The sequence below is a fragment of the Cornus florida genome, unplaced genomic scaffold (assembly GCF_030987335.1).
Source record: "Cornus florida cultivar Cherokee Brave unplaced genomic scaffold, ASM3098733v1 CherokeeBrave_3.0.0_Hap2_Chr07, whole genome shotgun sequence".
Classification (NCBI taxonomy): Eukaryota; Viridiplantae; Streptophyta; class Magnoliopsida; order Cornales; family Cornaceae; genus Cornus; species Cornus florida.
Window position 1 is genome coordinate 6349821 of NW_026775577.1, and position 58873 is coordinate 6408693.

General features: G+C 34.4%; 7 protein-coding genes across 7 annotated transcripts; 4 read left to right on the top strand and 3 right to left on the bottom strand.

The window, feature by feature from the left end:
* The first annotated feature begins 1058 nt into the window (after positions 1-1058).
* LOC132316176 (hypersensitive-induced response protein 1-like) lies at positions 1059-4117 on the top strand. Its single transcript, XM_059814689.1, has 5 exons — positions 1059-1247; positions 1667-1787; positions 2924-3015; positions 3128-3224; positions 3610-4117. The coding sequence occupies exons 1-5, from the start codon at positions 1059-1061 to the stop codon at positions 3969-3971; spliced, it is 861 nt and encodes a 286-aa protein (XP_059670672.1). The 3' UTR covers positions 3972-4117.
* A 16477-nt stretch (positions 4118-20594) lies between these two features.
* LOC132316177 (F-box protein At4g19940-like) lies at positions 20595-21659 on the top strand. The gene has a single exon (XM_059814690.1). It carries the CDS (start codon positions 20595-20597, stop codon positions 21657-21659), a length of 1065 nt encoding a protein of 354 aa, XP_059670673.1.
* A 3267-nt stretch (positions 21660-24926) lies between these two features.
* On the top strand, positions 24927-25682 carry LOC132316178 (F-box/kelch-repeat protein At3g23880-like). The gene has a single exon (XM_059814692.1). It carries the CDS (start codon positions 24927-24929, stop codon positions 25680-25682), a length of 756 nt encoding a protein of 251 aa, XP_059670675.1.
* Positions 25683-29403: 3721 nt separating this feature from the next.
* Positions 29404-33337, bottom strand: LOC132315878 (mitochondrial outer membrane protein porin of 34 kDa-like). The gene is made up of 6 exons (XM_059814300.1): positions 33210-33337; positions 32904-32971; positions 31501-31611; positions 30600-30686; positions 30173-30381; positions 29404-29980 (listed from the first exon to the last, which is right to left on the bottom strand). The coding sequence occupies exons 1-6, from the start codon at positions 33256-33258 to the stop codon at positions 29674-29676; spliced, it is 831 nt and encodes a 276-aa protein (XP_059670283.1). The 5' UTR covers positions 33259-33337; the 3' UTR covers positions 29404-29673.
* Positions 33338-35871: 2534 nt separating this feature from the next.
* Positions 35872-38221, top strand: LOC132267424 (pectate lyase-like). The gene is made up of 4 exons (XM_059768585.1): positions 35872-36197; positions 36657-37380; positions 37445-37699; positions 37812-38221. Exons 1-4 carry the CDS (start codon positions 36001-36003, stop codon positions 38040-38042), a joined length of 1407 nt encoding a protein of 468 aa, XP_059624568.1. The 5' UTR covers positions 35872-36000; the 3' UTR covers positions 38043-38221.
* Positions 38222-40130: 1909 nt separating this feature from the next.
* LOC132315879 (uncharacterized) lies at positions 40131-50729 on the bottom strand. The gene is made up of 8 exons (XM_059814301.1): positions 50338-50729; positions 49060-49246; positions 46851-46948; positions 45097-45202; positions 44567-44784; positions 43427-43469; positions 42005-42261; positions 40131-40786 (listed from the first exon to the last, which is right to left on the bottom strand). The coding sequence occupies exons 1-8, from the start codon at positions 50550-50552 to the stop codon at positions 40381-40383; spliced, it is 1530 nt and encodes a 509-aa protein (XP_059670284.1). The 5' UTR covers positions 50553-50729; the 3' UTR covers positions 40131-40380.
* A 764-nt stretch (positions 50730-51493) lies between these two features.
* On the bottom strand, positions 51494-56580 carry LOC132315881 (V-type proton ATPase subunit d2-like). The gene is made up of 10 exons (XM_059814303.1): positions 56185-56580; positions 55388-55508; positions 54373-54480; positions 54192-54294; positions 53480-53560; positions 53290-53375; positions 53127-53186; positions 52970-53018; positions 52044-52178; positions 51494-51858 (listed from the first exon to the last, which is right to left on the bottom strand). The coding sequence occupies exons 1-10, from the start codon at positions 56363-56365 to the stop codon at positions 51727-51729; spliced, it is 1056 nt and encodes a 351-aa protein (XP_059670286.1). The 5' UTR covers positions 56366-56580; the 3' UTR covers positions 51494-51726.
* Between the last annotated feature and the right edge of the window lie 2293 nt (positions 56581-58873).

Here is a 58873-nt window from a genome sequence, read left to right on the forward strand (position 1 = left end):
ATACTTGCATATATTGATGTTATGTATATGTATTTGTTTGATTTGTTTGTATTTCGAACTTTTGAATCCTGTATTGTTAAGCGGTGGATGTGAATTAGGGTTTGTACCCGAAAATTTTAAACTAGTTGATCTCTCTTATGAAGTTAATTTGAAATTTAGGTGCTTCATGTGTAAAAATTAGTTCGAGGCTTTACTTTTGCTTGGATTTTTATTAGTCTTTGAGTATTTTATTTATTTATTTATTTTGTCAATTCTTGGGTTGTTTTACACTGTTTGATTTATGGATAGCGATGAAAGTGTGATAATTTTCAGAAGATTTTCTGAATTTTAATTTGAACAGCGTAATTTTGTTATGTGCTCTACATCAGATTGATTTTTTGCCCTTTTCTACAGTTTCAAGTCAGAACAATTGTAATGCTTTTTTTTGCTAAATACTAAAAGTTGTATGGCTAGTTAGTTAATGTTCTACGTTTTGAGGATTGGACTTCATCATTGAGCTTTACTTTTACTTGGATTTTTTTAGTGTGTGTGTGTGTGTGTGTGTGTGTGTGTATATATATGTATTTTAAATTACTCTGTCTGTTTAAGAAGATTTTCTGAATTTATTTATTTACTTCTTTTATTTATTTAATTTTTTATTTTTTAATCTTAAATTTTTGGTCCTGGCAAGAAACAGTTTAAATATAAGTTCTATACATATATTCATTTTCTGTTATTTTCTACCATCTAACAACAGTTTAAGACAAATCAGAACAATTCTAAAGTTTCATGTCTGAAATTTAGTTCATATTTGAGCTTTACTTTTGCTTGGATTTTTATTAGTCTACGAGTAATTTTGTTTTATTTTAATTTAAGCAGTGTAATTTTGCTATGAGCTCTATATAGGATTGATTTTCTGCTCTTTTCTACAATCTACGAACAGGTTAAGACAATGATAGTTTCAATATAAGCCGTTATATGGGTTATTCATTTTTTTATTAACATTTACTGCATCTTTTGCAATTTCTGTTATGAATTTATTAATTATCTATCTTAAGTTATCTTTGTAGAGTTGAACCATGGGTCAAACACTCGGTTGCATTCAAGTGGACCAGTCTACGGTAGCGGTTAAAGAACATTTTGGAAAATTTGATGATGTGCTTCAGCCTGGATGTCACTGCTTACCTTGGTACTTTGGCTACCAGTTAGCTGGTAAACTCTCATTACGTGTGAAACAGCTTGATGTTCGTTGCGAAACAAAAACCAAGGTGTGAGATTCCTTCATTTTCTTGAGTAGTGTTAAGTGTAATTGCAACTTTTATTTCTGGTATCAGGTGTAAGTAATATCTCCTAGTGAAACTGTTTGTGATAAAAAAAAAAAGAAATTAATAAATAAATAAATTTGGAAGAAAAAAGAGAGAAAAAGTCAAGCCACCATTATTTTACGGTTTTGCGTCAATATTGAATTTGAGCAAGACTTTATGATGTCTCTATAATTTGACATCCAAGACTACAATCTTTCAACTTTCTACTTTTCATCAATTATATACTTGAAGAAATGAGAGGCTTACAATTTTTGTTCTTCGTTCCTTGAAATTTTGTTGTTCATTACTTTCCTCTTAAATTTATGACAGGTTCATTCTATAGCAAATGGGTTGTAGAGTATAATTATTGTTCTCTTTTTCAGGATAATGTCTTTGTCACTGTTGTTGCATCCATACAATACCGTGCCCTGGCAGAAAAAGCATCTGATGCTTTTTATAAGCTCACCAACACGAAGGGACAGATCCAAGCCTATGTTTTTGATGGTATTTAATACAGTGTTTAATAATGTTGTCTTGTTGCAATAAAACAGGAGATTTAGGAGATATTTTTGTTAATTTCTTACTTGTATAGAAGGCTGGAGAATTGATTGAAGTTTCATTTTTTTCTTCCCTTCCCAAAACTAGTGCTATCATGCACGGACACACCCCAAAAAAAAATGAAGGAACCACTTGGTTCTTTTGGAAGTTGTTTTCTTGTTTGCCAAAAAGTTAAAAATAAATCCTAGTCTTCTCCTGGATAAGGAGACTCTATAGTGCTTATTTTATTTTAAATTTGTTTACTTTTTCCTAGTCAAAAATACAGAAAATAATCCTGCTGTATCTTCATTGTTTATAAAAAGCCTGATGACTATTGTTCCTATCAGTGACATATTTTTATTGACATAATCATTCCCGGTTTATTTTTGTAAAGTTACTCTATAACTACTGCATTCTTATCTTGCAATCGATTTTACTTAGTTGTAATACTTCTTGCTGGTGTTCAGTTACTTGCCAGGATATGTATTGAGTTATTTATACTTCTCACTTTTCTACTTATTTTGGCCTATTGGCCTAATGCTACTCAAACTAATGTTTGATATTAAATTATAGACTCTGTTGTGGCTCATATGGATTTTCAAAAAAATGAATGATTCTGGTGGTCTTGAACTTAAGGATTATTGTTAGTTAACCTGATTTATAGATACTATTTTTAGGAACTTTTGTTGGCTAGCATGTTTATTAAATTCTAACAAGCTATATCAACTGCCAATCGATTGTAGTTCTTAGGGCCACAATAATTACGAATTTGAGTCCAGATATTTATAATTTTGATAGTCTCCTTTGTAGTTTTCAATTTTTGTGAAAAAAATCTAAAATGTACAGGATAAGGATTATGAATGTTCATTGTCTGATCCTGTTTATGCCCCCTTGATACCTTAATTTGTACAAGTAGTTGTAATAGTAGTAGTAATAGTTGTTGTAATGATGAAGATGAGATTTGCTTAATGTTTTGTGCTTGTACTGGTAGTAGTGATGACGAAGATGAGGAGATGTGCTTAATGTTTTGGTGCTTACAGAACTTGATTAACAGGCGAGATTTAGATCAAACTAATGGGCTTGTCCTTCATCAATCTTGTCAGTTATTAGGGCTAGTGTACCAAAGATGGATCTGGATTCTGCCTTCGAACAGAAGAATGATCTTGCAAAAGCTGTAGAGGAAGAACTTGAAAAGGTAATAAATTATCTTGATGGTGGAAGAACTTGTAAAAGGTAATAAATTATCTTGATGTTGTAATATGGACAATATTAATTCGGTTTCTTGTACCACTTTGTTATCTGTGTAGGCCATGTCCACCTATGGGTTTGAAATAGTCCAGACTCTAATTGTAGATATTGAGCCAGATGTTCATGTTAAGAGGTCAATGAATGAGATTAATGCAGGTACAGATATAAATGCCCGAATAAATTTAATTGCAATGTTTGTCTTTTTCTTTTCAAGACCAAAAGTTGAAATTGACTTCTTGTAATCCATTGATGCGTGTTCATGAGCGATTTTGTGCCATGCTTAAACTGAAACTTGTTCATGTCATGCATAATTATCATTTTTTTTTTTTTTTCTTTTCTCTCTCTCTCCCTCTCTCTCTCTCTAGTAGAATGAGATGGTTCATTATGTAGTAGATCTTTCATTTTGTGGAAGATCATGAGGATTGACTTTTTTATATAAACTCATATCAGTTTGTATTTTGCAGTTGACGTAGTTTTGTTTAACCATTTTAATCATTTATTTATTGTCTCTATTTTAATCATTTATTTGCTGTCACAACAGCCGCTAGACTTAGGGCTGCAGCAAATGATAAGGCTGAAGCAGAGAAAGTGTTGCAGATCAAGCGAGCTGAGGGAGAGGCCCAGTCAAAATACCTGTCAGGCCTCGGTATTGCTCGGCAGCGCCAAGCTATTGTGGATGGGCTGAGGGACAGTGTGCTTGCCTTCTCTGAGAATGTGCCTGGAACAACAGCCAAGGATGTCATGGACATGGTGCTGGTGACTCAATACTTCGACACCATGAAGGAGATTGGGGCATCCTCAAAGACATCGGCAGTTTTTGTTCCACATGGGCCAGGTGCTGTTCGAGATGTTGCCTCGCAAATTCGGGAGGGTCTTCTTCAGGCTGACGGTGTCCAGCACTAGTTTGTGCTTCTTAGATTGTCTTTTGTTCTATGGTTAGTGAACAGCTTTGGCAGCTGAAGTGTGAATAAACAAAGTGATGATGATACTCTTGTTTTAATTTTCTTGGTGAAACGGTAGCAAACTATAGGATTTGTCACTAGTTTAGGCTCTAGGAAATTGCAAATTTATATATATATATATATATATATATATATGTCAAGGGGCAGTAAATAGAATGGCGTTCAATTTGATTTGACATACATCGTGAGATAACTGATATACTACATGATACACGTGGAAGTACTAATCAGTTCCGCGTGTTTCTAGTTACCTAGTTTTGGGTTGGTCTAATTGTCTCCCACTTCTGGGAATTTTTGGATGAGTTCGGATCCAGGTCAGGTTGTCTCTCAACCTGATCTTATTTGTTCTATGCATGGATAGCAGCCTCTTAGCGAGAGCGTTATTAAATGCAATGTTGATGCTGCTTTCTTCCCCTTGCCCCATATTTGTGGTGGCTGTTTTTAAGCACCTTCTTTTGTTTTTGTTGGGGAAAATCCAGGCCTTTCGGATATTCGAACTGTGTTGTTAGCCATTCAGAGCTTTACCTTTGCGAACATCCAGCCGATTTTTCAAATAAACGCCCGTTTTTGGGTACAAGAATAGGCCCCTCCCAGTCACGGGCTCTACCCATGGAAGCACATTGTGCTTTTGTATATAATGCTACTATGAATAAATATATCCTTTTTAGGAATTATCTTAATACATACAATTTATTTTTGTTTAGTATTATAATCTATATTTATCTAATTCTTTAAGATTGACATTTTTAATTTTATGCTTTTATTTTTCTTTGTTTTAAATGGTCTTTAAAAGCTCAATAAAAATTTATTTTTTTTGAATTATGTTGTAAAAAGAAGAGAATCGGTGCATTTTGGACCTTATGTACAAGATCAAAAATAGTTCATGATGGATATAAGATTCCGTAATGTCGATACAAGTTCGATTCCATTACACCACAAATAATTGATAGTGTAACTCCGAATTTATGATTGCTGATAAGATTAGTTTATCTCATAGATACAGTGTTTGAATCAATAGAGAACATTTTCTTCTGTATGAATCGATATTACTTATTACTCTTTGTATAGGAATTCATTTTCTGAAAGATCCTGGCTTTCGTGCTTTGTTGGGTCTCCGAGATCCTTTTGATGTCCTATGTTGTGTTGAAGGGATATCTATATAATCCGATTAATTGCGTAAAACCCATAATAGCAACGGAACTGGAAAAAGTATATAGAAAATACGGTTCTTTTCTATTATACTTTTTCCAAATAATCGATACTGCAACTGCAAATCTTAGTATATTTATGAAGGGTGAGAGAGGGGACAAACTTTGAGTTCAAAATCAGCAGGTTTGGGTTGAGCCTTGTAAAGTTATCTACAGTAGGTTCAGCGAAGCTCATTAACGTCCGAGTCTTGGAGTTGAGATCTTCCACGCTTCCTGATCCAAAATAAGCCAAGAAATTTCCTCGAGGACTTGGTTTGCTACCTTTAAGCAGAAGTCCATTTTCACTGTTGGTGAATAATATAAACACCTGTTTACCGTTAGGGTGGAACCATTGTGCCCATTGCCCAATGTTTATTGGGCTGAATGTTCACAAATTATTCAGATGAAGGGTTGCGTCTGGGGACAGTTCAGGTAGACCCGATCAAACACCATTTGCCTATATATATACCCTTAGGTTTCTTTAGCAAAAACCATACTTCAAAATCTGATTTTTGATTTCTTCTCTCTACATTTTGTAGTCTCCTAATTTCTTGAGTCGAGTTTAATGGATTTGAATTTGGGTCCTAGATAAGGGTGGTTATTCGTGTTCGTGGTCATAATCGTGTCTTGTCTAAGTATATTTTACTAAATAGGTAAACTCAAACCTAACCCATTTAATAATCGTGTCGAGAACCCTCAACGCTAATCCGACCTGTTTATTAAACAGATTAATATGTTAACTCGTTTATCGATCTGTTTATCAAAATAAGAAATTTAATATTCAATCAAATAATAAATACTAAAAAAAAATTGTCACAATTAACCCAAATATTCAATATAAAAAGAAAAATCATAAGGCGTAATCAAGATTTATGTTAAAATAACTTAACTGTCCATAATAATTGGATTAAAATAGGTAACATATTACATATGTTATATTCATGATTATGACATGTTAAGTTAATCAGGTTACACGTGTTAAACTCCCTCAATCCTAATAAGTAAACGGGTTAATCGTGTCAACTCGTTTATGACCCGAACCCGTTTAAGGTCAACTCAAATTCGCTTATCTCATGTCGTGTTCGAATCGTGTTAGCGGACCGTGTCCTAATTTGCCACCCTTAGTCCTAATCTAAAATTGGATCGGTGGGGACTCAAGTGCGATTAGTCGGACCTCTACGTAACTGTATCTGCAAAGAGAATTTGAGATACAACACCAACAAGTCAAAGGTCCGACTAGGGACTAAAGTGGGTAGTGTGGATATAAAAGAAATAAATTCTCTCAAAATTTCTAGTGAATCTTATATTTTTAAATTGTATTTAAACAGCACTATAAGATGCACTTGTGATATATTTGGGTGTACTAAATTAAAGGTTTGAAATTGAAATTGTAGAAAAAATAGTTAAGAAATTAAAATAATAAAAAAAAAATCCAAACGCATTATAAAAAATTACTTATTTGATTGTAAAGTAGTCTTGCATATATATAAAAAAATAAAAAAGTTGACATTGCAGAGTTTTGAAGAGGCTAAAAAGTACGCAATCTTATCTTTGAAAAATTATTTCAGATTTTGAAATAAAACCTTTAAATGATGAGTCTTATGTATCTTCAAGTCAGATCAAATCAAATTCGAGGTCTTTGAGAACTGACACATAAGATCAGATACGGTGATAATTACGTTACTAATATAAATAGGTAATTTGTAACGTATTGTACATAATCAATCCTATTTCATTTTTCTCAGTAATTCGAAATTTCCGATTACAATAATAGAGTTCTCAATTTAACTTCCATTTCATCAAATGCAATTGGATCCCACACGAATGCATGAGCTAAATAGCCCTGGATGGGCTTGTTAAACCATATCTTTTGGTGTATAGCATTGTTCAAAGAAATTAGGTCACAAATTCTAAACATAGTCTAATAATTTCTCATTTTTTTGGCTAAAAATATCATTTGCTTGTAAAAGTCATGCACGTAATCCTGATCCAACCATAAAAGCACTGGTTTATCAACAGTCAACACCATAAATCTCTCACGTTGCCTTAAAACGAATATGTCCTACAATAATTAAAATTTTAACTTTTGTCTTTGATTTGATGCATGTTGTTCTTAGGGATGTGTGTGTCTATACATTCCAGATAGTATGGTAAGCCTCTTTATATCATCTTTCATTTTGTCAAAATGAAAGAGCAAAATAATATGGTAATTCTAAATTTGGTTTCATTATAGCAAAAGAAATTTTTTTTTTTTTTTTTTTAGTTAGTACTTACACACTTATGTCTCCACTAAAGCTTGAACCACCTCCTTTTGAAAAATAGAGACTTGATATCGCTGAGCTATTGGCCCGTTGAAACATTGTGTCCTGAATTAATTAAGTAGTTCACCAAATAAACTCAATGACAAGGTACGTAGACTAGGACCATGCAATAATTTCTCATTTTCAAGAGATAAATAAACATCCCCACATGGTTGATCTTTTCATGTACAATGAGTTCAATGCCATGTCCCTTTTTTTATTTTATTTTTTTTTTTTTTAATTGCTGTATCAGAAAGACTATCAAATTTTCAAGATTTTTATCAGTGGGCTTAGATATTTTAATTTTTACAGTTATTTTATTTAGTTAGTAGGTTCTTTTTTTTTATTTTATTATATTTTTCATGGTATTTAGATATAATGTCAAATTGGACCTCTTTAAGATTTCATTATTAGACTAAGTTGTATCCTAATGGTTGCTATTTCCTGGCCTATTAAACTAAAAGGTAGAGGCTATTTCCTGGCCTATTAAACTAAAAGGTAGAGGGCAAAATTCTCGTACGAGCAGAAGTGGGTGTATAAGGAAAAATAATAATCCATTACTAGTATAAATAGATAAATTGTAAAAATTGTACATCATCAATCCTATTCCATTTTTCTGTGCAATTTAATTTAGCTTCCATTTCATCATGAATGCGGGGTTATAAAGCCCTACATGGGCTTGTTCATGTTAGGCTTTTGGCTATTATCTTGAAATAACATTAAAGAATGAGAAAGATACTTGAAAGGAAAAACAAGGCAATTATATTAATTAAGAAATTCTTATTCTCATTATAATTAACTTCTTTAAATAGACAGTGAATGATAACAAACAATAATTTAAAACTCAAACAGCCTTAATTCTATCAATTATTTTATTTTAATTTCAAATTCTAACCGACAAGATAATACTAATAGTTAAATTTGAATTAACTTCCAACACCCCCTTAATTCAAATTTACAGATTTTAGGGTCTTCAAATTTCTTTCTAGATCTTAACTACCTTTCTCTTTGAATTTTCTGGCTGTATTGTTGTTTCTTCAGCTCTTCCTTCGCTTTGTTCTATTTGAAATTTTGTTTTCTTCCACATGTTTCTTAATTTTTTGTCTTTTGAATTCTCTGTACTTTTTCTGGAGCTGTTTTTGTAGTGGCAACCGCTTCTTCTTTCTTTTCATCTTTTCTAAGCTTAGAAAAATCACAAGGATAAATTTTATTTTTAGATAGTTTTTAATATAATATTAATTTCTTTTTCTTTTTTTGTTGTACAGTGTGCATCTGTATTCTTAAAAAACGACTTAATAGCCTTTCTTAATTAGTTGTTCCCATGTTGGTCAAATTTTGAGCCAAACCTGGGACATATAAAACCTTATCAATGATTTTTTACCAATTAAAGTTGGCTTGATTTTAGGATTGTACCAACACTCTTTTTCTTTATGTCCATATTTTTCATAAATGCAGCATTGAGGAATATTCGGATCCTTATTCTTGTACCAACAATAATGTTCTATATGACCCTTCTTTCCACAATAATAACAAATTAGAATTTGACCATTACATTTAATGTAGTAAAAGACCATCTAGATAAATCTTTTGACTGCTCAATTGCAGCTATGCCGCTATTGTATTCAAAATTAGGTTTCTCAAAACTTTTCCAATAATTTTTTGATCATTTAGGTTTTCACCTATAGACTTTGCTTGATTGATAATAAAAGTAAGTCTAATAAGGTAAGCATGAATTGAATCATAATTTTTAATCATCAGGGTTTTAAATTCCCAATGGAGAGTTTGTAACCTTAAAGTAATTACCTGACTCGATCATTTGTACTTATTCTCAAGCAACTTTCATACTTCTTTGGAAGTTTAGGCTCCCATTATTCGAGGGAAAATAGTGTCGAATATAGGACAAAGCCTGACATCTTTCTTCTTGTTTTCTTTCAAAGTTATTCTTTGTACAACCGTAATTCTCTTTTCCTGATTATTATTTTTTGCATAGCCATTCTAAACTAGTTCTCACAAATCAAGAGAAATAAACAGATTACCTGAACCGAGCTTATTTTACACTTTTCTAACTTCAGTCCTGGTTGATCGTTGACTTATTTGATACTACTTTGTTAGCCATTTTGGCTATACGTAAAAGGAAAAACAAGGCAATTATATTAATTTGGGAATCCTTATTCTGATTACAATCAACTTCAAGAATATATATATATATATATATATATATATATATATATATATATATATATATATATATTTGAAAGGTAAGTAAGATTATATTGATAAAACCAAAGAGCAATACATAGTTAGCCCAGGCTAACCAAACAAACAAAGTCCAGATGCCAGGCCCAAATATTGATAGTCCCAAGCAACCTAAACATATAACAAATAGCCAAAATGTTGCCCAAGCCCCTATGGAGCAACAGAATGCCAGTTATTCGAATCACGATGCAACACTAAGCAGTGGCAAAGAGAGGATTCACTCCTCTATGGTTAGCGATTGTCTGGAGGCTTTGCCGATGGTCAAATAATAGAAGCAGAGAGTTCCCATTCTTCAGTAATACGCCTAGAGGCTGGAGAGTCTGCAAATTTTGAGGACATGAGCTTCAACCTGATCAAATCAATGACTTGCTGGAGCAGGGCATTTTGGGACAAGGATCACTTCTTGAATATCCTTCGATTGCGCTCCATCCAAATGTTATACACAAGAGACGCCAATGCAAGTTTTGCAATTGAGCTGCAATGGACACCAAAGTTGGATTTCTAGTGATGAGATGCCCAGAGAATAAGATTCTGCCAAGATGATGGGTTGATATAGAAACCACATTTTGCTTGAATGAATAACCACAGTGGTCTTGTGAAATCACACTTGAAGAATAAGTGGTCATGGGTTTCTAACTCGGATGAGTTACATTAGGTACAAGTAGTAGCATTGATGTGTGATGTGCACCTTTTATTCAGTGTAGGCAGTCTCATTTGAACAACAACCCATAGTGTAAAAGAAAGCTTCGGGATGGAATTGTTAGACTAGACTAAGTGAGTCCATGGGATGCTTGGTAAGTGTTTGTTGAAATGGTTGAGTGTATGTCCAATTGAGAACTTTCCATTTGATGATGGAATCCATTTAACTTTGTCACAGTTCTCTGGACATGGCAAGGGGGTATTGTTAGCCTGTAACAGATTTGGAAATAAGTTTGTGATGGCAGGTGGGAACATCCATGTGGAGTTGATAATGAATGAGCTCAGTTTGGTTTTGGTGTCAAGGCCAGTGTCAATTAATTGCTGTGGAGTGAGGAAAAGGTGGAGTGGACCTAGGCTGCACCAATTCTCAAACCAAAAATTGGTAGAGGTTCCATTACCAATTTTAACCTTGACAAGAGGCTTGATAGATGACCTTAGGCCAAGAAGTCTTCTCCAACTCCAAGAGCATTGTCCAGTAGTGCTGATTTCCCAAATACTCCTCCCTTTGAGCAAGTAGAGATCAATCTATTTGACCCATAACATTTGCTTGGAGCTAATAATGTGCCAGAAATGCTTCATAACTGCAACCTCATTCCATATTGCAAGATTAGGGATGCCAAGCCCTCCAGCCTTCTTAGGAAGACAACAATGCTCCCAAGCAACTTTGTAGCCTGATTTCTTGAGGGAGGGTCCAGACCAAAGGAATGATCGAAACAAGCTATCCATTTCATGAATTACAGCCATTGGAAGGATGAATTTGGAGCACCAATAAACTTGAGTTAAGAACAAGACTGCTTTGATGAGCTGCAATCTTCCAGCAAAGGAGAGGTCTTTGCTAGACCAATGAGTAATCCTGAGATTGATTTTGTCAATAAGGGCTCTACAGTCACTTGCTCTCAACATAGTTGTAATCAAAGGAACACTAAGGTATTTCACAAGAAGCAACCCTTTCTCAAACCCAAGGAGAGACAGTATGTTGGCCTCTAGCTGATCATTAATTCCAGTGAAGAAGCATTGACTCTTAGAGAGGCTGATGTGGAGCCCAGAGAGAGCTGTGAATGTATCCAGAGCATGCTTGAGGGTTTGAATGGATGGGATGCTAGCATGATAGAAAAGTATAAGGTCATCCGCAAATATCAGGTGAGTGAGCTTCAGCTTTTTACATCTCTAATGGAATTTATACGGCATTTCATCTGTGAGCTTGTTCAAAATCAGTGAGAAAACCTGCATCACAAGAACAAACAAAAAAGTGACAAGGGGTCTCCTTGTCTCAACCCCTCAACACTGTTAAAAAATCCATTAAATTCACCATTAATGGAAATAGTGAATGATGGAGTGGTGACACAGGTTTGGATCCAATTGACAAAAATATTTGGATAACCCATCAATTTCATGGATTTGAGAAGGAAATCCCATGACACTGAGTCAATGCCTTCTTAAGGTCAATCTTCAGTGAGCATCTAGGAGAGTTGTTGTGCCTGTGGTATCCATTAAGGAGCTCCTAAGCAAGCAGGATATTATCATCAATTTGCCTACCCTGAATAAAGGCTGATTGTGCTTGGTTTATGGTTGAGGGTAGGGTTGGTTTAAGCTTATTAGCAAGTAGCTTTGAAATGCATTTGTAAATAGTAGAGCAGCATGAAATTGGTCTAAACTCACTGATAGTGGAAGGGTTTGGCACTTTTGGGACAAGGGAGATATAGGTGGAGTTGACCTCTCTAAGTAGCTTCCTAGTTGTGAAGAAATCTCTAACTGCCCCTGTAACATCCTGACCAAAAACTGACCAAGCTTTTTTGAAGAAATGTGCATTATAACCATCAGGTCCTGGAGCCTTGTCACTGTTGAGGGAGAAAAGGCATAGCTTAATTTCAGTGTCTGTAGGGATTGAACACAATGATTCTGTGAAGGAATCAGGTACAACAGGCTAGATAAAGGTCTGCAGCTGCTCCATTTCTAGGGGGGATGGGGGTTCATCCCAAGGCATTGATGAAAGAATGAGACAATTTCATTCTTAATGGCTGTTTTTGTGTCAAGTAGAATACCATCTGAGGAAGTGATTGATGCAATTTTGTTTCTATTGCTTCTGGATGCAATAGATTTGTAGAAGTAAGAAGTGTTTGAGTCACCACATTTGAGCCATTGAATTCTTGATTTTTGCCTGTAGTTCTTCTCTTCATTGAGCATAAGTGATGCGAGAGAGTGGAGGAGATGTTTTTCTTGTGTCCTCAATGCCAGGTTATCAGGTGCTGAGTCAAGAGCCAATTGATATGAAGAGAGAGAAGCTTTAACACTCTGAATTTCATCCTGAAGGGTACTTAGAGGCTTCCCATATTTGGATTTCATAGGCTACTTGAGGTTCTTCAGTTTGGAAACCACTTGAAACATAATATGGCCTGCAATGTGAGTATTCCAATGGGATTGCACCAGGGATAAGAAATCATCATGAGCACTCCAACTATTGAAGTATCTGAATGGGACTCTTCTCTATGGTTTTGGGTTACCAAGGTTAATGATCATTGGGCTATGATCCGAGATACCTGGGGTAAGGAAGCTACAGTGAGATAAGGGGAAAATGTGGTTCCAAGAATCATTAATAAGAACTCTGTCTAGTTTCCTTGCAATGTTTATGATCCCAGGGCTTCTATTTGACCAAGAATGAAGCACCCCTGAGAAGTTGAGATCCTTAAGATTTGCAGTGTGAAAGCACTTCCTGAAGTCCATCATGGGTTTGGAGAGCTTACCTTTGCCACCATGATCTTCCATTGGAGACTTAATAATATTGAAATCCCCCCCAAGGATCCAAGGGGCTGAGGAGATGGCCAAAGCTTGCTAAATAATGTCATTCCATAACAGTTCCCTCTCTGTGGCTTCATTAGCAGCATATACAAATGTGATGTAAAAGGTGGATCTGCAGCTTAGGATAGTGGCATGGCAATGGATAGCTTGTCTTGAGCATTGTAAAATTTGCAGATCAACTGCACTAGGATTCCATAGGATCCATATCCTTCCCAGTGGTAAGTGGCTATAATTGTGTGCAAGCCTCCAGTTTCTTACAATTATTATTGTGAATTCTATTTGAATTATAGTGTTGGACTTTTGTCTCAACAATTACAGCAATATCTGCTCTATTCTCAGTTAATAGAAGCTTAACTTGATCTTGCTTCAGGGAGCTGTTCAAGCCCCTGATATTCCATATTGCAATTACAACCATTTGACTGTCTTAGAAGGTTTCACTTTTGGGAATAAATTCCCCCTAAGGTGAATGATTTTCCTCGATTGCTTCCTCTTGTTGGAGCTCTCCTCCTTGGCTTTGCCTTTACCCAAAGTTGCAGGCATGCTGTTGGTTGATTCATTTTCTGATAAACTTGTGCAGTCATCCTCCAAAGGTGGTGGTTGTTTCTCAAGCACTGTGGTTGTAATCTGAGTATAACAAATAATAATTCATAACCCTAGCTAACAACCTTAATCTTATCAACTATTTTATTTTAATTTCAACTGTTCTATAACACTGAAAGCTAAATTTTAATTAACTTCCAACAGTCGAACCATAAGTTTCAGTTTGTAGCACTGTTCAAACAAATATGGTCACAAATTCTAAAACATAGTCAAATAATTTCTTTTCTTTTCTTTTCTTTTTTGGCTAAAAATATTGTTTGCTTAAAGTCATATACACATAATTCTGAACGAAACTACAAGCCATTTGTTTATAGGAACCATAAATCTCTCACGTTGCCTTCAAAATGAATACGAGGACATGTCTAAGTAAAGCCCTACAATTCTTCATCTTTCTTTTATACCTTTCGGGTTCATCAATTGAGATATTTTGTCAAAATGAAGAGCAAAATAATCTAGTAATTCTACATGATGATTTGGTTTTTATTATAGGAAAAAAAAATTCTCAACTGGACAAAAACACGTTATTAAGGGTTCTTTACCTATCACTCCATTTTATAAGGGAGAAAAAGAATTTTTAAGCAATGGCCAGTAAAAATAACGATGATTATAAGTTAAAAGATGCGATAATTGAGATTTTGTTGAGGCTGCCGGTGAAATCACTTATGCGATTGAGGTGTGTTTGCAAATATTGGTCCACACTGATTAAAAACTCAAGTTTCATTTCCAAGCACTTCCACCACCGTAGCAACATTGATCATCTCTTTGTTCAACATTAGATTATAGCAACGAAAAATATTTTGCCTTGTTCCTAAATGAAACGGTTAGTAACTCATCGGTTGAATATCACAATCTTGGTGATGTTCAAATGCCCACACAACCATCTATTCTTGGTATCTTACATGGCATAATCAGACTTTACGATAGGAATCGCATAGCTTTGTGGAACCCTGCTATTAGAGAATTTAAGGTCCTCCAAATACCAGAACCTGACGTTCCAGATTTTTCTTACATCTTTTTACATTTTTCAGGTTTTGGATTGGATCCCATCACTAACAACTACAAGGTTATATAGATTTGGCAATATGGGGAGCATGCCTGTGAACCGGAGTATAATAGGGTTGTTGTAGTATATAATCTATATACTGATTCTTGGAGACTTTTTGAACTTGTTTTGCCCCCTCTTAATGGAGTGCATGATTCTTTATCTAATACATATATGAATGGATTTTATTATTGGATGACCTATTACAATGACATATTCATCCTTGCCTTTAACATGAATAAAGAGATTGTGGGACATATACCAGGGCCTCCAATTCCGAAATATAATTATGGTGGGAATTTAGTGTTGCACAATAATTTTCTCACTTTTCTATATGAATGGTATCTTGAAGATGATAAGAGATGCTTAGACATATGGGTGATGAAAGAGGAGGGATTTTGGACCAAAGAATTAACTATTGGACCTCTTCTAGGTATTCGTAACCCCCTTAGTTTTTGGAAAAATGGTGAGGTCTTCCTAGAAACTGACAATTCAGAGTTGGTTTTATACAATTGTAATACCCAAGAAATAAAAGCTTTTCAAATTCATGGAAATAAGGATACTATTCTTACTAGTATTATGACTTCTATCTACAAGGAAAGCTTAGTGTCACGAAGTGATTTCTAAGACACTTAGAGTATGGAAGACATGTATGCTGGTTGGCAAAGAGTAGAGTTTGATTAGGAATGGTTCCAGGGAAGGGGCATGCAGAACTACAGGATGGTACCTCTTCAGAGTTCAGGCAGGTCAACTCGGTTCAGTTCGAGGTGCTTGTCGCTAGTTGTGGACTTGACTATGAAGAAGAGAGTTGGCCATCCCTGCACAAACTGGTCGGGAGTTGGAGCTGGAGCTGTTCCCCTGACGAGGCCATGGCAGGCCGAAACCAGTCAGCATGTATCCTTGGGAGGGTAGGTTATGGTGGCTGACCAAGGCACTTGCGCGAGCTAAAGCAACGCCTTAGTGCCGCATGAGCCATACCACTGCGCCAAATCTTTAGGCCCATAACAAATGGTATCAGAGCAGGACTTGGGGAAAAGCACAGAAGTGTGCCCCCATTGTCGATCAGGGGTCTTGAGAATGAAGTTGGTGCACTAAAGTGGGCAATCAATGCTATTGGAGGAGAGCCTCCATCTCCCCAAGAGGATGCGTCCTTTGAAAGCCGGAGAGCCGTGCGCATCGGATGACCGGAGGGCCGCGTGTACCAAAGTTCTTGCAAGTTCAAGAGGGATGTAAACCGTTGTAAAAGGCGGGTATCAAGTCATCCGGAGGGCCCTTGTTTGCTTGGGGTGTCACGGAGGCGGCATAATGTGGAGTTGCGTCCCGAAGAAGTGGGCGTCCCTTTAGCCTGAAACCCTATTATTAGGCAAGTGCAGCCAGGGGTTATACAAGGAAGCGATGGTGGGCAGGCGAGCATACCACTTGGAAGAGAGAGACTTTGGAATGTTGAATGCAGTGGAGTCAGAGTTGTACTGCGACGAGGGCGTCGCAGTATTCGGGTGGGAGAGTGTCATGAAGTGATCCCTAAAATGCTTGGAGTATAGAAGACACGCATGCTGGTTGGCAAAGAGCAGAGTTTGACTGGGAATGGTTTCAGGGAAGGGGCGTGCAGGACTAAAACAGAATGGTACCTCTTCAAAGTTCAGGCATGTCAACTCGGTTCAGTTCAAGGTGTTTGTCGCTGGTTATGGACTTGACTATGAAGAAAAGAGTTGGCCATCCCTACACAAACTGGTCTGGAGCTGGAGTCATTCCCCTGACGAGGCCAAAACCAGTCAGAATGTATCCTTGGGAGGGCAGGTCGTGGTGGCTAACCAAAGCGCTTGCACGAGCTAAAGCAATGTCATGGTGCCGCACGAGGTATGCCACTGCGCCAAATCTCTAGGCTCGTGACATTAGTCTCAGTTAAGAGTGAGAACGAACGTCAGGAACGGAACAATATGGCTCAAATTCAAGATTTTGTCCCGAATAACATGCACTGGTGATTCTTCTTTAAAGGAGGAAGTGAATGTTAGAAAAGGTACCCTTAATTTTTTTCCTTTTTTTTTTTTTTTTTTTTTTGAGAAATTAGGGTTCCTTGTTTCTATCACTATTTTATCCTCATATTTCATAATCCCAACATTAAGTAGTAAACAAAAGAAGTAAAATGTAAATGCAATCTGATGGATAGTACTGATAGTACTGAATCCAACCTTTTTCTGTTTTTTTTTTAATCAAATTTTATCATTCTGGTAAATTAAATTTGTGCACATCGATTTACTATCTCTTGAGGTCATGTGAGTATTTTTTTCTCGTTTAATGTTAGGTTCATTTGATTTCAATGATATATTATGTATTGAATTGTTTACTAAAATTATAATTACTTTATATGCCTTTTTTTTTTAGCCCCTTTTTGTGTGGGGGCGCAAGTGTGAGATGTCCTATTCTCTTGGGGCTACGAGAGGCTGAATATTGTTTTGGGTTATAAGAGGTCACTTAGGATCATGTTGGTGAGAGGTTAGGTTCTAGCCTTCTGGATCAAGGTAGACTTGTCAATGGAGCGGATCCTGATCTGAATCCGATTCGATTAGTCGGATATGAATTAAACAAAAAATTTGATAACCTGATTATGATCCGAATCTGATAATTCGTTAACCTAATAAATCGGATATGAGTATAGTGTTATATGTAGACCACACTATTGTATAATAGAGCATGGCCCTTGTTTGGGAAAAAAAAAAAAAAAAAATCAGAATCATTAACACTCCATTTGGTTGGAAGGATAGAAAAATGGACGGAGGGAGGAGGAGAAGGAATGGATGAGGCATCCCTAGGGAAGAGAAGGTGTCTCATTCACTTTTTATTTGGTTAGATGGAATGAATTGTAGAAAGAATGGATGGAGTGATACTTTTTTCTTTTTTTTCTTATTTTATTTGGTTGGAGGAATGGAAATAGAGTTTTTATATTTTTTTTTACCAATTGCAACAAAAACCTTTTACAATGCTTTACTTACAGGGTTCCAATTTATCGCCTCATGAATAGCGTATTTTAAAAGGTTCTTTTTGGGTGTCTCATTAATATTGTTTTTAACAACGAGCTCTTACAGGGTTTCTCCCCAAACCCCATAAATATTAATTTTTACAAGGAGCATTAGTCCCCCGCCACGCTTTCGGCTTCTCATTAATAATGGGGTTCTTATTCCTAATATAGTTTCAACTCCCAAAATTAATTTCAATTTTAAGCAGCTTGCCCAAAAAAAAAAGAACCAAGCTTTTATTTTCATTTTACCTCTCTCATTCATGCCATTCCAATCCTCTCTGGTCATCTATGTAGCACATCCATAGTCTGAATTAGTTCTCACAGTGCTTGCCATTCTTCTACTCTCTCTCACTCCTATGGCCCCATTTGTCATCCCTGTCTCCCTCTGGTCGCTTCCTCTCGCTGCATAGTGATTGAAGCCCTATTTTGAACCTTATAACTAGAAATGATGGGGTAGTTTTGGTATTAAAATTATTGTAATTTTTTTTCTATTTTTCACATTATATTTAATAGCATGCAGGCCGAAGTTATAATTAGGGGGTAATTTGCAACAATTAATAAATTGAAGGTGTTTATTAATCCAAAAAAATAGAAGGGCTATTGTGCAACTTTTTTAAACTAAAGATGGGTTTTAGTGCAATTAGGCCTAATATTAAAGACATTGATGATAAGTCTCCTAATTTTATGGAATATTAAAAACATAGGATTTCCTTTTTTAATAGATATATATATATATATACATACACACACACAATTCACACTGATGTTGATGATATCATTATGACTTAGTTGTATATGTCGAATATCAGACTCCCTATAATTTTTTTTTTCTTTAGAGATTCGAACCTTCATCATCTACTTTGGGAGGTAGTAGAGATACCACTGGGCCACAAAGCTCTTGGTATCGAACTCCCTATCATTACTCTACATTTAAATATTGGTTTTCATGATTCTAAGTTTTATGTAATTGAAGTAAAATTATGTCCACCAAAATTCAATTGAAAATGCCTATTTCATTCTTACTATAAGTCATGGTTCTGAATATGACATCAAGTCCAAATCAAAACCCACAAAATGCACCTTATAATTAGGGGTGTGCAAAAAGAATCGTCAACCTGAAAAATCAAACCGAACCGGACCAAATCAAGCGGTCTGGGTTGGTTCCATAGTGGTTCGGTCCGATTACGATTTTAAAATAATGAAACCGTGAATTTTTGGTTCAATCCCAGATTAGGATCCTACGGGACCAGACCGGCCCAGACCGAACCGTTATAATGTGTGTGTGTGTGTGTGTGTGTGTGTGTATATATAGTTATGCCTATATATTACTATTAACTTTGCAAGGAATTTCGGCACAACGATCAAACGTGAGCCAACTTTCATCACTATCTGATATTTTCTTATTTGTTTTTGCTTCTCCCAATGTTTTAATTTTTCAGTGCGTGCCAACATTCCTCCTGTATCTATCTCATTTTTTTTCTTTACTCACGTCACCTCATTCACTTCTGAATTTTCATCGTCACGGGATCCAATTATTGATCAATCTCTCTCACGTAACCTTCGAAGTTCGGTCATCGCCGTCGATCTTTTATCGCTGCCGTCGGTGACATCCTTTCTCACACTCTCTCCCCTTCTCTCTCACTTTCAGTTCGCAGATATCTGAGTCTCACGACGTGTTTGCGCCTCAAGCAAAACCAACAACGACAACGAATCAAGTTTTTTAGTTTTCAACCACGGATTTGTCATCCTTTTCAGTTATAACAAGATTCAACCTCATTTTAATTTCTAGGGTTTAACTTTTGGATCTATTTCACCAACTTTCTCCTTTCTTTTTCTCTTGCTATTTTAGTCTTAGATTCGGGAATATGAATGTTTTTATTGTTATTTTTATAGTAAGTACAATTCAAGAGAAATAAAATTCAACTAGAATCGTGAAACCGAACCGAACTTTTTTTCACGGTTTGGGCTAATTTGGTTTCATGGCTCAAATGGTCTGGTTCGGTTTCAGATTTTTTGGAACCGTAGGGAGCGATTAAGTTCCAAAAATCCTTAAAACCGGACCAAACTGGACCGTGTGCACCCCTACTTATAATCACAAAAATTGATTTATATATAAATGACATACAACATAGCTTAACAATTTAATTTCATCAAAAATGCATTTGGGTCACACATTGTGTGTGTAGCACTGTTCAAAGAAATATGGTTACAAATTCTAAACATAGTCCATTAATTTTTTTTATTCTTTTTTTTTTTCAAGCTAAAACTATGGTTTGCTTAAAGTCACATGCATATAATTCCAAACGAAGCTACAAACCACTTGTTTATCTGTACCATAAATCCCTCGCGTTGCCTTTAAAACGAATACGAGGTCAATTCCTTTTTTTAAGGTATGAGTAACGCCCTACAATTCTTGATTCATCTTTTTTACTTTTCTCTTTCATTTGATGCATGTTTTTCTATACATTCCAGATCCTATGGTAACCATTCTATCTCGTCTTTCATCAGTTGAGATACCTTCTCAAAATGAAGAGCAAAATAATCCGCTAATATTTCATGATTCGGTTTCATTATAGAAGAAAAATATTCTAAATTGGACTAAAACACGTGATTCTGTGTTCTTTACATATCAATCCATTTTATAAGGGAGAAAAACAATTTTTAAGAAATGGTGAGTAAAAACAACGATGATAATAGATCAGAAGATGTGATAATTGAGATTTTGTCGAGGCTGCCGGTGAAATCACTTATGCGATTGAAGTGTGTTTGCAAATATTGGTCCACTCTGATTAGAAACTCTAGTTTCATTTCCAGGCACTTCCACCACCATAGCAACATTGCTCATCTTTGTGTTCAACATTACGATTATAGCACCGAAAAATATACTTTTGCCTTGTTCCCAAATGAAACGGTTACTAACTCATCGGTTGAATATCACAATCTTGGTGATTTTCAAATGCCCACTCAACCAGGTATTCTTGGTATCTTCCATGGCATAATCGGTCTTCACGATACGAATCGCATAGCTCTGTGGAACCCTGCTATTAAAGAATTTAAGGTCCTCCATGTACCAGAACCTGACGTTCCAGAATATTCTTACATCTTTCATCATTTTTCAGGATTTGGATTGGATCCCATCACCAACAACTACAAGGTTGTACGAATTTGGGAATATGGGGAGCATAGTGAAGAACTAGAGTTTGTTAGGATTGCTGCCGTATATAACCTATATGCTGATTCTTGGAGACTTTTTGAAGTTGATTTGGGTCCGCTAAATCGAGTGCATCAATCTTTATCTAACACATATATGAATGGATTTTATTATTGGATGACCAGTTACGATGACATATTAATCCTTGCTTTTGACATGGATAAAGAGATTATGGGACATATACCAGGGCCTCCACTTCCCAATTATAATTATGGGGAAATAGTCTTGCACAATAATTCTATTGCTTTGTTACATTGGGATCGTGAAGATGATGAGAAATTCTTTGACATATGGGTGATGGAAGAGGAGAGATTTTGGACCAAAGAATTAACCATTGGACCTCTTCTAGGTATTCGTACCCCGCTTGGTTTTTGGAAGAATGGTGAGGTATTCCTTGAAACTGACAACTCAGAGTTGGTTTTATACAATTGTAATACCCATGAAATGAAGGATTTTCAAATTCATGGAAACAAGGATGCTTTTCAGAATAGTATTTGGACTTTTATCTACAGGAGAGCTTAGTTTCAGTTCAGAGCGAAAACGAATGTCAGGAAGGGAACAATGTGTTCAATATGGCACGAATTCAAGATTTTGTCCCAGCTTCTTTGTACTAATGTGTTAAATGTGTATTGAATCCATTCTTTTTCTTTTTATCAGATTTTATCATTCTGTATTATGCACATGGATTTACCATCTCTTCCAAATATGTGAGTTTTCCTTTTCGTTTAATGTTAGGTTCCTTTGATTTCAATGGTATATTTATGTCTTGAATTGTTTTTTTTTATGTCTTGAATTGTTGATTAAAATTATAATTACACCTGTTTATAGTTTATGCTTTTTTTTCTTTTTTCTCATCACACTTATTGTGTGAGAGATGAATGTCTATTCTCTCGGGCTTTGAGAGGCTGAATACCATTTTTGGGTTATAAGAGGTAGTTTAAGATCTTCTTGTTGAGAGGTATGTCAAGGTTCTTATTTGGTGGGCAAATGAAAGGCTGTTTTGTCCGGCACATCTTATGCATCTCTTTTTTGGACGAAAAAGTGGTTCAACAATAAATTCTTAAGTATTAATTATTATTTTGAGAAACACGAGCACATCTACAATATCCCTGGTATCATACCCTTGGGGCTTCTTAGTCGTTGGATCATATATCAGGGCCACCACCACATTTAAAAGTTGGAACCTCTGGGAGTACGGTACCAACAAGATATTGTAAACTTTTACAAGTGGTGTTTTAAATAATATTAAATATTAAGTTTTTAATAGAGTAATGATATAATATCGATCAATGTTTTGAACGACTCCAATTATATAGAATTCAACAAGGATTTTTTTTGGTATTAGACTTGTAGTCTAGACCAAATGGGTAATAATCCAACTGGTACAAGCTTTCCTTCTCAAAGGGGAGGTCGGCTGTTGTAGCCTAACGGTATGACTTTCTCAGACTCCATAATAAAAAGTAGAGAATTCAAGCCCTGAATTTTTTGTCAATGTAAATAATAATAATTATAATAAGAGAGAATCATGTTTTAGGAAATGCAACCGATTTTAATGAAAAAAAAATGTCATTAATAGCCTCATTGTCAATCTCTTTTCTGGTATTTTTTTTTAATCCTAATGCACTTTTATTATGCATAAGAGGAAGACATCACATTAATGTACTTCTCATTATTTTATTTAAGAGAATGATAGAAACCGAATAATAGTCCCGGAATGAGCATCGAAAAGTGACCTATATTTTTATCCTCATGCACTTTTATTATGCATAAGAGGAAGACATCACACTAACGTACTTCTCATTATTTGATTTAAGAGAATGATAGAAACCGAATAATAGTCCCAGAATGAGCACCGAAAAGTGACATATATTCACCATGTCATTTATGCTAGCACCTTCCAAGAAAATAATTGTTTAATAAATATAAAAACAGAGGTCAAGGTTCAAGTCTCAATAGAAATAAGTGCGTGTGAGGAACCAACTAGGAAAAAAAATAAATATAAAGACAAATATACTCTCTCAAAATTTATTCATATATCTCCCAAATGCTTTTCTCTCTATAAGATTTAGATCTGAAATTTTCTCAACTCTTTTTGTCTTTGAAGATTTACCCCTCTGAAATTCTATTATGTTTCTCTCTTCAAGATTTGAGTCTGAATTTCCGTCTCTTTCCAATCTTTTTGTTCTCCCCACTACCACCACTATTCCTTTGTTTCCCATCTCATATCTCTCCCTCAAAAAATGTTCAAATTTGTCCATCTCCATTACTTTTACCAGGGCAATCTGTGGTATCGCTTGCACATAAACCCTAATCTCCAAAATTATTAGTGGGTCTATCAATTACTCAATGTCTGGTGATTGGTGACTTATTAACTTAATAAGAAGAAAAAAAGATAATAGAAAAAAGTAAGTAATTGAAAGGTTTTGAGGTATAATGTTAATTTATGAATTGAGATGGCGGAGGCCATGGAAGATGGAGAAGACGGAGAGAATTTTGAAAAGAGATTGGATAAATTTTAGAGAGAGAAACAATGAAGGGTTTGGAATAAAGTCAGACAATGACAAAACTAGACACAGATGGGTCGCAAATAGGGAGAGAAATGCAAATAAGAAAATCTGATGGGCCGAAAATAACTTGTAATTCTAGTCTTAGCAGGTCTCTCGGGAACAAGTTGATCGTCCAAGAAAGAAGAATGTATACTTATACTATAATTGTAACGTGACTGAACAAAAATATTAACCAAGTTCTTTTTTGGCTTTCGAACTTGGAACACAATAAAGTCGAGGTAAATCGGTTAGAGATATTTATTTACTACATCATTTGCTACTCGACGTTTTAGATTGTCATGGAAAAAATTTGTTTATGGTAGGCAAATCCAACCCATCACTGGAATGATATTAATGTTCATAGTGTTGTTACTCATCCCACTTTGTTTGGAGTGAATTAATCGAGAACTCTCTTTTTATCTTATTTCCAAAAACATAGCAAATGGAAACCACTACTAGACATCAAAATATTTACGACATTGCATCCTTCCTTCAATAGCTATTATTCACAGAAATTGCTTTGGAGGTTAGTGAAGAAGTAGAGATATATATCTATTGTGAGAAACGTCAAGAGAAGAGATAATAACCCTAACCTGAAAAAAAAAAGTCAATTTTGTCCATCACATGGGCTGCCATGTCAGCCCGCCACTCTTGTTAAAATCACAAATATAGATTCGTGAATATGGCATTTGTCTCAAAATGCATTTGGATCCCACATGAATGCATGAGCTATAAAGCCCTGCGTGGACTTGCTCAACCATATGTGTAGCACTGATCACAAATTCTAAACATAGTCGAAAATTTTTCATTCTTTTGGCTAAAAATATCATTTGCTTTTAAAATCAGACGCACATAATTCTGAACGAAGCTACAAACCCCTGGTTTATCTATATCATAAATCCCCCACGTTTCCTTCAAAGCGAATACGTGGACAATTCTTTTTTTTTTTTAGGTCTAAGTAACGCCCTGCAATTCTTGATTCATCGTTTTTACTTTCCTCTTTAATTTGATGGATGTTGTTCTTAGGCATGTGTTATCTATACATTCCAGATCGTACCGTAATCCTTTCTATCTCGTCTTTCATCAGTTGAGAGATTTTGTCAGAATGAAGAGCAAAACAATCAGCTAAAGTTTTCATGATTTGGTTTCATTGTAGGGGAAAAATATTCTCAATTGGACTAAAACAGGTGATTTTCTTTACATAACACTCCATTTTGTAAGGGAGGAAAAGGTTTTTAAAGCAATGGTGAGTAAAAATAACGATGATTATATGTTAAACGATGTGATAACTGATATTTTGTTGAGGCTGCCGGTGAAATCACTTGTCGGATTGAAGTGTGTTTGCAAATATTGGTCCACTCTGATTAGAAACTCTAGTTTCATTTCCAAGCACTTCCACCACCATAGCAACATTGGTCATCTCGGTGTTCAACATTATGATTATAGCACCGAAAAATATAATTTTGCCTTGTTCCGAAATGAAACGGTTACTAACTCCTCGGTTGAATATCACAATCTTGGTGATTTTCAAATGCCCACTCAACCAGGTATTCTTGGAACATTCCATGGCATAATCAGTCTTTATGATAGGAATCGCATAGCTTCGTGGAACCCTGCTATTAGAGAATTTAAGGTCCTCCGTATACCAGAACCTGAAGTTCCAGATTTTTCTTACATCTTCTCACATTTTTCAGGATTTGGATTGGATCCCAAAACCAACAACAACAAGGTTGTACGAATTTGGGAATACGGGGAGCAAAACGATGGCGTGGAGTTTGATAGGGTTGCTGCAGTATACAACCTATATGCTGATTCTTGGAGACTTTTCGAAGTTAATCTGCCCCCTATTAATGAAGTGCATGATTCTTTGTCTAACACATATATGAATGGATTTTATTATTCGATGACCTATTACCATGACATATTGATCCTTGCCTTCGACATGGATAAAGAGATTTTGGGACATATACCAGGACCTCCACTTCCCAAATATAATTAAGGTGGGGATATAGTCTTGCACAATAATTCTATCGCTTTGCTACATTGGGATCTTCAAGACGTTGAGAAATGCTTTGACATTTGGGTGATGAAAGAGGAGGGGTTTTGGACCAAAGAATTAACTACTGGACCTCTTCAAGGTATTCGTAGCCCCCTTGGTTTTTGGAAGAATGGTGAGGTTTTCCTAAAAAAAGTGACACCTCGGAGTTGGTTTTATACAATTGTAATACACAAGAAATGAAGGCTTTTCAAATTCATGGAAATAAGGATACTCTTCTTACTAGTATTTGGACCTTTATATACAAGGAGAGTTTAGTTTCAGTGAAGAGCAAAAACGAATGTCAGGAAGGGAAAAATATGTTCAATAGGGCAAGAATTCAAGATTTTGTCCCGGATGGTTTATACTATTGATACTATTTTTGAAGTAGTTAGATAGCAGAAAGGAGGAAGTAACTGTTATCCACTTCGGATATGGCCCATTGGTTGGCTTGGCTTGCTGAACTTTGATGCTTTGCAAGTCTAAGGTTCGGGTTTCGAATCCCTGCTGTATATTCTTTGATACTAGCCTCCAATGCTCCTGCAGGGACTTATCCAGTCCGAGTGGAGAGGAGCCCTTTCAGGTCCTTGGGAATTACTCGAATTGTTGAGAGGCCCTCAGATTTGTGCCTTTCCCAATACCCTAAGCTAAAAAATAAAAAGAGGAGGAAGTGACTGTTAGTAAAAGGTGTTTTAGTGTTCCTGTATTTTGTCCTATGTTTCATACTCCCAACAATGATTAGTAAAGAAAAGAAGTAAAAGGTAAAATACAAACTGATGGATGGTACTAAATCCATCCTTTTTCTTTGTATCAAATTTTATCATTCTGCTAAATTCTATTTTAGTTCGTTGATTTACCATCGCTTGAGGATATGTGAGTTTTACTTTTCGTTTAATTAGGTTCCTTTGATTTCAATGGCATATTTATGTCTTAAATTGTTTACTAAATTTATAATTACAGCTTTATAGTTTGTGCCATTTTTAATTTCAGCCCTCTTTTTGTTTGTGTAAGTGAAATCCTATAGTCTCGGGCTATGAGAGGCTGAATATCATTTTTTATTGTTAGAGGTCCTTTAGGATCTTATTAGTGAGAGGTAGGTTCTACATCAAGGTCTTAATTTGGTGGGGCATACCAAAGACATGGTATGTCCTACTCATCCTTTATCCAGTCTTTTTTCGGACGGTTACTTGGATCAACAATTAACTTTTGACCATTAATTGTTGTCACTCGCATAAGATTTGAGACGGAAAATAATATTTCAAACAATATTAAATATTAGATTTGAATAGAGTAATGATATAGAATGATCGTTTTTTTAAACTACTTTAATAAATAGAATTCAACAAGTTTTCTTTCTATTAATAAGAGTTATAGTCTAGCAATACTTCCACACCTTTCAATATAAAAAGTGGAATGGTCAAATCGTGTGAGTTTTAAGAAATTATTAAATGATGCTGATCCATTTGATATTTGGTGGACTAATTCAATAAAAACCATCCGATTATAAAACTTTGTAATTTATTAATATACTCTTGCAGGTTCATTTTCTCAATCCATTCGCTTTTGTTTAATTTCATTGGCATCCCTAAAGTTTGAATAAATCTCACGTGAAGACACTTTTCGAAAATTATTATCATTTATAGTACATTACAAAGTTTGGGCCATTTTTTACTCGCACCCCAAACGTCACTTTTCATTTATGTTAGAACACTTTTGTATGTAAAATGACATTATTACTTTTTTTAACTTTGTGATAACTTACTAAAGGGTTTCTTTTATATATAAAATGATATTTCTACCCCCTCTCTCTTTCTTCTCTCACTATATATATATATATATATATATATATCTTATTTAGAAATGCTACAAATTTAAGCCTAAAATTATTTATTTACATAAATAATAATGTTAAGATAAAATAAATTTTCAATTGAATATTAAATATATTCAAATTTCAAAACTAAATACATTATAGATAAATTTGTATTTAAATATATAAGTTAAGAAACTTTATATTTATATTATTCAATCTCATGTTTTTAAATTTAATTATAAATTTAATGTCAAAATTTATTTATTTATATTAAATATATTATATATAAATTTTTATTTAAATATATATGTTAAGAAACTTTATACTAAACATGCTAATAAACAAGTATATGTGTGTGTACTTGATAAGGGCAAATTTATCCTTTAAGTTTGTTGATATTTTGAATTAAATGGATTTTAAAAATAGGAATAAAATTGTCATTTTGTACATTTTTAAATGTGATAGTAACTTTTAAAAAAGTATTTTAATGTAAAATTTGTACAAATTAGTGTCAATGAAATTAACCCTAAATAAAAATCTACTCAACTCATACTCATATAGCACAAGAGGGGAGAAAGGAGAAATTATTGCACCCAAGAAGAAAACTGATACATTTATTTGTGTATATAGACCAGTGATTGGCCCATTAGAGCCGGGACCATCCATTCCATCCACCACCAACCAAACGCCACATGTTTACCATTAACCTCTTCCACCTGTTTAAATTAATCAGAAAACACAAGAGAGAAACAAACGAATTAGTAGTCTAATGGTATTAGGGGTTCAAATTTCAGAAGAGACAAGTATGTGTGAGTACCAATTAAAAAAATTAAAAAAAAACACACACACACAAGAATGCACAGATTTTACTTGATTCACACAAAATCAAGGCTACGTCCAAGAAAACAGCTGCAGATACAGAGAGTTTAGAATTATTTGGTAGAGTTGTATTTTCACTATAATGATAAAAAACAGAGTTGTATTTTCACTATAATGATAAAAAACAGGTGTACAGTATCTATCAAAAAAACCTTGTGTTTGTACTTTCGTTGTTATTTTACTAAATATACAGAGAGAGCGGGAAGGAGCGAGAGCTCTAAAATTTTTTAGAACAGGAGCGCATGTATATTAGATTTAAATAAAATTATATGAGGTCATGACATATATATTTTTATTTATTTAAATCCTTAGGCAAATATATTTATATGAGGTTATGACATATCCATATGAGGTTATATTTTATTTGTAATATTCTCTCATTGGAAAGTTTTTTTAATAATATATTTTCAAACATTTATAATTAATATATATATATATATATATATATGGTAGTATAGTAAAGTCATATATACATCAATAGTATAGACATAAATAGTATAGACGAATGTAACATATGCTCCTCTCCCCTGCAAAACTCATAATTTAAATCCCATATATAATTTGAGATCCCGCAGCATAATATATTGTGATCCCATTAACAAATGCACCATATAAATTGGTGTAACTAAAAAAGTACAAAACTAATAAAAAGAAATAATAGGTTATAGATTCTTAACTGCCACCATAACCAAACTGAGAGGACTTAGACACAATAGTTGGAGCCCTTGAAAAGTACAAGGAATAAATCCTCCTCCGCCAAATATATAATTAGAAAGGTAAACTTAAATTATGAATATACAACTAATAAAAGAACAAGTAACAGTAATAGTGACCATTAGTAATCCAATTGACAAATTTCCATGGCTGAACAACATAAAAACAAAAACAAAACTAGCAGAACTTCAAACCGAAATACCTGCTGAATATACCATTTCCCAAGGAAATATTTCCCAAATAAATAAATTGCTGAATGAAGATCACACGGGGACAAAATTTCTATGTCAAAATATATCTATTCAAATATCAGGTATTAATCCTCAGTTCAACAAGGGATTAATGGAAAATGTAAGAACCAAATATTAACACTCAGTTCATAAAAGAGTCAAAAGAGCACCATCTAGAATTATTTTCAAATTTCAAAAAAACCACCGAAAAGAAGAAACCGACGCTATAAGAATGGAAGAAAGTCTTAAACAAGCTACTTGAATTCACACTTGTCCAAAAATTATTGCTCCCCGCCACCCAGTGAGCTGAATAGCCCACTTATGGCTTGAGAGCCAATGCCAGCCCAAACTTGGCACTCTTCTCCAAAGCCTTGGTGTCAAATTCCCCAGAAACTGTGATAAGTGACTTTGGGCGCCACTCGTGCTGGATGAGGGCATTCACCTTGCCAATGTCGTTGGCGCGTGCTTTCACCGTGGTCAATGCATCCAATGAATGCTGGGCACCAAGAGTGATGGTGTTCTCATTGGTTGAGAACCTGTGACTCAATTCTGCACCGACAGCTGAGTTGGTCAAAGGGCTCAACGTATGGTAGTAAGACGCATTTAGAGTTTCACCCTTGTTGTTCCTGAATGACAAACAGATGTTCGTCACATTATGCACCAAAAGGAAATGTATTTGGCCCATGCAAGAACTAAACGGGCCATCTACAACCAAGAAATAGAGCTAAAAAAACTAACATTTATATACTGAAATGAGAATAAGATACTAGATCTCACCACAAATTTACCAAATACTGCTAGCAAAAGAAAATACTCACAAGGTCATTGAAGCAATAAGGTCGGCCTTGGAGAAGCTTAATCCTGCATTGCATTTAGTGAAATTCCCTGTTTTGGTGTCGAAGGAGACATCAGTACCAAGTGAGACAACATTAGTCCCCAGCACACCTGAGAAGTTGACAATGGGGTTCGCTGTCAACCCAATGCTTGTGCTTATCCCAGCATAGTCATGCAGATACTGAAGTTCTGCCTGTCACAACACAAGCACTATCGTGATCAGAAGTCATTGTGCAAACATAACTTCTGTGTGATATTAAATTTGCTGGTGCAAAGCAACTGGCAGACACCACTAGTGTAACCAAATTGCCACACGCTCCAACTCATTCCACAAAATAAAATGAGAAAACCAACTCAAGAAACAAGAATGTAAGAATTCATGACAAAGAAAACAAATAATGGATTTATTACCTTGCCAGATCTTTGATCAGGAGCTTTGAAGCTGAAGATCGTCTTCACTCCAGGTGCAGGTTCATCAACCGTAATAGTTGTAAAAAGCTGGTATATATGCAGAATTTCAGTTAGATGATAAAAGCAAACTAACAATTCAATTTGGTTGCGGAAAAACTACCTAACGCATGAAATGAAAAACAGTCAAGTGAGAATCCTAATCAATCTCTCATCCAACAAGACGAGCAGTCATGAGCATGTTATCCACAGTGAGAACAGTAAAAGAAAAGGTCAAAAGGGTATTAGGTAAAATAATGTTTACTTGCTGCTTCATTTCCAGAAAGAAAATTCACATGGTTAACAATTCATTCAATTATTACTATATATGTCTCGAACAAACAATAAGATTATCAACAGATTTCATGTCATCACAACATAAAACTGAAAATTATTGATGCCATTTAGGCTACAGCAATCACATATGAAACACATTTATAAAGTCCACAACAAACCTGACTACAGGTGTTCACTTACCACCTAAGCGACCAAGATGTGGTAATTATGTTCCAATTCACTTACTCAGATGATGGAGACTGTCTAGACAGTCATTCAGGGTCTGTGTCAAATTTCATGAAACATAGTACAACTTTGCAATGGCAATATAAATAGACAGCTGAAGAGTCCCAAGGTTCCAAAAATATAACAAGATACACCTTAAAATTCATAGACAACATACCCAAATTCGAATCCCCTCCATATGTGAGCTAAATTTGGAGATATACAAATAAATTTGGTTTCACAAATCAAAAATGTCCTGTTAATATGTTGTGTAAGGAACGAATGACAAAAATGTGAGAATAAAAACGTAAAAAATTTTGATTGAAAAATTATTACTGAAGAGGAATATGGTGATGGAGCTTACATTGGAGTTTGTGTCCACTTTGACATCAGTTGTGATATTGTTCTTCTTCAACTGAGTATTAACCTCAGCAACAAACCCCTCGCCTTTCTTTGTCCCTGACGAAGTGATAGCCTAAAATGAAGAGGGAAAAATCAACACCATTAAAATATTGTCACCTATGGCGTACACTGCTAAAACAATATGGATGAAACATACTGCAGATCACCTAAGTGAGAAACATTATCAACTATTGTGTGAAATTATAACTTATATAAGCCAAAATCAATCCCACAAAAATGTAATCGAAACACCAGAAAGCACTGAACCTGCAGATCACCTAAGTGAGAAACAGTATCAACTATTCTGTGAAATTTTAACTTATATATGCCAAAATCAATCCCACAAAAATGTAATCGAAACACCAGAAAGCCTTTCAGTGCAGTATCCATGAACTACAACCTGGATGAAGAAACCCAACTCAATATAGAAGATCTCCAATTTCTATTTTCTTCTTCTAGGTCCAAATTGCTGGATAAGGAAATCCAATATCTAACTGTCACACTGTTTGGCACATTTAACATGAGCCCTGCTACCCAATCACTATTTCCTGTAGAATAGAGGCTTCCTTTGCATGCTTGGTTATACACTATGCAATTTAACAATCAACAAATAGAACCCTAACAGCAGCCAAAATAATATATGAGGGGAAATAAAAGCATTATTACTTAAATTGCCCAAAAAGCCCATAGTCATACATCCTAGAATGCCAGCAAACTAGAAAGCATACCAGCAGCCAATTTTTAAAATGGATAAACAAAGATGTGCTAGAAAAGTTCAAAAAAAGTAAAACCACAACAAATACCAAACACATGTTTTAAGTCCATAATGCATTAACCACATAGACCAAAAGTTAGAAAGTGGAACAAAGATCAGAGAGGGTATACAATATGATAATACAAATGCCCACACACACATATGTACAAGGCCATAATAATCATCTTATGGCCTACCAAAGTTGTAAGTGGAACAAAGATCAGAGAGGGCATAACAATATGATAATAAAAATATTCACAGGCATATATATATATATATATATATATATAAGGGTTATAATTATCATCTTATGCATTACAAGATAGACCAGAATTGAAAGTGGAACAATGATCAGAAACAATATTATAATACAAACACACACACACATATATAAGGCCATAAAAAACATATGTATCAAATCTATTGAACTGGTTTCTTTTACTTTTTGAACAAAACACATTGAGTCAGACATAAAAATGCTCTACAAATAACACCATACACACATAACAATAAATAGAGAGAGAACTCTACCCTCACCAAGCAAAAAAGCAAATATACAGATCTACGAAGCAACGAAAAATAAATAAATAGAAAAAATAGAAAACACTTACAACACCAGTAGAAGAGTAAGTAGTGACACTGAACTTCTGGTCGCTCTGGTAGTCCTTGTAGAGAAGATCTGCGACAAGGAACAAACAAACAATTCATCGAAAATATTCCAATCAACTAAGACAAATGGAAGAGACGAAACATAGTTTTACACAATTGAAACACGCAATATAAATATAAATCAGTACTTCGCAGATTGAATAGCAGAAAACACACACATATGCGCACATTTTGTGCGTGTATACAAGTATATGGTTCTATATATACACATGCATATATAGAGAGAGAGAAAGTTAGAGATAGAGGACCTCGGGTTTTTTTGCCGATATCAGTGTAAAGACCAGGACCTTTGCCCATTGTGTTGTGCGAAGACGAAGATCAGAAAACAAGAATTGAAGAAAGAGAAGAAGAGAGAAACCTCTGTTTGCTTTGAGCAGAGATTGTGACCGCTTGAGGGTTTAATATATAGGCAAAAGCCCCTAATTGTTCGACACGTCTCGAACAGTGTTCTGGTGGGAGAATCTAGACCGTTCGATCGGGTTCGAGTGGGCTTTTGTGCTGTTTGGGCCGTCGATCATGACAGGGAGGTACGTAATATTGTCTGATTTGAGGGGTGTTTTGGGGAATATGACAGAAATCTTACGGTTGTTAAACAAGATTGAACTTTTATTTCTTTTCCGAAAAGAAATGGGGATTTATTTCTGCTCAAGAAAACTTTTTTTTTCCTATTTTTAGTTTTTCTTTTTGAATAAATTACACTGATCTCCCTTAAAATTTAGACAAACCTCACTTAAGTAAAGCATTTAAGATTTATTATTTTCACCTCTCTTGAGATTTAAGTGTATCCTCAACAACCCCCTTTCTATGAAAACTTGTAAAAAAAATTATAAAATAACCAAAATACCCTTACACTCATTTTTTGTTAATTTACATGATTTTTTTAATGAGAAGGTAACATGGCGGAGAGGAGGGAGAAAGAAATAAGAGATATGAGATAGAATAATTAATTTTTTTAGATTTTATAATATTTTGCATTATAAAAATATATTATATATAAGGGTATAATTGATTTTTTTTAAGTCTAAAGGGAGGTCAGAGTAATAAACCTCAAACGCCCCACTCATATGAGATTAAGTGTAATTTATTCTTTCTTTTTTCTATTTTTTTCCTCTTTTCTTTTTTTTTTTCGCCCTTTTTGGGATAGCGAGCATTGGCTGTGGTTAATTCAAACTGGGTCGGAAGGATTTAATTATTATTTCAATAGAGTCACAAGTGGCATAAACTAATTAGATAGTTAAGACCATTATTACGTGGCCTTATAGTTCAATTAAAACTGATGTTTCAATTTATTTATGATATATTATTACATTTTTGTGACTTTTACTTTAAGTGTTTGAGTTGGTCTCCACAATCAAGTATTTTGTTAAGAATTATCTAATTAATTTTTATTTTGTGTTAAGATGGGAGAGATTTTTTTCTTTTTTTCTTTGTTTTTTTTTTTTTTTTTTTTTTTTTGAAAGTACACACTAAGTGGGTGACATATTTTTAATGGTTGGCTAACTTTATCACCAAAATTTATAATTAATGGTATTAAGAATTTAAGAGTTATAAATAGGTAGGTACATAATTGTGCCTTGCTGATAATATGAATCAATATAACCTATCTATAATTACTTTTTAGGTAAGTCATGTACTATGTCCTTGCTACAGAAAGAAACTTCAAAGTATCTGAATCACAAACTTTTCAGATATTGGAATAAAAGTAGTGAATCAGGTTACTCTCCATCTTTGTTAAAAGGGATGTGGCAATGGTCTAAGCAAACCATAAATGACATAAAAAAGGCTTAAACAAAGTTGAAATTTCATAATGGAAGCATAGAAGTGAGATTCAAGTGTCCTCAATCAAGATACCTATTATGTCACTCGAACTTTTTAATGTATAAAGATTAAATCTTTGAAAGAAAAAGAAAGTTTTGAATTAAACTTATTCGAGTAGTTGTATTGACTCCACCAAATTTAAAAAATAAAAAATAAAAATGGAGTTATTATACTTTTTTCAATTTTTAGCACAATATGATGGTCTCGGTGTGATTGATACTCTGCATCTGCAAAATTGTTGTTATGGTAAACATTGGTCCAGATACAAACTTCATTTCAGCTATATATTTGTGGCATTTCACTCCCAATCAAATCAGCCAGTGGTAAAGAAATTTATCAAGAACTTCACAATAAGTGAAATTCCATTGTTTAAATTTAAGAACTTTTGGCTCTCTGGAATTCCTGCTAGCTTATCTAAAGCCCATGCCTGCCCAAATGAGTCAGCATATTTATATGAATATTAGGGTTGCTTATGAGCTTCCTCTCGGCAATGCAAATTTTCAGTTCCATTAGGGATGCTACTTACATGGTGAAGATAAATGCGTGTGTATTTATGTACGAGTAGACTTGAAAACAGGTTCAGATCAAGAAATTAAATACATAGGTTTGAACACGTTAAAAAAAAAAAATTCAACTTTTGATAATAATTGAAAGTCGATTGTCTCACAAGTGTGATGGATCCCACCACTCTTGTGAGACCATTGACTTGTCATTAGTATTTTTTTATTTTTTTTGACTAATTTTTCCATAAAGCAATGATGGGTGTGGTTAATACTACTTTGTTTATTTCATTTTGAGATAAGGTCACCATAAAAACAGGATAGGTAGTAATTGAAATTTGTGGCATTACTATAGAAGGACTTCATGTTTAGCACTTTGTTACCCTTCCTTACTATATTTAACATTGTTTTGCTTTTTATTAGAAATAATTGTAGATCATAGACTTTGTTACCCTAACAAATAGTGTTTGTTTGTAACCCATAAAACAAGTGGCTCACCATATTCCCCGCGCAAAACACCTTGTTTTAGACTTCTTCAAGAATTATTTAAACACATTTCCATGCCCAAAAAAAATCAAGCTTCTTCTTTTCACTTCATTTGATATTTCAGGCGACACAGAACCATGTCGCCTGCTTAAGAATTTTGATCTGTAAAGGTCTAATATATATCGATCCCTAGGGTTTAGTCACCAACAAAAAAGGGTACATACATACATACAAAATGGAGCCTGTCCGGCTTAGTTGGTTTTTCATGGTCTCTTTTGCCATTGCTGCAATGGCGCCAACCTTGATGGCCAACATTGCCGACTTCGATGAAGTGTGGAGGAGAAGAGCCGAGGAAGCGGGGAAGAGGGCAGAGTTTTACTACCACCCTAACCCCGCAGCTGTTGCCAATGAAGTAAACAAGCGTGTTCTCACGTAGGTTTTTTTCATCTCACTACTCTATTAAGTGACGGAGGCAGAAAAAATTTTCAGAGTGGCCACATTATAAGTATCCTATACCATAACATATATTTACCTATAATGTATATCATATAAGTCAATGTTTATTTTTATATATATAGAAAGTGATAGTGATATTTTTAGGATGAAATTAATTTACAGATATAAAATATAAGGATTAAGGAAACAATTTAAGAGAAAAAAAAATAAAAAACATATATAGAATTCTATAAAGAATGAGAAAGTGGGCATATATATTATTATAAAATATAAGAGAGGAAGAAAATTCAGGGAGGGCACGTACCCGTCCTTAAATATCCACGTAGCGTGGACCGGATCCTACCATTAAATATATATATTTATATATATATTTCTTAATTAATTGTTTGTGACAGAAATCCAATTACAATATTTGTGTTTGGTGTATGCATGCAGTGCTCTAAACGAGGAAGGCAACAACACTAGGAAGCTCCTAACAGTGAAATCGCCTACAAGCTATTCTACAAAAATAGTGAAGTCGCCGTCAAGCTATTCGACAAAAACAGTGAAGTATACAGGGCCATGCAAAGCCGTTAACCCGATCGACAAGTGCTTCAGATGCAGACCTGATTGGAATTTGGACAGGAAGAGGCTGGCAGACTGTGCCCTTGGCTTCGGCGGAAGTGCCACCGGCGGCAAGGACGGTGAGTTCTACGTGGTGACCGATCCTTCAGATGACAATGTCGAGAACCCAAAGGCAGGAACACTCAGATATGCTGTCACTCGGAAGAGGCCCTTGTGGATCATATTCGAGAGGAGTATGCAAATTGCATTAAAACAGGAGCTGATATTTGCGAACGACAAGACCATCGATGGGCGAGGGTCCACCATAGAGATAGCTAATGGTGCTGGCTTTATGCTCCAGTTCGTCCACAATATCATCATTCACAACATTCGAATTCGAGACACTTTGTCGACTAAGGGTGGCATGGTTAGGGACTCTGAAGATCATTTGGGCCTTAGGACTATGAGTGATGGAGATGGCATTAGTATTTATGGATCTTCTAATATTTGGATTGATCATGTGTCCATGAGAAAATGCGCCGACGGTCTCATTGATGCCATTCAGAAATCCACCGCCATTACCATTTCGAATTGCCACTTCACTGATCATAATGAAGTAAGAAATTAATCAAATGAATTAACAAAATTACCTCTTATTAATTCAATTATGTATGGTGTAGGTGATGCTGTTCGGTGGAAAAGATGGATTCACAGAGGATAAGTTTATGCAAATCACACTCGCATTCAACCACTTCGGAAAGAGACTGAAACAGAGAATGCCTAGAGTTCGATACGGGTTTGTTCACATTGTGAACAATGACTACACTCACTGGGAAAGTTATGCCTTGGGTGGTAGCAGCAATCCTATCATCATAAGCCAGGGTAACCGATACATCGCCAATCCTAATTTTAAGGTCAACGAGAACCCGTACCTGGTACGTAAAATTTTGCATTAGACTATTTAGTTATTGTTGAGTTGACTAAGATGTGTACGTATCATCGACCGGCTATTGATATATATGTTTTCCTATATATATATGTGTGCAGGTAACACACAGGGACTATGCCTCAGAAGCAGAATGGAAGAATTGGGTATGGAGATCTCAGGGAGATGTTTTTCTACATGGAGCAAAATTTATTGAATCCGGAGACCCGACTCAGGCTCTGAAGTTGTTGCATGATAACGATGACCATGTACAGCCACAGGATGGATCAATGGTTACTGCGCTCACGGAGTTTGCAGGTGCTCGGAGTTGCAAGAAGAATCAGCCCTGTTAAGAAACGACGTTTGTACATGAGATGAGCTCATGCATGCAGTCTAGACTTTTATTGTTACAAAATGTCGATGAAGTGAGGGGCAAAGGAAGAAGCAATTATGTAATATTGATGAAGAGAGGTTAAAAGAGAAGACAGATTAATTTATATGAATGAGAATTAATTTTTATATATTTGGTTCATTGAATAGTTTAATAAATTAATTATTTAGTTTGTGTTGCGCCTGGTAGTTGACCATATGATTTGATGAACAAATTAAAGGCAAAGAGTGTGCTAATTATTTAATGAAATTAATATGGATGGACCAAAGAGAAAAGTGAAAAGCCTGAAATCAGACACAAACATATATATATATATATATAGAGAGAGAGAGAGAGAGAGAGAGTTTTATTATAAATTGATTGCAATATTGATTTTTATTCTATAGATTACCAATGAAATTCATTAATAGAAGGACGACGATAAAAGGTTTTTTCTCAACTATTTGGGATCGGCTACATCAATCCTATGTTTTAATTCTGTTCTATCCAAAGTCCATAGTCTCAACAATAAATTTTTTAAATTCATGAAAAGAATATCTTCAGATTTCAAGTCCCTTCAATTTTATTTCATTTTTCAATTTTGAACTGAAAAAAAAAAAAAAAAAAAAAAAGGGGCAATACCATACAAGCAAATTCGTCTTGTACATAATCTGAATTGGTGGAACCACCACTTGTTGGGTCCTTCTTGGCTTGTATATTGAATCAGTACGTATATCATTTTTTTGTATAAAAAATTTCATCTCAATGCATAATCAAAAGTTCCTCCTTGGCCCCAATAAATGCTTCTCAATTTTTTCATCATCAGATTTTTGGTTTATGTTCATTCATATTAAGATCCACCTACAAATTTCCTAGATTCTTCTACTTTTACAGTTGCTTTCATTTTTTTTTTATAAACTACTAAAAAGAAATAAAATTAGATTTCAAGTTTTCAAAAGTGATCAACTAATTTTTCAAGTTTTCAAAAGTGATCAAATCAAGCAATTGAACACACGAAACACTGACAAGATTGCAATTGTTAGATAGAATCCACACATGCATTTCCAAAGTTTACGGAAAATTGAATTCAAAACCCTAAACGCACTAATCTGTTTAATCAATCCATAATTTTGGACTCTAGTCTCACGCCAACAATTTGTCATGGAAGAAAAAGTACATACGGAGTATATTGTAACTAATAATTTCTCCATTTGATAGATGTTAATTGCTCACGTAAATTATATAGTAGTACAATTTTTTTTGTTGGAACTTGGAAATGCTACTAAACAATATATGTAGTATTCAATTATTCAATTTTTTTTGTATTATTTCTACAAAAAAATATTAGAATGTCCCGATTCCGTTTTTAAAAATAAAATATTATGAGTTTATAATTTAGAGTTCATTTGGACCGAACTGAAATATATATATATATATATATATATATATATATATATATATATATATATATATAATTTTTTTTATATCATATAGGTAGGATTAACTTATTAAAAGTGTATGCAAGTCTTGGTAAGCACCATTTAATTTTCTTTCTTAATCCTACTATTTCAATTTGTGGTTGTAGTTTTTTTTTTTTTTTCAGGGGGGGTTGTTTAAATAAGAACATTGTGTGGTTTTAGATTTTATTTGTATGAGTTTGGGAGGCAGAGGTTCTTGAACTTCGGGCTCAAAATCAAACACTAAATTGTTATTTTACAATTTGATTCAGTTTTATGGTCCGAAAATCATTAGAATCCTATCGGTTTTGATTTAGTCTGAAGATTATTAGAATCCTTTCAGTTTTAATTTAGTGTACCCTAATTCATGTAGTGATATAGACCTAATTCATGTAGTGATATAAGACAGATTTGACATCGTAGTTGAGTCGCATGTAACATAAATAATCTTAATTAATTAGGGTTGGAGGTGGAGCCGATAAAAGAAAGAGTTTATAATAGTGTAGTAAGGTGCCATTAAGGGCATCTTGCTGCATTCAAGACTCGTCAAAACACCATTCGACCAGGGAAGGAAAAGACCGTACGACGACCAGAAATAAATTGAGATGAAAATAGAAGCACAATCAAAATAAAATAAAATGAAAAACCATATTGACACCAATTTTAGAACAATTTTAAAGTTCTACTGTACCCTAATAAATATCTTACAGAATGAGCCCAAAATCTTAATTCTTCACCCTCCGGAACACCATTTTTTCCTGACATCAGAAAAGTTCTATAATTCGACTTAAAAAAACTTGTGACAAACGGGAAATGTCACAGTTAATTATGATGTGGGTTGATTGTGAAAATTTCATGTAATCACTAATCAGACTCTTCACTGTCGCTGCAAGATTGTGGACCCCAAAACTTCGAAGCAAATTCGCTCTCATTCGACGAAACTTGACAAGTAGCATTGGTGAAGTCCCTGAAGCGCAAAAGACCATGGCTTACACCGCAGCTAGCTGTAACCATTCGACACCCTTTTACAGCCATTGCTGAACACCCACGGCGAGAACTTGAACCATTTGGAGGACAGCAACTAAGGGAATTTGTTTGAGTTCCAGTGTCAACCTCCCAAACATTGATGTAAGGGTCCTCGGGGCCTCCAGTAACTACTTTGTACGGATCCATGTGCAAGAATGTTACAGCACCTATATGACCATCCAACTCAGTTATTGGTTCTGCTTTTTGTGTGTCGCAGCTCTTCCTGATGTCCCATAGCATTGCCCTGTATGACAAATTTTAATGTTCGATTTCTTAGTTATTGTCTATAAAATATACTTAAATCAGCAAATTGTAAGCTAAACCACTGGTCCACTGCAGTACCGGGAGCTCAGCAAGAAGACTAAAACCAAAACTAGACAACTCGGGGAATGTCCCTAGACAAAGGATGTGAATATAATACGGTGATTCTATATTGCTAATTTTCTTTTCCTTGAATAGGAATTCACAGCACAACTTTTGGGTCATGTCAGTTTCTGTTTTTCAGACTCTGGTCACAAAGAGCCACATGACACAATTAAAAGCAACTGCGAAGAAAAAAAGGAAAGCTGCATAATATTATATGTTTAATAACTCATCTAAAGAGATGTGATATAAAGCCACAACCAATTGAAATATTTTAAGCTCTTAAGGCTTACTGAAACTTGTCAAAATCAATCCATCAAGAAAATATAATGTTACTGGTGTTTGTTTAAACAAACTAAAAGGTCAATTGCCCAGTGTTGGTGCGAGGTGGGGTAGGCTCGATCCAAGCCCAATCTTTAGCATTAGTTGCACAAAGTGGATGCACTCAAAATTTGAACTCATGTTCTCAGGCTAGTAAGTCGAATGTTTACCACTGTACCAATTACCAAGCAGTGACCTCTTATGTAAACAAACTAATTCCAATGTTGCAGCACATAGAGAAGAATGACCAGAGAGTGTTTTGAATGTCCCATGCATCAACATGTATCAATTCTTGGTCTACAAGGCATCTGAGGTCACCCGATGGAACAAAAAGATGTGCTGACAAATGAATCTTGAGAAAAATAAATAAATTGAACTAAAAACCTTTGGAACACTAGGATCATCTCAAACACCTTGCAAAACCTAATGTAGACTCAGAAAAATACTCATTTCATGTTTAAAATTTTGGAAATTTCATAATGCAATGAATGGGACTTAATGGACCTTAAACGGCAATAGAGACTGAATATAAAGTGGAAGATTCATATGAGGGCTAAATGTAGAAAGGAACAGCGGAACTAATCGAACATAGACCCTCATTCTAGCATTTAATCAAGAAGACTTGTAATAGTGCAGGTTCCTCATATTAAAAATAGGTCAAGTAAAATATCAAGAATATGTTCCAACAAACAAAAGCAGCCAAAGACCAGATATAATAGAATAATCCAACCACATAACTCTTAATTTCAAAAAATATATAATTTCCATATCGAGTTACCTGCCAATTCCACCCATGCAGATCAAGGACTTTGAAGGCATAATCTCAAGTGAGTGTAGTTTTGGTTGATTCATTGGTGCATCGAAAGCTTTTTGCATTGTTCTCAAATCAATTGCGACAACAGAGGAACCAGCAGCAACATAGAGCAGGGATTCATGGCATTTCATGCCCACAGGTGCGCCAGGCACTGAAGTCATTCCCACACAGCAAGAAGAACGAACAGCAGAAGAAGACACATTGGTATCCCAAACCCTTACCTGAATGAGACTCTAAAATTTTTAGATAAGAGCCAATGATAATAATTTATAGTAACAAATCACTTAATAATCTGATTATGGATTTAACAATCACTTCGTGATCAGGCCCTTAGTTCTTAATACTTTTCTTGGTTATAGAGTAAGGGTTAATACACTTGGGAGGTTCCTAACAATTAACAATTGTAGATGTCTCCTTTCATGATTCAAAAGTCAAACTGACCTTGACCTCCCATTAAGTCTGTTTAATCATGGCAACCCCATCAGTTAACTAGCTTTAAACCGAGTATAATAAAATTTAATCGCGTCATGCAACAACCATATGCTAATGCTTGCTTATACGATTAGTTATTATTATTATTATTATTATTATTATTATTATTATTATTATTATTATTATTAGCTGCTATACAGAGATCTTAAACAACTGTAACGTCTAGGACACACTTCTCAGATAACACTTGGGCAAATATAACCTTTCCTTTTGACTTATCATGTTCCTTCCACCATCACTTAACTTTCCCATTCATGCCAACATGACCAAGTGAACAAAGCCAAATTACCACCTTTCATCTCAAAACAACAAAAAAGCCAACATCACCAAAACCTGCTTTAATTGCTGACGGCCATCACTTGATCAACAATTCCGCCTGCTATGTTTGGAAGGATTAAATGTAACATGTCTGGGAAGTTAGTGCACATAGAAGCACTGTTCAATTAATTCTACAGGGTGGAATATATTATCTGACTGTTCCCTCCAATGATAAATATATGCAAGAGGTAAGACAAAGATCAAACAGCAAAACTAATCCTATAATTATAATAAGAAAATCTAAAAATTTTTCAGGGATAGTCAACGAAATAAACTAATAGCAGGTCCCATAATACAACTGCATGATAACTACATATTTGCCCATTTCAGATGTAAAATAGAAAATAAGGATAAAGGGCAATACCTATATAGCTGTCTGAAACTAGTATCAACGAGCAACAAGTATGACATGTTAATGTATGGGAAGTTCAGACATGGGGAACCGTCATGCAGTTCCTTCTATGTTTGGAACAAAACAGTTGATTGGACACACCTATAATTGCTTAATAATTATTTATAGCAAATTACTGAAAAAAAAAAAAAAAAGTAAAAGCTGTTTTAGGAGGATGACAGTACCTTGGAATCTCTTGACATGCTCACCAAAAGAGAAGTTTTGTGCCTAGAAGATTAAAGAAAGAAAGCAAACATCATTATCATAGTAGATGAAGTGTCTAGTTGCAGGAAATATCGCCTGTAAAATAAAGGTTCACACAGGAACCACAATAACATGGTTCTTATCTTGCGATGGAACTGTGATTCCTACGTTTTGGAACCACTAATTGAAGCAAGTTTGGTAATCAAGGGTTTCATAATATTTCGTATAAAACAGTTTGAACTACATGAGAAGAAAAGGAATTTAAGTGTAAAGTTCTAGAACCCAAAAGAAGAAAGGGGAGGGGGGAGGAGGAGGAGGAAGGGGGGGGGTATAACCAGATTATTCTTCATAAAAAGTTCAACAACTAATCTTTATCAGAAATTTCTGTTACAGGTCCATTAAAAGGCAATCTACTTATGGGAATTAAGCAGGAAAAGAAACCAACGGGCCAGTGGCCTAGCGGTATCAGCCTCTTACTTCCCAAAGGGAGGTTGGGGGTTCAAGTCTCAGAAGAGACAAGTGTGTGTAAGTACCAACCAAGAAAAAAAAAAAAAAAAAAAAAAAGGTATGGAAAACCATTTTCGAGTGAACTCTTCCCCTCTCTTGCTGCCAAACATTATTTTGCAACCAACCACGCTTCATGCTACATATATACAAACATAAAAATATATATAATGTGTTGGAATCCCAAAATCCATTCAGCTGAGGAGAAAGGTGGTGGAAAGAGAGTAACGTGAAAAGAGAAGGGGAAGATCTTGCACTCCTATAAGATGTCCATTATTTAAATGGAAGTGTACCCAATTCCCCAATTCTAGTTCACTCTAAATGTTAACACACTGCAGTAGCATACATGGCAAAAACAAAGAACTAATTTCCTATAGTGCTCTGGGCATTCTTTTTATAAGTATTGCTCTCCAGAAATGTTGGTTTTTCAAACTTAAGCAATAGGCTACAATTCAAAAACAAGCACAGGAGCAAACTACCAAAAGAAAGTTACCAATTCTACAACAACTATTTCACCACTTCTTCAGCAATAAAAATTAGAACATGAAAAGCAAGGGGCAAAAGAAAAGATCTGCAAGAAGAACTTCAGTAGATAAAGTCTAGAAACAGGTTTGTACCCGGCAACTGACATATGTACTACAGGTTTCTCATGCCCATAAAGTGTAGCCCTTAGAGCATGTTCGCCACGCTTTCCACTTGAGTTGAGGGACCAAAGGCGAACAGTACTATCTACCCCTCCACTAGCAAAAACTTTTCCAATACTGTCACCCAACAGTTTGTCTGAAAGGGTGGAAACCGGGCCATTATGACCTCTGAAACATCGTTGGCAAGATCCCTACAATCAAAGGGTGGCGCTGACGAATTTTAGGGAACAACTAAATGCACAGAGTTATAACTAAAAAATACTGATTTATTCTATTCCTGCAACATGTTGAACTCTAATAACTACATAAATAATTAATCATATGGTACTATACTACTTCAGATACTTCCTCCGTCCCAAAATGGATGGGCACTTCGGGAACTGTGACTCACAATCATCTATTTTGGGACGGAGGGAGTATTTGTCAAATCCCCCAACTGATTAAAAGCATGTGTCATATCAATCAAGCAGAAAGGCCAAGAACAACGTAAATTTTTACAATACCTTCCACCATAGACGAATGGAATGATCACAACTTGAGGTTACCAAAACATTTTCATTTCCTTGTGTCTCACTTCGAAATAAAGACGTTTCATTTAGGGGGAACAACCTGCAGAAGATAGGCATAGCATCTTAGAAGACACCAAACTGCCACAAAAATAATGCATTAAACGGGTAACAATCAATACTAAACGTTAGGGCCAATGAAAGTCGCCTTTTACAATCTTGATTCTGATGTTCACTTTTCTGTTCTTTTGTACGTAATTTATTATCCACTTTACTAGTAAAAGTTGAACATACATATATGCCCATGTGTTAAATCATAGTTCAGGCTTCCAATGTCACAAAAAATAAGCATATCAGGTGCAAATTGAAGATCCCATGCACGTGAATGCATGCTATAAGCGTTACAACTAACTAATTCATTTCTCATCTTTCTTAGATAAAAATTTACATTTCTCGATATTGCACTATATCAAGAAAAGGAATAAGACTTTAAAAAGTATAACATAAGGCTAAAAAGACAATCCCGTGATTCTAAAAGTAACGAAAAACCCCTTTTCTTGATAAACAAAACTAAGAATGCCAAAGGGATCAAAGTTCACAACGAAAAACCATTAACACCACCAGTTCACCTTGTGGCCTTTGGCTTATGGCTTGAACCCTAAATCACAAGGCCAAGGTCCGAAACTGGTAGAACGTATGCCAAAACCATTAATGACCAAAAGGCATAATGTATGAGCCCCACATATCATTTATGACTTATGAGCGCTTTTACCCTATGGAAGATTATACTTCACCATTTCCATAGTGACATTATTTTCAATCCTTTCTGTCAAAAATGACCGAAAACATACCAAGAAAAGGAACTTGATAAGAGCTTGGTTCAAAGAGTAATAAATGACTTTATGGCTTATGATTTATAATTGATGTGGCTGATATAGAGTTGAATGGAGAATGCATTCATGTAGCCAACTCCAAAGTTTATGAGAGAAAGTTCACATAAGTTCACACACAAACACATACAATATACTTGAACATAGTTTATGAGATTAGCACACTAAAGTTCACACACAAACACATACAATATACTTGCATATAGTTTATGAGATTAGCACTCTACTTATTCCCATTAGATACTCAATTCCATTCACTAAGAAACCAAAATAAAAGTAGAATAAAAACATCAGATAAACCATCATTATTCATATGAAGATTTAACATAATTACTAATAATCCATGGCAAAAAAATAATCAAAATAGATTGTTATGTTTAAATAAATAAACAAATAAAAATACTATATTGCATCTTTGATATATATGATATGCATATGCTGCATCTTTGATATATATAATATGGTTGATTTACATACGGTACAAGCATAATGACTAATATCAGGTGGAAATGAAAGCTTCACCGTTTCGATCCTTCAAGACATATGACTGACCGTCTTTCTGGCAATATAACTGCTGCTTCTGACTGTTATAAATACTAAAAAATTAATATGAAGTGTGCAGGATAAACTTTTTTCTCATGGTTTTAGAATTAAACAAATGTGCATAACAATAACTTGGTGGTTTAAAATTCAATGCTTTGACGAGAATATAAAGATAAGAAGAAATTCTAGAGGTCATTGTTCATACTTCATAGTCACCTCCAAAATAACATAAAAAGAAATGTAATAAAAAGTGTCGTAGATTTTTCAAAGCATACAGGATCCATCCTGGAAAGAAGCAAATGAATGGGACATTCTCACCTCATACAAGTAATTTTTGCATTGTGGCCGTTTAAGTGGACAAGGGATTCTCTTAAATTTAAAACACCATCAATCTTCATGACGTTTATTAGTGCACCCTGCTCAGTAATATCCAACAAAAATAAAGTTAATAGATGTAAATGATGGTAGAAATATTCAATGAATCATTTTCTCAGCTTTTACGAGGACCAAATGTTGATGCCATAAAATAAAAGCAACAATGCATCATCATTATTTTATTTTATCTTTGGGGGGATCATCCCATTAACAAGAAGAAACTTAAATGAGAATTTCATCCCAAGATGAGAGGCAAGAGATGGAATATGCAATTACACTGTCAGAAAGTATTTTCCACAAGCAATAATGCACAACTGAAGCACCCATAGACATAAAGCCAACATTATCAAGGCTGTAATGTGGACCAAGCTACTCAAACTCAACTCCAGTTTGCTCAGTAAAACCCATATGTTAACTAATACAAGCCATTGTTTTCTCTTATAACTTTTTAAGTCAAAAAAAGACGAGTCAATTTGGCCAACATGTGGACTGCCGCCTTAAAAGATGTAATTTTCAGATCATTTTCCATTTCTTTTTTATCGTACTTAAAACTTACAACAGTCAAATCTGAGAAACTAAACTATTAAACAATCATGATTTTTTTTTTTCCTAGTTGGTACTCACACAGACTTGTCTCTTCTGAGACTTGAACCCTGACCTCCCTTTGGGAAGTAAGAGGCTGATACCGCTAGGGCACTAGCCCGTTAGTAAACAATCATGATATTACAATAAGCAAAAAATACCACTATGTTTGGAGAACCCTAAATTCTACGAAACTCTAGAAGCCACCACTAGGTAAGCACAGAACTGCTATGAGCCGAGCCAGCTCAAGTAGATAGGTCCTCCTCCTGAGAGCTTCATTTTAATCTGTAATCCTGTCCAAGCTCAAGTAAAGGTTGTAACTTGTGAATTAACAACATCCAATGGCGCTTGACAAGCTTGGACTAAACTTGGCGAGGGTAGTTTTCACCCCTGAACATTATCTTCCAATTGAATCAAAGATATTCCAGCTTAGAATAACTGGACAGTACTCATCAGTACATCATATTTCATTAATTACGATTTTTTCATGTAATTTTTTATAACTGCACAGTACCCAATCAGTACAACATCCTTCGCAAATCAAGATTTTTCAGATAATTTTTAGAAAACTTGATGAAGTGGAAAATCTCATTCGATGGAGAGTTTGAACATATAGCGAGATTTTCTTTTCCTCCATATAAGAATGAAATATATACATAGTTATTTTGTAAAAATTAGACCAACTTTAGCTATATCATATCCATCCCAATACCACCTTATGCATTCATAATTAGTAAAAGTTGTGGTGGAATCGTTCTTATATCAGAGCAATATAGAAACAGAAAGCCATAACAGTTATATTACCAGCAATTACTTATGGATTAGAACTATCATAAGCAACATAACTACAAGATGAGTCCAATGAAAGGTTGATAATAAGATAAATGAGTGAGAAAGAGACATGCATCAGCTCAAATAAGTGACTTAATCATACCCCTAGAAGAAGTTCCTCAATTCTAATGGCAATCGTACTGTGGCAAAGAATGTTTAAATAAATGCCTCTCAGTTGCAAAAGATAGAGGCTGCTCAGACTTACCAACATGCCAGTGGCCTAGTGGTACTAGGTCCCTACTTCCCAAAGGGAGGTCAGGGGTTCAAGCCTCGGTGAAGGCATGTGTGTGTGATTACCAAGTAAGAAGAAGAAAAAAAAAAAAAAAAAAAAAAAAAAAAAAAAAAAAAAAAGTAGTTCAAACTTTGGTAAAAAAAGCAGACTGCACATGATTTCTACACTTCCAATCATCATTCCAGTATAGAATTAACACCAGAATTCAAATGCACTATACAAATCAAAACACCATTTACTGTAACATGTTTTTATCAATCAGGGAAAATTTTTTTTTTTTTTTTTTTTTCCGTTGAATAAATTAAATCGTTCAATGATTATGCAAGAGATATTACAAAACTATAACACCTGATTTTCCTTCGATTCCCCAATCCACCCAATTCCAAGAATGAAACAAAATTCAAAAATAGTACCTAAAAAAAATGCTACACTCCTACTGGTTTCTTAGAACTATGTCGCTTTTATACGACATGAAAATAAATGCTAAAAGGAAAATGAATTTAATACCTGTGAAACAATGATATCATTGTTGTTAAAACCGACGAGGTTATTAGGGTTTGCATTTGTATAGAAGTCAGCAACTAGGGGATCAACAAACTTAAATTGTTGCAAAGCAGTATGCCTGGCCAAATAAGCTTCCCTGACACTTGATGTTTGTGAAAAGCAAGAAGGCAGCTGTTGCGGCCAACGCTCTCTGCAGGTTTCAATATGCAATATACGAGTAAGTTCTTGAAATCTTACAGAAGTAGATACACATCTTCCGCCAAATGCCAATTAAAATCTTCTACCCCAGGCAAGCAAGTGTCAAAGAGACAAAGCTGGATTGCCCCAAAACAACAATGAAAACTTGACCCCGTTCTTTAAAGAAAGTAAAGAAAAAAATTGAATAAGAAAGAAAGAAAGAGAGTGTGCTTCTCTAGAGTTCAATTGGGTTATGCAGACATGATGACTCATGCCTATAACATGATTTATAATAAGACCATTTCCCACTAATAAGTTGACTGTCCAAAGAGCAAGAGTATTCTCTATTTGCCCTAAACAAAAGCTAAAAAAATAGAAGGGGATATTATTTCAACATAATTGAGCCTCGGAAATAAAATTAAATAAAAAGATATAGTAAAAACTGATGATAAGTCCATGAAGAATGGAAAAATGTCAAAAACGAATTTTTTTGTTTTATTTTTTTTATTTTTTTATCACTTATCATCACCGCAAAGGAAAAGATCAGATAACACAAAATCAAAGCAGGCTAGAACAAAGTACATTATGTTATGTTCCGTTGCATGGAATTAATGCTTTGGAATTAGAGAAAAATTAGTTCAAACTTTAAACTTATTTTTCACCAATTCCAATTCCAAGACACCAATTCCATGCAAGCATTAAAGCTTTCCAAATTTCATCCCAGCAGAAAAATTAGATTCTTGCAGAAGCCAACTCTTACAGTTTATGAAGTCTAGAGAGTTTGTAACCTAGCAAAAACACACAAGGCCCTGATGAAGTCCGTTTTTGATACAGAAGTTATATCTTATTACCTATGATGAATAATAACACCTGCCAAAATGCACACTTATTCCAAATAATCAATTTTTTTTAAGAAGAAAAGAAATCAATTAAAACTGCAAACTATTTCATCAAATTTCGACGAATATTAACGAAGGAAAACTATATATATTGATTCGAACTCTATATGGTTTTATTCCATGAGAAGATGATTCGAATTGGGAAAATCTAAAATAAAAAATAAATTAGCAGAAAACAGAGGAGTAGAGAGAGAGAGTGAGTAACCTGAAGAGGGAAAACCAGATGGAATCGGAATAAGAGACACGGTTGAGGTATTTGCAGGTGAGAGAGAGATTGGAGATGTCATGGAGGCTGAGGAAGCTCGCACAGTGAAACAGCGAGTCTGCATCCAAATCCGTTATGGTTGTGGTTGTGATTGATGGTGAGCTCTTGTTTGTTGATGTTGATGGTGAACAGGAACAAGGATCCACCATATTCATTTCTGATGATTGGATCAAACCCTAGAAAGGAGATGGAGATGGAGTAGAGACTAAGAAATCAACCGTCTATGGCATCGAATTGTCCTCTTCGCTTAAACGGTGGAGAGTGTCGCCACCAAATTGAAATTTGGCGTGACGGTACGGTCGGTGAGCACAATCGCATGCTATTTCATGCGGTTTGTTCGGAAAAATTTGCTCACATACGTCGTCGTTTGGTATATTAAAAGTGCAAGACATAAAGCATTTTTTTTCACAAACACATCTATTTTTAAACTCTAAATTAATAAATTCATTGAAAATAACATAAATAAAATGAGAAAACATTTATTTTTTATATATAATAATCTATTTATATTATTATTTTTAACTTTTTTTCTACTTTTTAAAAAGAATTCACCGTATCATGGACACTCACAAACTTTGTTAAATGTTTAACACTACCTTGCTTAGTTTATAATTTTAAAAACAGTTTTTTGTCCTCGTAAAACTGAAAAATCAAACTAGAAATAGAAAACTGAACAATTTTCTAAAAAATTTTTAAGAACTGTTTTCAAGTTACAAATCAAGCATATTTTTCACTAATCTAAGCATCTTTTTTCTTTTTTCTGTTTTTTTTAGTTTCATTGATTTAAGCCCGATTATCGTCTTTCTTTGTTCAATAAACGCTCCACATAATAATAAGGAAATAATAATTACGTCGACCCTAATTCTGTTTTTCTGCTTCTCAATAAATGTTGATTCAAAGCAACATTATCTAACAAATTTATAAAAATTGAAAAGTGTTGCCGAAAGAGACTCACATTCGCTGTTATATAACCTGTAAAACTCTAGTCCAAAACGTGGATGGAACAACATTTCCATCCCATCACCGGAAAATCAATTTATTTCTACCCATCTAGGATTTAAGTAGGAATGAGCAACACATTTTTTGTAGTCCACCGTTGATAAAAATTAAATCCAAGCTCACATTCTAGATATACTGATGAATCCAAGAACAAAAATAGCCTCCCAAATAAGAAATTAAACATACACAAACTTATTTGTAAAATTTGCATACATTGCCACCACATCCAATCTTTGGGACTCGTAATAATCAAGGGATTCGGATGGGAGCAAAATCTACAAAAGAATATGCAGAATACCATTTGTTATATTCAAAGTAGTTGGAAATCAACTAAAATATGAAAACAACGCTGTCGTGCACTCTGGACTTCTGGTTCTGAGCTACGCATTCGGATATCCACATCAGGTTCCTGATCTCCTGCTCCCTCAACCTCATGTATGCAAAGAACACAGCATAGTGGAACTGCATTTCAGAAAGGAAAACATATGTTTCATACTAATAAAGTGCGTATAAGGAATTGAACAAAATAAAAACCAGTAACTTTGCTAGATGCAATCAAACATATGCTCCTTTGCAAAATTTTCATGCATGAACACTTCTAACAGAATAAAAAATGAACTAAACAGCTCGTTCTCGGGAATACAAACCTGTTGTTCAAATGACAAGCAAAGCCTTTTCACCTCTTCCTCGTAGAAAGCCTTGTCAAGCATCTGGCTCTCTCCATAGGATAACTTTGCAAATATGGGCTGATAAGGAGGGTATTTTTCCATGACAGCACGAACCTAAAACGGTAAGCAGAGTTTGATAAGGCGGCACATTCACTTAATAATGTTATTTTTCTCTCTTTTTTTTCATTCTTTAGTTCATGAGTCCAAAGCTCTCAAACTTCTTTATTTAAAGGAAATGAAATAACACCGCTTTGAAATCCTCACAAGGACTTGAAAATCCCTCTCTTTTACCCACATATAGGATACTAAACCTGAGTATTTTGAAACCTTTTCCTGTTAAAATCCCTGGTCAAATCCCCCACCAACCACGGTCAAAGAAAACAGGGGTAAAACCCCCGTATTCCCCACTAAATGACTGAAACTAGGGTCAGGTTCGGCCATCCTTGATCATCCATGGACCATGATGAAAAAATATGAATGTACGTATGAATTTTTTCACTGTTTAGAAAGAATAAAATCATAGTGAACTTTTACAACTACTACTACTACTACTAATAATAATAATTATTATTATTATTATTACCGTCATTGTGAACTTTTGGTTCTTTCATTTTTATAGATTACCAACAATGTGGAAATGACATAAAAGAAAATGTCAAAGAATTTCATCAAGGTATCATCTAAGAAAAGACTAATGAAAAGGTAACAGTGCAGCCATGATAACTCAAGGGGGAAGGGATCTTCCATATTTTTCAGTTTTTGGTCACAAAGGTGGAAGAAATCAAAGAAAAGGCGTTTCATTCAGACAAAGAAAAAGAAGATCGCATTACAAACATGTCTTTCATGTGTGTCACACCTCTTATTAGGAATTAGGAAACAACAGGAATAACAGATTCCGAACATACCTGATCTATATCCTCACAGACAGCAAGTTCCTCATGACCATAAGGGTAACTGTTTCAGATAGAAACACCAACATGAGATAAGGAATCTCCAAAAAAATATTAACATCAAAGGTTAAATATTCAAAAAAAAAAAAAAAAGCTTTGAGCAAAAGCTTACAGTAAACCAAAACTAGAGTACAGCTTTCTACGATCATCTCGAGTAAGCTCCGTGCCAATGCTGCACATAATACACAAAGAATAAAGAAAAAAGAAGTAGATGCAATAAGATTTCACAAAAAGACCACCATCTCTAACAGCAAAATTCTAAACAATAACACCACCTGTTTATGGTGATATTAACAGCTCTTCTGTCAGCCTCAAAGGCAAGAAGGTCGGACATGATCTCTGCAGTGGCACCACCAAGTTTCTATCCAAAATATTCACATTAGACTTGACTAGAGAAAAAGGAAATGGCACATATCCGTAAGTATATAAAGAAAGAAAAATTAGCAAATTGGAATCAACACTCACTTGACAAAACCTATAGAAATCTTCAAGGTAAGCCTTGTAAAGGGTATTCCTCATAATTTCAATGTTCATGTCATCCAAATCCTGCAGATGACGAAAGATATAAAAGAGTAAAACAGTAATATAAATCATTGATCTCTAAAATAAATGTAGTGAAAAGTAGTCAAACGTTACTGACAGGAAAATACATTAAATAACATTATAATAAAAGAAAAGAATTTTTCCATGCTTATTCTTTTCCCAGTAAGTGAAATATTTCTATTCTCCAGTATCTATTTAAATAATGTATAAAAGAGAATCTATTCATGTAATACTAATATCACTAACAGTAATTGTTACTGCCATTCTTAGCAATGTAAATGGTAAGAGTATTTTTCGGTGTGTTTAATTCAGGTTTGTGAACCAACACGCCAGTAGCCTAGCGGTACCAGGCTCCTACTTCCCAAAGGAAGGTCAGGGTTCGAGCCTCCATGAAGGCATGTGTGTGTGAGTACCAATTAAGGAAAAAAAATTAGGTTTGTGAACCCATTTATTTATATACTTCATCGAAACCCACAAAATCATAAAAAAATAAAAAAACTGTTCGAATAGAAGAAATATTGGGTTCAAGTATAAGAAAAATTGCAGATAAATTTGTTGTGGTGTCGTTAAAGCATTTCTGATGTTCTTTATAAAAATAAAAAAAACAAAAAAAAACAAGGATAGCAGTTTGCACCTCGGATGTGATACACTCCGAAAAGTACGGAGCCAATGGCGTGTCAACAAGCACCAGTCTATAAAGCTCCCTCATATTCTGAGCAACTGCCAGAGTAGCAATACTGAGGAAACAAATTGCAATAAGCATCGCCTTAATAGCAATAAGAACAAAATCAGAAACATGCATTGAAAAACATTACCTGTCAAACATGCCCAAAGGGTGGCATTTCTCTAACAGTTCCTGAACATCTCTCTCATGCAAGGTTCCAGTAACGATCAGGACAACATTGTCAATCATGTGACCATATCTGAACAATATGCAGAAATATTAGTTTTCCACTAATTTCTAGGATGATTTCTTTTCCTAGCTAAGCATTAGTCCAAACTGATTGAAAAGCAAAAATTCATCCCCATCCTTCCAGAAAAAGTGGTAGCTCATAAGCTGGAAAAATATAATACCCATGCCGCCCACTAGCAAAGCCAAATAGATAAAGCTCAGTGAGGGCAGCAGCCCCAACTCAAGTTTTAATTATAAATATGTCCCGCTCTCCCTTCTCAAAATTGTCAAAATAGATAATTTATCCTTAAGTTTTTCCAGCCATTTTATTTTTTCTCAGTGTTCCTGTTTTTTCTAACAAAGTCCTACGGTAAGTTCACCTCCTCCATGCACACACAGACTACTAGTTAGTTTCATGTGATGCCATGAAACTAATTATTAAAAAATAATAATAATAAAAAATAAATAAAAAATCCAAAGCTTGGAACCAAAATGATTCCACTTACACGGCCCAACAATATCTCAGATTTTGCACACTGCATCACTTTGGGTGACCATTGTCATGCCCTTAACCCCCAAATGTCACCCAAAAACAATGTTCAAAAAAATTGGTCTTATAAAAAAAGAAATTAAATAACTTGAGTTAGGGATTGAAAACAAAGTATGGAATTAAGAACAAAATTATTTTTTTAGGAGATGTAGATATAGTTTTTTAATGTGTAAATTCAAACTAAATTCACAATTTGAACCTCGAATCCATTTATTTCATACCATCCAACCAAATGCAGAATAAATGTTTAAAATGGTCAAAAGAATAGCAATCCAAACATATACTTAAGATCCTGGAGTGATTAAATTGCCAATATATATATATATATACTTATACATATACATATATAGAAAAAAAACAAAATTCAAGGAGACAAAGATCCACTTACGTGATATACTCTAAGAAGGTTGACAAAGGCTCAGTGGCTTGGCATAACATGTTCTTATACTCATCAACGAGTTTAAGTGTGCATTTCTCCACGATAGTAGTTGTATGTAATGGGGAAGGTTCTGCAAACAAAAGATAACTATAATTAGAATATGAGCTAAAATTATGCAATTCAATCTGCCCATTAATTAGTATAACAAAAGGTTATCCAAATCTATAGAGTATCTTAGATATAATATATATATATATATATATATATATATATATATATATATTCTAGCATACAAGCTCACTTATTTAGACAACATATTTATGTAATTAAAAGGACTTGAAAACATAATTTTTTCATAATAAATCATTTTCATGTTAACTGTAACAGCAATTTTTCAAAGAGCATCGAGTGAGTACTTGCATAGTTAAGATGCAATCTGCCATGAACAGTCTCCACTAAATACAGCATAGTTAATAATGCACTAAGCATCAGCTAAACAAAGAACCAACTCAAACTGGATTAAGAAGTATGATTTCGAGTCAATAACTTGCCGTTCATCCAAGCCTCAGACAAACCCATATGCTACCAGATCACACCAAATTTTCCATTTAATTAAAAAAAAAAAATCCAATTAGACATCTAAATTATGCAGACGAGTCTCCAAAACTTCAATTTAAGTCCAATTAGGCATCTGAATTATGCACACGAGTCTCCAAAACTTCAATTTAAATGGTAACAAATAGATAACAATTGGAATAGAAGAACGCAATTGAATTGATTAATTTTGAAGAGCGATGTGAACTGACCGTTTTGGAGATAAGGGCCGTACTCGGTGGCCGAGAGGTGCATCTTGATGTCGTCCAGGGTCTCGCACTGGCACAGATTGTTGTAATCGGCGGCGGTGAGCAGCCCGGACCGGTGGCCCCTGACGATCGCTTCAAGATAACCGCCATGAATGTTGAAGGTAAGAGCTTCGAATCCATACATGTTTCTCAGATGCACAGAATCCGATCTGAGAGGAATTTGGAGATCTAGAGAGAGAGAGAAGAATCCCCTTCGCGAAAACCCTAACGATGCAGAAAAGGAGTAGGGAATTGCAAGGTTAGAGGAAATGACGAAGGGGAGCTTACGAGCAGAGGAAAAGAGGAATTCCGATCACCTGCTTGTAATTTTGTTTATGTCATCTCACAACTCACATGATTCGTAGATTGATGAAAGGTATTAAAGTGATTAAAATGATTTTGTAAAATTATTATTATTATTTTTTTTAAGAAGTGTCGTGTATACTCGTAATTTTTTTAATGTATTTATAATTTGAAATATATATTTTTTATTTTATTTCTAGCGATTTATTATACAAACATCTCATATATTTTGATAACTTATTCCATACTTCTCAAATATTTCCCAGACATATGTTTACCGAATGTTCAATGTTGAACTACTATTTCTTCAACTCTCAATTTGTTTGCCATTGTTTTTTTATTATATAAAAAAGTATTAATAACAATATATATAACATTACAAACAATTATTGTTTTAAATTTGTATGTATGTAAATATTTATAATATTGATTTCAACTTTTTTTTCTTTTTTTCCTTTTTGTTGAGATTTTCAATTTCGTCCCACGCATACAAATACAATGTCATATTAGTGTCCCTATTTTAAACTATTAACTTCCTATTTTATCTTTGTCATTACTTTAATTAATGTAATTTTAAAAAAGAAAATGCACCTTGGGGCCTGAACTAAATCTTTGCCAGTGCGAGACCATAAGCCCAGATTGTTGTAAACAACGCATCAGACAATTCATTGTTTGGGCTTGAACTAAATCTTTTAATTTCTCTTGGGCCTGGACAAAATCACAGAAGTTTGGTTTGAACCAGGCCAATTCTAGGGCCTGTGGTTCATAAGCCCAGCAATCTTTTGACTCTAACCATACAGGTCCAGTGTCAATGAACCTCTGCCACTTGTAGAACACCCAGCTTGTCAAACATTTTCTTTTCTTCTTTATTTTTATTTTTATTTTTATTTTTATTTTTTTGATGTCACCAAACATTTTGAAAAGAGGGATAGATACAAACTTGAAAACTAATGGATCACATGAGGTAGATCACAAATCACGTGGGAATCTTTTATCCTTTTTCTTTTTTTAATGTAACACAAGTGACCTCATACGTTTGGATGTGCCTTTGAAAATTGAAACCAAAATAAGTGTCCCCTGCGTTTCATCTATTATATTATTGCAAAAAATCTAACAATTTTTTTGTTGAATAATCTGTGTCCTTTGAGATTTTATCAATTTAAGATTTTTTTTCTTTAATAAAAACAGTATTTCAAATCCCTACATGAATGTTTGTGTATTCATATGTTTGTAAAAATATTATCATATTATATAGTTGAATTTATAGGTTGGAGTGGTACAGTACAACGTTTTTTTTGGATATTATGAGAAATATTTTGTGGATACATATTATTTACATAAATTTTATTTTTAAAAAAAAACGTGTATGTAATACATGAAATTTTATACTTACAAATTAAGAAAACCAACATGCACACATCACAAGTGTTGTTGATAAAAGTGTACAGATCATTAACACAGACCGCACGTGATGTCCGATATATGGATCCACGTGGCAACGGTTACAGTTGGAATGACGACCAGAGGAGATGAACCGTTACGGATACAGATTACAGAGACATCATCGTAATATACAGAACTGCCACATCACGCTTTTGAAGCGGAAAATGAGGTATTGCTTAGTACCTGCCACATCACACATCACATCTTTCAAGGAACTCGTTTTCCATACTTAGACCTACCAAACACGCCTTCTACTTCCAGATTCACACCAGAAACTTCCGACTTTTACCGCCCATCTATAGCAATTACTCCATAAATAAATACTCCTAATATATATATATATATATATCATCGAATAACATCATTTTATTTTGAAAAAATTAAGACAAAATTTTGACATTAGAGAAACGATAATGGGAAAAATCATAATCCTCGACTCATTGAAGTAGTTGGAGGCTTAACTGAAAAGAGTTAAATTAGGTCTTTTTAAATTAATTATATTAATATAATATTAATCATTTTTATTTTAAAATTATTCTGTTTGTTTAACTTGCAATAAGTTGAAGAATTTTTTTAAAAAAAATAACTATAGATAATATTTAAATAAATAAACAAATCTTAATTAATCAGATCTTGAATAGTTTTACACGGGAAAGGATGGTATATATAGTAAGTGTAATGATACAAAAATAGATCATAGGAGTCGAACAACTTCAACAAGAACTCTTTTGTGGGTAAAAGATAACAGTATGGATAAACTCATAAATATTTGAGTAAGCAAAAATTATAAAAGTGATCTTTTAATATGTTAATAATATTATTTAAATAAAAATATTTGAGAGTAGGACAACACAAATCTAATAAAAAAAAATTTCACTATTGTATTATATTTAAATTATTTAAAAAT

What these genes read in the sequence shown, in the direction of transcription:
- LOC132316176 (XM_059814689.1), top strand. Translation starts at nt 1,059, where the DNA reads ATGGGTCAAACACTCGGTTGCATTCAAGTGGACCAGTCTACGGTAGCG. An exon ending in CCAAGCCTATGTTTTTGATG is followed by an intron (nt 1,788 to 2,923) that starts GTATTTAATACA and finishes CAATCTTGTCAG; the next exon opens with TTATTAGGGCTAGTGTACCA. An exon ending in AATGAATGAGATTAATGCAG is followed by an intron (nt 3,225 to 3,609) that starts GTACAGATATAA and finishes CTGTCACAACAG; the next exon opens with CCGCTAGACTTAGGGCTGCA.
- LOC132316177 (XM_059814690.1), top strand. Translation starts at nt 20,595, where the DNA reads ATGGTGAGTAAAAACAACGATGATAATAGATCAGAAGATGTGATAATT.
- LOC132316178 (XM_059814692.1), top strand. Translation starts at nt 24,927, where the DNA reads ATGGTGAGTAAAAATAACGATGATTATATGTTAAACGATGTGATAACT.
- LOC132315878 (XM_059814300.1), bottom strand. Translation starts at nt 33,258, where the DNA reads ATGGGCAAAGGTCCTGGTCTTTACACTGATATCGGCAAAAAAACCCGA. An exon ending in TATCGGCAAAAAAACCCGAG is followed by an intron (nt 32,972 to 33,209) that starts GTCCTCTATCTC and finishes TCCTTGTCGCAG; the next exon opens with ATCTTCTCTACAAGGACTAC. An exon ending in CTTACTCTTCTACTGGTGTT is followed by an intron (nt 31,612 to 32,903) that starts GTAAGTGTTTTC and finishes TCTTCATTTTAG; the next exon opens with GCTATCACTTCGTCAGGGAC.
- LOC132267424 (XM_059768585.1), top strand. Translation starts at nt 36,001, where the DNA reads ATGGAGCCTGTCCGGCTTAGTTGGTTTTTCATGGTCTCTTTTGCCATT. An exon ending in ACTTCACTGATCATAATGAA is followed by an intron (nt 37,381 to 37,444) that starts GTAAGAAATTAA and finishes TGTATGGTGTAG; the next exon opens with GTGATGCTGTTCGGTGGAAA. An exon ending in TCAACGAGAACCCGTACCTG is followed by an intron (nt 37,700 to 37,811) that starts GTACGTAAAATT and finishes ATATGTGTGCAG; the next exon opens with GTAACACACAGGGACTATGC.
- LOC132315879 (XM_059814301.1), bottom strand. Translation starts at nt 50,552, where the DNA reads ATGAATATGGTGGATCCTTGTTCCTGTTCACCATCAACATCAACAAAC. An exon ending in ATCTGGTTTTCCCTCTTCAG is followed by an intron (nt 49,247 to 50,337) that starts GTTACTCACTCT and finishes TGAAACCTGCAG; the next exon opens with AGAGCGTTGGCCGCAACAGC. An exon ending in CCATTCGTCTATGGTGGAAG is followed by an intron (nt 44,785 to 45,096) that starts GTATTGTAAAAA and finishes CTTTGATTGTAG; the next exon opens with GGATCTTGCCAACGATGTTT.
- LOC132315881 (XM_059814303.1), bottom strand. Translation starts at nt 56,365, where the DNA reads ATGTATGGATTCGAAGCTCTTACCTTCAACATTCATGGCGGTTATCTT. An exon ending in ACCTTCTTAGAGTATATCAC is followed by an intron (nt 54,481 to 55,387) that starts GTAAGTGGATCT and finishes CATATTGTTCAG; the next exon opens with ATATGGTCACATGATTGACA. An exon ending in TACTCTAGTTTTGGTTTACT is followed by an intron (nt 53,019 to 53,126) that starts GTAAGCTTTTGC and finishes TATCTGAAACAG; the next exon opens with TTACCCTTATGGTCATGAGG.